General features: G+C 36.5%; 3 protein-coding genes and 2 pseudogenes across 3 annotated transcripts; 2 read left to right on the top strand and 3 right to left on the bottom strand.

The window, feature by feature from the left end:
* Positions 1-11907: 11907 nt before the first annotated feature.
* On the top strand, positions 11908-12823 carry LOC140850286 (olfactory receptor 4P4-like; annotated as a pseudogene).
* An 11928-nt stretch (positions 12824-24751) lies between these two features.
* LOC140850192 (olfactory receptor 4P4-like) lies at positions 24752-25713 on the top strand (annotated as a pseudogene).
* Positions 25714-30602: 4889 nt separating this feature from the next.
* On the bottom strand, positions 30603-31541 carry LOC140850285 (olfactory receptor 4P4-like). Its single transcript, XM_073240022.1, has one exon. It carries the CDS (start codon positions 31539-31541, stop codon positions 30603-30605), a length of 939 nt encoding a protein of 312 aa, XP_073096123.1.
* A 5095-nt stretch (positions 31542-36636) lies between these two features.
* LOC108404626 (olfactory receptor 4P4-like) lies at positions 36637-37557 on the bottom strand. The gene has a single exon (XM_037013756.2). It carries the CDS (start codon positions 37432-37434, stop codon positions 36637-36639), a length of 798 nt encoding a protein of 265 aa, XP_036869651.2. The 5' UTR covers positions 37435-37557.
* Positions 37558-55373: 17816 nt separating this feature from the next.
* Positions 55374-56297, bottom strand: LOC140850284 (olfactory receptor 4P4-like). Its single transcript, XM_073240021.1, has one exon. It carries the CDS (start codon positions 56295-56297, stop codon positions 55374-55376), a length of 924 nt encoding a protein of 307 aa, XP_073096122.1.
* Positions 56298-72089: the final 15792 nt, after the last annotated feature.

Raw genomic sequence — 72089 nt, 5'->3', positions numbered from 1 at the left:
AAAATCTGGAAAGGAAAACTGAAGAAATACAGAGTGTGTCAAATGACTCCATTCTACTTGTCTTAATGGGTCAATTTGTAGTATGTGTTTCTGATTTCCATATTTAAACATTACCTATTCTATTATTCTATTTAAGCATCACCTATTCTATTCTGTTACAATAGTATATTAATGGTGATTATTTGAATATTCCTACAGATGGGTGGAAGGGTAGAGAATAAAATCCTTTTTTTTTTCTGTACATTTTGTGGACCACCTAAGGAGGAGACCACCAGGGTTTTAGGGAAAATGACCCAAGTTTTAACAAATAAGACTGCACTTAAGGATATAGTCTCCATCATAAGCCAATAGATGAAGAAATGGGGAAGGTTACAGGGATGGGATTTATGAAACCACCAAATGATGCTGACAAACAGGAGACTGGTAGAAATCAGGAGGACCGCTCTGAATGGTGATCTCTCCCTCTCTCTGTCATTCTAAAGTAAATTTGATTGTAAACCTTCTGTATTTTTATCTGTCTCCAATACATGACAAAACAATAATGATATATAATTAAAATGAACTTGCTTTTCATTCTTTCAAAAATTAAAAATGAATGTAGGCATTTATTTGGCAAATATATACTGATTACTTATAATGATCAAAATATAGTGTGGGGCTATGGGGTTTGTGGGGGGCACTTGGTGAAGGGGGGATCCTAGTAAGCAAAATGTTCTTCATGTAATTGTAGATTAATGATAACAAAAGAAAAAAAAGAAAAAATACATAGTGTGGAGCTATAAAGAAGAAATAAATGGAATTAATATTTTAATACATGATGAGGCCAGATGTCATCAAATTGATAAAATTATGAATGTATTGTCCTATTATTCATTGTTTATTTACTCAGCCACAGTCTTACTATGGAAGAACCAGAAAAATTAGAATTTTCTTACAAAATACAAATATCAGTGAAGCTTAGGTGATTTCAGGCTTTTGCCCTTCTAGCGCAATACCTCACACATAGTAAAGAGTAATTAATCATTCTTTCCCTATATCAACAAGCGATGAGTTTTATTTTCCTTACTTGAGAGATAAAAAAGTGAGGTTCAGAAAGGTGATGTAATTTGTCCAAAAACCAGACACCCAAGATTCAACATAAGTCTGAAATGCATAAAATTTTGCTTTGTTCTGTTTTGTTTAGTTCTTCCCAGTAGACACTGGCTTCTTTAGGATAGTTAGGCACTGGCCCTAACACTTCAAGATTTTCTTGGAGAGACATTAAAGCATTTAACAATCTGACAAAAATAGATAATCATATGAAATCAAGTAGTTCTAATTACCAAAAACTGAGAAAGTTGTAGTATACATTGTGTGGTGGGCTCTACTAATCGTGCTATCGGGAAAGAGTAGTTGAAAGGACAGTGATAGGATTGAATAAGGGCTGACTGGGAATGGCAAAGTCCAGTTCTCTGGCAGCACAGTCTTTAGCAACCAAGGGAAGAATACTTAGATTTAAACTATAGACTCTGGAGATGTCCTTGTACCTGGATTGCATAAAGGGAAGATGTTTAGGGAGTTTAAAATAGTAGGTTATGAGGGATACAAGCAAGAGGAGAGGGAGCCTGGAGGGTCTGCCTCTTCCTGGGAGGAAGGCCACTTTGCTGAGATTGTGCAATTGGATCAGCTGACCTTAAAGGAGATAAGGGACAATAATTGTAGTTTATTCTAATATGTTTGTGTAACTCTGGGGAAAATATGTTCCCAGTCTGGGGCAAATTACCTTTGAGGCCAAAACAGTCAAAGGAGAGATGAAGTGAGAGAAACCCGTTTACTGTTTACAAGCAGTCGTCCACTTCCACCCGCCTGTGTCTCTCGTGACCCGGCTGCAGAAAAGGAACCTCAGCCAACCTCTCTGGTCCAGATATGCCCTCGCTCCCCCGTGTAATCACCTGTTGCTATGGAGATGGACTAAGGCCGGGCGAGAGATTCTGGAAGTATGTGATTTTACCCACAGTTTGGGAGAAAGGTAACCAGCCACCAACACCCAGCTGCTGACTCCTCTTAATTCAAGTCAGAATCACGGACAGGTCAGGCCCAAAAGAGGTCCTTAAAGACCTGGTTTAACTCCCACAGTTTACTTTTGGTTAAACTGAAACTCATAAAAGGGAGGCAGAATATTAAAAATCATTGAGTTAACACATGCTTTATGAAGGTGATTTTTTTATAGTCTAGTATTCTGAAGGGTATCTATTGATAAGGTGATATTATCTGTCTTAAATATATGAAAATATGAAATTATTCTTGTAGGTATAAAGGAGCCATACCTTCTTAGCTTTCTATAGAAATACTTGAAAATAGAGGAAATCATACTTTCTAGTGATTCAGGGACATAGATTGTAGTTTTTGAGTCAGACACAGTGTAGATTTTATGTTTTAAAAGGTAAATGAAATCATAGGTCTTTTTCACAACTATATTTCCATCTTTCTAATAAACTGGATTGGGTACATTTATGTGTCTACTCTTTTTAAAAGAATTTTGTGTTTTGTTTGAAATACTGAAGTATTTGTAAAACAAAATAATCTTCATTAAAAAATATCTTTGTTTATTTTCCTGGTAATTCCTAATTATACCATTAATTTTCCACTTTTGGACTGAAAACACACTTAACAAATGACATTTGTACTGTATTTTTCAAATATGATTTGATCTAATAGCTGATAGAGATTCTCACAAAGCTCTGTGGATGAGATCAAGCAGAATTTATACTATCAGTGATGGAACAGAGGTTGAGAAAACTTAGTTACTATCAGTTCATGCAACGAGTTAAACATGAAGTAAAGACTAGACTATAATTAAAGTTTTAACTTATAGTTCTTTTCAATAAATCACAGGAATTTAATTTTGGGGATGCGAGAGCACTGAATTCTTTTAAATCATTGCAAATAATTTTAAAATCCTAAAATTCAATAGTTAATTGAATGAGAAGGCTTATTTGATGACTATGAATATCCCCTCTTCATTTTTCAGTAGAAAGGATACCAAACTGTCATTTCACAGTGATTGATGTTAACTCAGCACAGGGAAGACAATTGCATATCAATGATACTTTAATTTAAAAAAAGAATTTATGGGGAGGCGGAGCCAAGATGGCAGCGTGAGTAGCGCAGTGGAAATCTCCTCTCAAAAACACATAGAGCTATGAAAATATAACAAAGAAAAATCTTCCTAAAATAGAGACCACAGGACACAGGACAACATCAAGACCACATCCACACCTGCAAGAACCCAGCGCCTTGTGAAGGGGAGTGCTTTTTGGAAGTCTTAAAGGGGCAGGACAGGTCACTTGGACCAGAGGCAGGGAATCTGGGGATCTCTGGGCACTCTAACCCCCTGGGCAACAGGGAGCACAGAGGCCCCTTATGGAGATAAATAGCCTCCCAGCCGCTCCCCCTCCAACGGGGCTCCACCATTTTGGAGGAACAGCCCCAGCCAGGCCACGCCCACAGCAACAGCAGAGATAAACCCCATAGCAACCGGGCAGGAAGCAGAAGCCCTGTCTGCACACAGCTGCCCAGCACAAGCCACTAGAGGTCGCTATTCTCCCAGGTGAGGAAGGCGACAAACCAACAAGAAGGGAAGCTCTTCCAGCTGTCACTTGTACCAGCTCTGCACACTATCTCTATCACCATGAAAAGACAAAACTACAGGCAGACAAAGATCACAGAGACAACACCTGAGAAGGAGACAGACCTAACCAGTCCTCCTGAAAAAGAATTCAAAATAAAAATCATGAACATGATGACAGAGATGCAGAGAAAAATGCAAGAGCAATGGGATGAGATGCAGAGAAAAATGCAAGAGCAGTGGGAGGAAGTCCAGAGGGAGATCACAGATGTCAGGAAGGAGATGACAGAAGTGAAACAATACCTGGAAAGGTTTATAAGCAGAATGGATAAGATGCAAGAGGCCATTGAAGGAATAGAAGCCAGAGAACAGGAACGTATGGAAGCTGACATAGAGAGAGATAAAAGGATCTCCAAGAATGAAACAACACTAAGAGAACTATGTGACCAAGCCAAAAGGAATAATATTCGTATTATAGGGATACCAGAAGAAGAAGAAAGAGGAAAAGGGATAGAAAGTCTCTTTGAAGAAATAATTGCTGAAAACTTCCCCAAACTTGGGGAGGAAATAATTGAACAGACCATGGAATTACACAGAACCCCCAACAGAAAAGATCCAAGGAGAACAACACCAAGACACATAGTAATTAAAATGGCAAGGATCAAGGACAAGGAAAGAGTTTTAAAGGCAGCTAGAGAGAAAAAGGTCACCTATAAAGGAAAACCCATCAGGCTAACATCAGACTTCTCGACAGAAACACTACAGGCCAGAAGAGAATGGCATGATATATTTAGTGCAATGAAACAGAAGGGCCTTGAACCAAGGATACTGTATCCAGCACGACTATCATTTAAATATGATGGCGGGATTAAACAATTCCCAAACAAGAAAAAGCTGAGGGGATTTGCTTCCCACAAAGCACCTCTACAGGGCATCTTACAGGGACTGCTCTAAATGGGAGCACCCCTAAAAAGAGCACAGAACAAAACACACAACATATGAAGAATGGAGGAGGAGGAATAAGAAAGGAGAGAAGAAAAGAATCTCCAGACAGTGTATATAACAGCTCAATAAGCAAGCTAAGTTAGGCAGTAAGATACTAAAGAAGGTAACCTTGAACCTTTGGTAACAAAGAATCTAAAGCCTGCAATGGCAATAAGTACATATCTCTCAATAGTCACTCTAAATGTAAATGGACTTAATGCACTAATCAAAAGACACAGAGTAATAGAATGGATAAAAAAGCAAGACCCATCTATATGCTGCTTACAAGAAACTCACCTTAAACCCAAAGATAAGCATAGACTAAAAGTCAAGGGATGGAAAAACATATTTCAGGCAAACAACAGTGAGAAGAAAGCAGGGGTTGCAGTACTAATATCAGACAAAATAGACTTCAAAACAAAGAAAGTAACAAGAGATAAAGAAGGACACTACATAATAATAAAGGGCTCAGTCCCACAAGAGGATATAACCATTCTAAATATATATGCACCCAACACAGGAGCACCAGCATTTGTGAAGCAAATACTAACAAAACTAAAGAGGGAAATAGACTGCAATGCATTCATTTTAGGAGACTTCAACACACCACTCACACCGAAGGATAGATCCACCGGGCAGAAAATAAGTAAGGACAGAGGCACTGAACAACACCCTAGAAGAGATGGACCTAATAGACATCTATAGAACTCTACATTCAAAAGCACCAGGATATACTTTCTCCTCAAGTGCACATGGAACATTCTCCAGAATAGACCACATACTAGCTCACAAAAAGAGCCTCAGTAAACTCCAAAATATTGAAATTCTACCAACCAATTTTTCAGACAACAAAGGTATAAAAGTAGAAATAAATTCTACAAAGAAAATAAAAAGGCTCACAAACACATGGAGGCTTAACAACATGCTACTAAATAATCAATGGATCAATGAACAAATCAAAATAGAGACCAAGGAATATATAGAAACAAATGACAACAACACTAAGCCCCAACTTCTGTGGGACGCAGCGAAAGCAGTCTTAAGAGGAAAGTATATAGCAATCCAAGCACACTTGAAGAAGGAAGAACAATCCCAAATGAATAGTCTAACATCACAATTATCAAAACTGGAAAAAGAAGAACAAATGAGGCCTAAAGTCAGCAGAAGGAGGGACATAATAAAGATCAGAGAAGAAATAAACAAAATTGAGAATAATAAAACAATAGCAAAAATCAACGAAACCAAGAGCTGGTTCTTTGAGAAAATAAACAAAATAGATAAGCCTCTAGCCAAACTTATTAAGAGAAAAAGAGAATCAACACAAATCAACATAATCAGAAATGAGAATGGAAAAATCACGACAGACTCCACAGAAATACAAAGAATTATTAAAGACTACTATGAAAACCTATATGCCAACAAGCTGGAAAACCTAGAAGAAATGGATAACTTCCTAGAAAAATACAACCTCCCAAGACTGACCAAGGAAGAAACACAAAAGTTAAACAAACCAATTACGAGCAAAGAAATTGAAACGGTAATCAAAAAACTACCCAAGAACAAAACCCCGGGGCCGGACGGATTTACCTCGGAATTTTATCAGACACACAGAGAAGACATAATACCCATTCTCCTTAAACTGTTCCAAAAAATAGAAGAAGAGGGAATACTCCCAAACTCATTCTATGAAGCCAACATCACCCTAATACCAAAACCAGGCAAAGACCCCACCAAAAAAGAAAATTACAGACCAATATCCCTGATGAATGTAGATGCAAAAATACTCAATAAAATATTACCAAACAGAATTCAACAGTACATCAAAAGGATCATAGACCATGACCAAGTGGGATTCATCCCAGGGATGCGAGGATGGTACACATTCAAAAATCCATCATCATCCACCACATCAACAAAAAGAAAGACAAAAACCACATGATCATCTCCATAGATGCTGAACAAGCATTTGACAAAATTCAACATCCATTCATTATAAAAACTCTCATCAAAATGGTAATAGAAGGCAAGTACCTCAACATAATAAAGGCCATATATGATAAACCCACTGCCAGCATTATACTGAACAGCGAGAAGCTGAAAGCATTTCCTCTGAGATCGGGAACAAGACAGGGATGCCCACTCTTCCCACTGTTATTTAACATAGTACTGGAGGTCCTAGCCACGGCAATCAGACAAAACAAAGAAATACAAGGAATCAATATTGGTAAAGAAGAAGTTAAACTGTCACTATTTGCAGATGATATGATACTGTACATAAAAAACCCTAAAGACTCCACTCCAAAACTACTAGAACTGATATTGGAGTACAGCAAAGTTGCAGGATACAAAATTAACACACAAAAATCTGTAGCTTTCCGATACACTAACAATGAACCTATAGAAAGGGAAATCAGGAAAATAATTCCATTCACCATTGCATCAAAAAGAATAAAATACCTAGGAATAAACCTAACCAAAGAAGTGAAAGACTTATACTGTGAAAACTACAAGTCACTCTTAAGAGAAATTAAAGGGGACACTAATAAATGGAAACTCATCCCATGCTCATGGCTAGGAAGAGTTAATATCGTCAAAATGGCCATCCTGCCCAAAGCAATATACAGATTTGATGCAATCCCTCTCAAATTACCAGCAACATTCTTCAATGAATTGGAACAAATAATTCAAAAATTCATATGGAAACACCAAAGACCCCGAATAGCCAAAGCAATCCTGAAAAAGAAGAATAAAGCAGGGGGGATCTCACTCCCCAACTTCAAGCTCTACTACAAAGCCATAGTAACCAAGACAATTTGGTACTTGCAGAAGAACAGAGCCACAGACCAGTGGAACAGATTAGAGACTCCAGAAATTAACCCAAACATATATGGTCAATTAATATTTGATAAAGGAGCCATGGACATACAATGGCAAAATGACAGTCTCTTCAACAGATGGTGCTGGCAAAACTGGACAGCTACATGTAGGAGAATGAAACTGGACCATTGTCTCACCCCATATACAAAGGTAAACTCAAAATGGATCAAAGACCTGAATGTAAGTCATGAAACCATTAAACTCTTGGAAAAAAACATAGGCAAAAACCTCTTATACATAAACATGAGTGACCTCTTCTTGAACATATCTCCCCGGGCAAGGAAAACAACAGCAAAAATGAGCAAGTGGGACTACATTAAGCTGAAAAGCTTCTGTACAGCGAAAGACACCATCAATAGAACAAAAAGGAAAACTACAGTATGGGAGAATATATTTGAAAATGACAGATCCGATAAAGGCTTGACATCCAGAATATATAAAGAGCTCACACGCCTCAACAAACAAAAAACAAATAACCCAATTAAAAAATGGGCAGAGGAACTGAACAGACAGTTCTCTAAAAAAGAAATACAGATGGCCAAGAGACACATGAAAAGATGCTCCACATCGCTAATTATCAGAGAAATGCAAATTAAAACTACAATGAGGTATCACCTCACACCAGTAAGGATAGCTGCCATTCAAAAGACAAACAACAACAAATGTTGGCGAGGCTGTGGAGAAAGGGGAACCCTCCTACACTGCTGGTGGGAATGTAAATTAGTTCAACCATTGTGGAAAGCAGTAGGGAGGTTCATCAAAATGCTCAAAACAGACCTACCATTTGACCCAGGAATTCCACTCCTTGGAATTTCCCCCAAGAACGTAGCAATCAAGTTTCAGAAAGACAGATGCACACCTATGTTTATCGCAGCACTATTTAGAATAGCCAAGAATTGGAAGCAACCTAAATGTCCATCGGTAGATGAATGGATAAAGAAGATGTGGTACATATACACAATGGAATACTACTCAGCCATAAGAAGTGGAAAAATCCAACCATTTGCAGCAACATGGATGGAGCTGGAGAGTATTATGCTCAGTGAAATAAGCCAAGCAGAGAAAGAGAAATACCAAATGATTTCACTCATCTGAGGAGTATAGGAACAAAGGAAAAACTGAAGGAACAAAACAGCAGCAGAATTACAGAACCCAAAAATGGACTAACAGGTACCAAAGGGAAAGGAACTGGGGCGGATGGGTGGGCAGGGAGGGATAAGTGGGGGGAATAACAAGGGGGGTATTAAGATTAGCATGCATGGGGGGGAGGGAGAATGGGGAGGGTGAGCTGCACAACACAGAGAGGACAAGTAGTGACTCTACAACATTTTTCTAAGCTGATGGACAGTAACCGTAATGTGGTTGTTAGGGGGGACCTGATATAGGAGAGAGCATAGTAAACATAGTATTCTTCATGTAAGTATAGATTAAAAATTTAAAAAAAAAAAGAGAAAGAAAGAAAGAAAGAAAAGGGAGATTACTCCTTGATAGGATAAAACTATTGGTAAATCAAAGATCAACACATGCTTTAAATATCCTTAATGTTGATCACTTAAAGGGTGTCAGATGATCAGCTATGGAGGTACTCTTTTCTGATAATATTCCTTTCTCTTAATAAAAAAAAAAATAAAGCAGTTACTGTGTGCTGACCTCCAATGAGTTCTGCACAATGGTATAGAGGGCATGTCAAAGTGTGGGCAAAGGGTCTGTTTGTTTCTATGCAGAAGATCAAGGCCTAGCTTGGATACCCAGCAAATGAACTAAGATACGATATGAGGAGGAGCTTCCAGCATCAGCACTCTCTGGAGGACTTGTGCCAGGGGGATGATCATCAAAAAGCCTCTACAGGGATCCGAACGATGCTGCGGTTGTGGCTGCATCCACCCCACCGTTTCCTGGACTTGCCATAGGAATGAGGAGGGAGATGTCTAGGCTGGCATGTGCATACAGTGAGACAATGAATTTGACCGGATTTGTACTGTTGGAACTCGATCAGGAGCTGGGAGGGGTTCAAGGTGTAGCAATCCAAAATCTTATGACTATAGACTATCTACGGTTAAAAGAACATATGGGATGTGAACAGATCCCAGAAATGGGCTGCTTTAATTTGTCTGATTTCTCTCAGACTGTTCAAATACAGTTGAACAATATCCATCATATCATAGACAAATTTTCACAAATGCCCAGGGTGCCTAAATGGTTTTCTTGGCTTCACTGGAGATGGATGGTAGTTATAGATTTGCGTTGTTTATGTCATGGTATTCCTATTATGTTAATATGTGTGTGCAAATTAGTTAGTAGTTTAAAACCTATACATACTTAAGGTACTCTACAAGAAGATATGTCAAAGAAATAATCAATCCTCCCATGTTTCCTTCCATATGCTACATCTGTAGCTTTTCTTCTTTCTTCCTAATTACAACCCTTAAATAGAATTCGTGCCTCATATCAAATTTACCGAGTATCATAATTCCTCCAGGTGGTAAAGATACCTCGAGACAAGTGCTGGGCATAGAAGCCACAGGGCATAAACCTGCAAAGAAGTAAAAAGCTAACCTTTTCAAACAATATGGCTTCTCTCTCACTTACCAACTTTACATTTCCCTGTATGGCCCCGGAAGATGACTTGTTAGCCAGAGACGGGTAAGATTCCTCAAGGGAGGAACAACCTAAGACAGGCACAGTTGCAGGGGGGCCATCAGGTGAGAATTTGGGGATCAACAGAGGTGAGGCTCAGAACCTCACCCCTCCTGCTTTGAGAGAAATCTTCTGCATCCGTGGATGTCTTGCTGCCCTTGTCTAGCCTGGATTAATACTTAGTCCATAGGCACACACCTTATCATCTGATCATCTACATTTGCCCTCTTACAGCACTAAACTATGTTTTCTACCTTTATCTTGCATCTACCTACCACTTCAGCATTTTATTAAAAATAAAAATAATAATAATAATAAAGGGAGAAATGTGGGATCAACATATAAATCAAGTACAAATATCAAACGAATATTCATATTTGACCTGATTGTTTATAGGTCATAATGCGTGATCAAAACCGAAAGTTTCTGTGATGACTGCCCTTGTACTGTTCACCATGTAAGAATTTATTCACTATGTAAGAATTCGTTCACCATGTAAGAACTTGTTCGTTATGCTTCAGAAGATTGGAGACTGACGAGAATTAGACTTGAGATGGATTAATGATTGTACATTGAGCATTGACCCCCCTATCCTGAATTTTATTGTTGTTAACAACCATTTGATCAATAAATATGAGAGATGCCCTCTCAAAAAAAAAAAAAGAATTTATGGTGTGATATAGTGGAATGGTCAACAGCTTGTTTCTCAATAGTTCTTCCTTAGCCGATCGATGATGTTTGAAGTTCTACTTATAAAACAATGTATTTGTCAAAGATTTAATAGCTTTTACCAAAGAGAATATTAATAGTGTTAATTCTACATTGAGGAAGAGGAGGAAGTAAAAGTGATGAGAATGAAAGAGAGTTAATATAATGGGAATGAAAGAAAAGAAATGAAAGATACAGAGACAGTAATGTGGAAACTGAAAGGAACATACATTTTAAGTATGACTGATTATCAAAGAGTTGAACAATTTGTGTACATTGATAAGATAAAAGCTGGTTTATGCAAGTGGGTAAGGTATTATGTGAGACTCTAAGATCCAGGCAAAACCTACTATTATTATCCTCAAATGCCTTGATGAGTGTCAAATATGTTTGAGATGATAATCTTTTGAAAATTACAGATAACCAGATTTCTTTTATTATTCTTTTGGTTGACTATAAAATGTAATCCAGTTGTAAATTAAGTATATTGATAAATTAAGTAGAACATAAATATAGCTGATTATGGCTAAGTTTAAATGTTTTATGGTTTCAAATACATATGTTGATTTTCTATTTATTACCTTTCTATATAGGACACATGGCAGATAATTTCTCACATATAACGTTATCCACATACTATAGTTCATGCATTTGCACTTTTTGTATTTTCACTCAGTGTTTCATTTCTGTGTATATTTTCTCAATAATAAACAGTGAGAACAGCAAAGAGATATCTGATATTTTTTGATTTCCTAAAAATACCATTTCTGTAGTTCCATAGAGGTATAATACCACTTATGTTCAGTAATACATGTTAATAGAATGGTTACATAAATATACTGCATTTTACAATATTAGTCTTCATCTCAGGTACCTAAAATGTTTAGCAGTAATATTTTCAAGAAAATGATAAAAAGACAAGCAGGAAAGCCTTCCTAAATAAAAATTCAATTTCTACCTTATATAACATTTGAACCCTTTTCACTATAATGTGCCTCATACCAAGGAATGATAAGCATCACCATATTTAAATATATATATAACAAAAATTCACAATGTTTATAATTTCAGGTAGCTACAAACTGCTCTGGATCATGGGAAATAAGAATAACATCACAGAATTTATTCTTTTAGGACTTTCTCAGAAAAGGGAGATAGAAATTCTCTGTTTTTACTGTTTCTATTTTGTTAAATAGCAATTTTCATTGGAAATTTGCTTGTCATGATTTCAATCACCTGTAGTCAACTTATTAACCAGCCTGTGTATTTCTTCCTCACTTACCTCTCACTCTCAGACCTTTGCTACACTTCTACTGTGACCCCAAAATTAATCATTGACTTGCTGGCAGAAAAGAAGACCCTTCCCTACAATGGCTGCATGACATAACTCTTTACCATGCACTTCTTTGGGGGCATAGAGGTCTTCATCCTCACAGGGATGGCCTATGACCGCTACGTGGCCATCTGCAAGCCCCTGCACTACACAGTCATCATGAGCAGGCAGAGGTGTTATGTCCTGATTGCCACTTCCTGTGCTGGAGGATTCCTCCATTCCTTTGGTCAGTTTATTCTTGCCATCTTTTTACCCTACTGTGGCCCCAATGAGATAGACCACTACTTCTGTGATGTGTATCCTTTGCTGAAACTAGCCTGCATGGACACAAGGAGAATCGGTCTCCTGGTCATTGCCAATTCGGGTGTGATGGGTCTGGTGACTTTTGTGGTCTTTCTGGTATCCTATGCTGTGATCCTGCATACAGTCAGGTCCTACTCTGCAGAGAATCGCCGCAAAACTCTTTCTACGTGCAGTTCCCACATCATTGTGGTGGTCCTTTTTTTTTGCTCCTTTACTCTATTTATGTTAGACCAGCCATTACTCTCCCAGAAGACAAAGTGTTTGCTCTTTTCTACACCATCACTGCTCCCATGATCAACCCTCTGATTTACACACTCAGGAACATGGAGATGAAGAATGCCATGAAGACACTGTGGTGCCATGTACCAAAGTAAGGAAGTAAACAGAAAGACATCACTGATTTTCACTACAGAGCTTGTGGAATATATGATTTTTCTATCCCAAAACTTTAAAAATGCATGATGCTATATCTCTTGTAACTAGCTATTAGGACTAGCTAACTAGCTAATTAAGACAGAGGAGGAACTCAAAGTTCAATAGAAATTCTACTGATACGAAATATTTGCCTATGAATTTGTTTTCAGGCTGCTCTAAAAAGACATATTCAATAAAGATGGGTTAGTATCATTGAGGTTTCCTGAAACAGATAGAGATGTAGAGAGAAAAATAACATAGTGTTGTGATTCAGTTTAAAATACCTACCAAACAAAACTTAAAATATCATGTTCTAGAAATTCTTAAAAGATACCCTAACATGCCTTCCTAGTTGTTCTTTGTCTAATTCTTGATAGTTATCCCAAGACTGCTGAGTAAGGGGTGCACAGTGTACATGTCAGAGAACAACATTAGAGCAGGAAGGTGAAAGATCACCCTCTGGTGTACAATAAGCAGGGGCTTGTGTCAGGTAGCTAGGCAGACAGGAGCAGGTCCCACCCTGTCCTGGATGAGGTCCTCCCCCATCCATCTACTCCCTTGTAACCAGATGACAGAATACACCCAAACCCCTCATATTTGTGGTTCAGTCTCCTGCCTTATCACGGTCAAATAGGGTGTAAGAAGCCAAGTGGGGCTTCCAGACCATCATCACAGGTTGACTGCAAGGACACTAAGACCTAGAAGGTGACAAGCTACCTCAGGGTTCATTATCATTCTACCATAATTACAATAAGTTTACATTGTGATTTTCCCCCTCTGCAACCCAGTGGGTTTCACTTAGGTACTTAAGGGTAAGCACCTGCCCAATAGAAAACAGGTGATATAACCTAGAGCTGTCAATCAACATGTCGATTAAATGATGTAACATGCAGGGAGGAACTTCCCACCATTTAAAAAACCAACCCTAACCCTAATCCTAATCCTAAACCTACCCTAACCCTAACCCCAACAGCAGGGCTGCTTCTGGTTTCCAGACAGCTGCTCTGTCCCCTTCTCAGGGGTGTACTTTTGGTTCACTTAATAAACTCCTGCCACTCAAGATTGTTGTGTGTCTTGACTGAATTCCTTCCTTCAAAAAGACATAGACAAGGACCAAAGAAACACAATGCGCTCAAATGGTACCATTTGGTAAGAAGACCAGCAACGCCATGGAATTTGCCTCTGTTTAAAAGAGCTTTATCCTCCAGCTCCAGACTTGCATTGTTGAAAAATAAAACTTCTCATCTGATCTTCTCTAGAACTTCACTTAACATCACTTCATTGATTCTCCTGTCTTTCTAGGCATCAGCAATTTTTTTTGTCTACAGCTGGATCATCGATAACAGTATAAAACTGTGGTGAAAAATAATGTAATTCTTTGCAATTTGGTGAGTATCTTTACTAGTTCTTCCATTCCGACTATCTGCCTTTCACTGTCTTTGACCAGGATATTTTACAATGCTATGGATACAGAAATTAACTCACAGAACACGTAGCAATGCGCAGAACGCCTGGTCAAAGGAATACAAACGGTGCCCTAAGAATCTACTGGCCTGAGGCCTGCGGATGTCGTGCTAGTTTTCATCTGCTTACTAATTCACTTCAGCCCTCCTTAACACACTGCACGTGTGTGGGACATTTTGTTCTTGTCTGGCTTCTGCATTAAATACTAAGTAAGATAAAATCTTTGATGTGTTCATTATTTGTATGAAAATAACAATTATATCTTCCTTTAAAATTTTTGTTTAACAAAATGTTGCTCTGGGAGGAGGCGTTTCCCTGCCCAGGGCAATTTCCTTATGAGTCTGATGAAACCACACAAAGGAAAAGGCAATGAGTTGGAGCTTAAAAGGGGTCTTGTTCTCACTGCTGTATGTCTCAGTTCTCTTGTCCACCCAGGCTCCCCTCCACGAGCATCTGTCCTCTCCTCGTACTCCCAGCAGGACTCCCTTCTCATTCTCCAGGTGCTGTGCCCCCGTGCTCAGGCTCCAAGGCTCCCACGCACCCCCCGGGGCCCTCCACTTCCCCTGCCCCCACACCAGGAGGGACTCCACGGGCAGGTCTCTGGTGGCTAATGGGCACCTGACCAATCATACGCCAGGACCTGAGGGGAGGAGAGAATGGGTGGTTCCTCTGCTCCCCTCCCCTCACTGGTACTCCCAGTGACTGACCAGCTGCTCTGTCCCCAGTAAACACCTCACTGATGTGCAAACAGGCTCTTATACAGTGGGTGCTATTAGGGCCAGGGGGGAGTCATAGTCAGAAATCTCCATTTACCCCACACAAAATAAACTGTTACTTCTTTCATTTAATTCTCAGGGAATTCTTTCCTGGTCAACCTAGATATAATTTCCACACATATTCACATTCACACCCAATTCTTTTTATCCCTTTTTATTGCTTTATTTTATCCTTAGACTTATAGTATCTAACCTATTACACATCTGATGTATTTACCTTATTTAGTGACTGTCTCAATTGAAATATAAGCTCAATAAAGGCAGGGATATCTGTGTTTTTTCACTTTTTAGAATAATGGCTGGCTATAATAATAAGTATTTGTTGAATGAGTAAATGCTGAATAAATGTATTGAGAAAAATCCCTAATGACAGAGAATATAACCTAAAGAGTGGGGCAGGGCATACTGATAGTACTATGTATGTATTATATAAATAAATATACAACATTTATATATTACAAATACACGTTCTTTATATATAATACATTCTCTTTATATATTCAGAAAGTATTACATTATTTATATGTATTCATAAATATTTCTAGGTTTCAGAATCTCTTCCAAAAAATTAATTGCCCATTCCAAAATCAGTTCCTTATTAAGCTAATACCTGAGAAAGCAGAGAATCCCTTCAGGATTCTAATTTTGCATATGAGTTCAGATGTTGCCAGAGGTCTACCTAAATCTCTTTCCTTTTCATTATTCTCAGAACCCTGAGATTATTTGTACTGGCAATTTCTAGATTAGCACCTATCACAGCTGTCACCAATGAAACCGAACTGGGAATCCACTGTGTAATTCTGGGAAAGTTTTGCTTCCTGTTAAGTATTTTTCTTTCTTTTTCCTCTTCTTTCTTCTTTCCTGAAACATGGACATGCAAGTATAAATATAGCAGCCGTTTTGTAACCTTAAGGGCAAATGCTTCATGAAAAACATGGTAGAGCAAGGGTCTAGACAGATCGTGGGTCTACAACTGTATCAGCAACTGTATCACTCATTCAATTTAATAATAGTTTTAAATCCTACCGATGTTCTCATAAACTCTGCTTTTATGGACTTAATATTACATTAAAAAATTATTTGCTTAAGTTCTTAAATATTTTCTACTAAGTATAATTGAGGGCAATCCCAACTAATACACACATGTTTTTTTTTCCCCTGGGCACTTATTCTTCTGCATAAATATTAGGATTATTTCATTAAAAGTGAAAACAAGAAAATATCTTAGACTTTTAATTAAAAATTAAATTATATTTATATGTTAATTCAGGAAATTGTTATTTTTATGACATCTGCTCATCTAAAACTTGGTATATGATTCCGTCAGTGTTTACTTAATGGCTTTAATTAAGGTCATATAGTTTTATCCATTTTGACCTGACTCTCTTTTATTAAAATTTATTTGTAAGTAACTTACTGCTTTGTTACTATTATACACAGAACCTTTTATAGCCTATTCTAATTTTTGTCCTAGATTATATGCAATCTACTTTTCTTATGTATACATATATTAATTCTAGCTACCTTAACAATTTTCTTATTATTTCTAGATATTTTACCATTTTTTAAAGATTTTATAGGATCACAACCTAACCCATTTCACAGATGGATAAAGTCTCATAGAAGTAATGCCTTTCTCGTTTAATTATTAACAAAATATTAGCCTCTAAAATATTGGCTTCACCAAACCACTGTAGATATTGGTTGATTTTTAAAAAGTTATGGCTGTCCTTCCACCGTGTAAGGACACAGCAAGAAGATGGCCATCCTGAACCAGGAAGTAGAGCCCTCATTAGACATGGACTCTGTTGAAAACTTGATCTTGGACTTCCTTCCTCCATGACCAGCAACCCCAGCAGAGCAATGTGATGAGAACCAGATGGAAAAGATATAACTACATGAGTGGTGGGTTCACTCTGTAGAAAAAGAATGAAAAAATAAGGACTTCTCCCATATAGAGCACAAGAGACCATTTCTCTGCTTCCCTTTTTAAAAATTAGTCTTCTTGGAGAATGAATGGCAGGATACTTACTATGATAGGCTGAGTAGTGGTCTCTCCAAAATATATCTATGACTTAATCTCTGGAACCTGTTAAAGTTAACTCATATGGCAAAACGTGACTTTGTAGACATGATTAAATTAACCATATTTAGATGGGGGTCGATTATCTGGTGGGCCCTAAATGTAATCACAACTCTCCTGCCTGAAAAAAGCGAAGCTGAAGATTCGACACAGAGAAAAAGTCATGTGAAGCAAAGGGAAGCAGAGACGAGAGAGAAGATGCTACATCGATGTATTTGAAAAGAGAAGAAGAGATCATGAGTCAGAAGATACTGCTCTGAAGGTTGGAACAACAGGAAACACACTATCTTCCAGAGCCTCCAGAGAAAGCACAGCCCTGAGAAAATCCAGGTTTTGGCCCAGTGAAACTGACTTTGACCTACAGGAACTGTAAGAGAGTCTAAGTTGGCATTGTGATTTGCAACAAAGCCAATGTCAAACCTAGAGGCACACACAAAAACGCTGGAGAATGTGGTGAAAGGCAATTTGGATGAGATTTGAGATGTAGGTTAAGTGGTAAACCAGGAGGCTGACAGGACAGAACTGGAAAATGAGTCAGCTGAGAGGAACCCTCCTGGAATCAAAACAAGTATCAAACACTGACATCAGATACAATTCTTTTCAAAACCCATGATTTGATTGGAATGGTTTACAGAGCAGTTTATGCTTCAGAACACTGTTGAAATCAACTCAGCAACAGGCAGTCATTGGGGATGCTAGCCATCTGAGTGCAATTAAGGGAAGAGAAGAGAGCTCTATGAAAATCACTGCCATCCTATGATGGCTGTGGGCCTGAGCAAGCCTGCGGGAAAGAAAATGACCTCACTGAAATGATCCAGACAGTGATTGAACAAATTAAAAAGCAAATAACAATAGCAAGCAGTTTTGTGTTTCAGTGGATACCATGAAGAAATGGCAAAGACAATCTAGAGACTGGAAGGATATATTTGCAAATCATGAATCTAAAAAAGGATATGTATCTAGAATGTATAAAAACTCTTACAATTCAATAATAAAAAGTCAAATAATCCAAAACAAAAAAGTTATGGATGACATTAACTGTTTCTAGGCTCAAAGTTTAGTATTGTCTTTATATTAGATGGATTAATTACTTGTGGAGAATATAAATATAAATAAAAATTCACCAGGAAAATTTTCCACTGACTAGGAAACTCTGGGAAAGTTTTTCAAGATCTCTGCTTCAATCCTTTCAGCTGTAAAAGGGGAATAATAATAGTACTGAGCCATGAGACTAGCCAAAGTATTAAATGAGTTGCAATTTAGAGTACTGGCTGGCACACAGCAATCATTCATTGAATATTAGCTCTGAACACATTTTCAGACACATTGTGTGGGTGATTTTGGATACAGCCAAAGAAGCTGAGTAAATTCTTTATCTGAACTGACATGAAACAAAGAGAAATAAAACAATTAGAATGTGAGAGTGCTTGGACTCAAGAGTCCAGAGGGAGACAAACATCTCAGTCAAAACTCCATCATGGAAGACAGACAGGCAGAGTCACATGGCCAAGGAGCTGTGCGTCACCACATTACTGCTGTAGGTCAGGGAGGATATGGGATGTCATGAAGGACAATGCCAATACCTGTCAGATGGCAAACACTGGAGCTGAAGATCATTTAATTTATTCCAACAAGAATAAGAAAAAAATAAAAGACAGTGAAACAATATTGCAGAAGAAAAAGGAAATATTATCCAAAATAATCTCTATCATAGAGAAAGCCTAGAACTCTGAAAATTATTTCCTATGGGAACAAGAAGGAAAAGTTTTCTATTTTCAATACATTGCAAAAGGATGTCTACAAAAATGAGACAAAAAGTTTTATGGAGAACAAATTGATATTCAAAAGAAAATGGATGTGAAAACAGAAATGGTTGATTAAAAACTATGGGGAAAACAAAATTAAATAGAAAAATTAAAAATATCTTAAATGGCATTAAAATAAAATTTTAAATGCTGACAATCAAGTGTTGAAAACTTGAGAAGCTCTCTTGCTATGGAGAAGAAAGTGAAAAAGAGCTGAAAATCACATAGGGAGATTATAATTAGTATTTCAGGTAAAGAAATTGAGATAACTATAAGAATCATAAGTTTTCCTATCATTCTATTCTGAAACAAATAGATCATAATAAATTTCCATTAAAGGTAGCTTTCTTGAAATGGGAATAAACATGAAAATTAAAAATCTCAGTATGCAGATATAAGCCTTAAAATGTTGCTGAAATTAAAAAAAAACTGTAAGAATAGACCCATTCATAGACACTGGCTGTTTACAACAATTTCAGTGATAAATGAAAAGATCTGACACTCTTCCAAGCAGATAATAAATTAAATTAAAAAAATTAAGTCACATGATTCCAGCTTTAGAACAAATAAAAAGATGATATTGTTTAAGGTTAAAAAAAAAGATGAACAAATACAATTGTCTTATAGAATTACTTAAATGGATTCAAGAGACCACCAAGTAACAATATCTGTATAACATAAAAAAAGTCAAAGATATGCTACTTAATCAAGCTTCCATACGTTAAAATGAAAAAGACTAGCACCCCTGGAATTTCTTTTGAATTTCTGAAATTTTCTTTTGAATATACTATTTGTGATTTTACATTTGTTTGTTCTCATGTTTTTATTTTCTCCTCCTTTAGGCTTTTGCCTCTTTGAGGGCTGAGACTGTGTTGTCCACCATGTGAATTCGCTATACTACTTTTATTCAATTCACAATTTTTAGATGTACGTGACAATAAATATTTTTGAAATGAATGAATTGATGAGATGATTTTATTTATTGTTATAGTTTTCTCTATTTTCTATAATATATATATCATAAAAAATAATATATTTTTAGAAAGGAGTTTGGAATCAGAGATAAATTTCTAAGCTACCTGCACACCTGGCAAGGAAACCTCTGGGAACAAATGCTTCCGGGAAGAACAAGTGTATTAACAAGGAGTGTTTTCTAGGCATCAGTTAGAAATTCCAATACCCTAATATGCTTGTTTTTCTGGGAAAATTTAAATATTAAATTCTTGGCCCACATTCTGTGCTTGTAAGTCTCTCCGTAGGGTTCTCTGATGTTTCCCAGTTCAGCTTATCCTAGCTTCCCTCAGCCGCCTGCTTCTGCCATGTTCTGACATAGGAACGTTAGGTACAACGTTTCCCTGTAGTCCCCATGTCCAAGTCTAATCTCAATGCTTTGGATCCTAATGCAGTAGGGAAATATAATTATTGGATTTGGCACAACTATTAGGGAGAAATTTTAACTATGGTTTATATCTTTGACAAAGTATACTGATGGGAAATTTCTAAACCCTCAGAGACATTGAGAGCTATTCTATATAGCATGTTTCTCAGCATTCATTTTAAATGCCAGCATATTTAAACTACATATATATAATGTTTTTCTACAGACAAAGGTAAATGTCAGAGAGACAATTCCTTTTTCTTTTTTAAGAATAGAAAATTAATTTGCTAAAAAACTCAAATTTACAAAATTTACCAAGCTTGGTTCAATTTACCAAATGCATTTATATTGATGGATACCGTAAGAGTTCTCTCATGAGACTTTGTGCAATTTGAGAGTTATTATTGCAAAGTAATGTGATTTTTAAAAATTTTGACTTTATCTTAGGTGTGAAGCCTCAGCTTGCAAAAAAATCTGGTGAGTTGAGCAGCTGGTAAGTTAAATTCAGTTCATAATTGTACCAGCTATTTTCCTTAAAAAGTATATTTGAATCATTCTAATTATCCAATATCGCTAATAAAACTTTGAATGGGAAGAAAATCCAGAATCTTTAAAAATAATATTTTTACTATTTCAGGAAAGCTTCTGTGTTGCCTTCCATCTATAATAAACCACTAGGTAGGATGGACTTTAGATTGTGCAAGAGCTATTTGAGTTATCAGTGCTATATCTATCAAAATATTACTAGATTTATTTGTTTTGCTTTATTATAAAATTTCACAAATTTGATCATATCATTAGCCCCTATATTCTATGATGAAGAAAAGTTGAAAAGGAAGAAGGATGTCCTCGGCCAGCATGTAAGGGACAGAATTTCAGTGAAGGAACTAGATATAAAAATGATTAAAAAGCAAAAACCAGTACAATTTCAAAATGATAAAGAAGCAAACATGTAAGGCAAAATTTTTAATTGGCCTACTAGAGTATGTAATATCTACGGAGTATGTCTCTTTTTTCCTAGTTTAATAAATGGTTTGTTTTTCTTAAATGAAAGGGGGATATGAACATCCATCTAATTTAGGTAGGGTTCATCCAAAGTTCTGAAGGAAAGAAAACAAAAGCATTAAATGACGGGAATGAGCAAGAAGTTTACCTGCAGGTTTGTGGGGAGAAGGTCAGTTTAACCCTGCCAAGGAGGGAAAGATTTTGTTTAATGAGAGAACGTTTCCTGGAAGCGAGAAACCCCAGTTTGTAGGTAAAATAGAATAGATTGTTCATGGCAGGGAAATTATGCTGTGTTTTATTTACCTGCCTTTATTTATCCATATTGAAATATTATGTATTTTTAATAATCTCTTTAAAATTTATAATAGGAGTAATAAAATGACATGGCATTTTTAATTTATATTTATGCCCACTGATAGGACATAAATGTATAATATCGATGATAAAATGTATTTATTAAATTTTTAATCTTAATATACCAGGTTCTGTCTTAAACTTCTACATAAATGAAACATTAAATACTTAACAACAGACCTCAGACTTAATTATATTATTACTCATTTTATAAATGAAGAAATTGTGTATTTATTTTGCCCTAGATTTATGCTCTAGAGTTAATTTTGGAACTGGATTCTATCTTATTTTGCGTAGCTCCAGAACTTGTCTTCTTAATTCCTAAGATCTACTACTACTTAAATATCTTTGGTACCTCCAAAGTTTATAAACACTGGGGGGATTCCAAAGACACAGGGGAGCCAGTATATTTTTGAGCATTGAGTTTCATATGTGTAAATTTATTTGAATTTCACCGTACTCCTGTAGATTAGGCACCACAGTGTTCATTTCATGTAAGTAGAGAAAAGTGTTCAAGGAGGGGAAGAATCTTGCCTTTAAGTATCTATGTTTGAACTAGGGTCTATGTCCAAAGTTTCAGATATTTCCAATAGTGTGAAAAGATGGATAATACAAGATATAACTCCTACCTGGTGTCTGCATTTTCTCTAGACCATTCATCTTTTAGTAATTGTAGAAGCTGGCTACCAATTACTGGATGTGTAATGCTATCCAGGTGCTGTTCTAACAAATTCATATTTATTAACTTTTAAATAAAAATATCACCCCATTGGGAGGTATTGTGATTATCTCAGTTTTACAGAGAAGGAAACTGAGGCACAGAAATGCTAATGAAATTGCTGGTACCATAGTGTCCATAGTCTCAGTGTATCCAGTGAGCAAGGCAGGGTGCAGGCAGACCAGTGCTTTCTCCAAATTGATGGAGAATTAAGATACTCACACTCTCAGAATCTGGAGAGACCTTTAGAGATTATCTAATCCAACTCCTTTACTGTATGGGTGGGAGCCTGAAATCCTAAGGAATGAGCAACTGAACAAGAGAATTGGAGATAAAGCTAGGTCTTTTGTCTACCGACAGAGTGCCTTTACCAGATGATTACCTGGCAGGCAAGTATAAGTGCTTCTATTTAACACAATATGAAGACAAATTCTTCTAAGGAATCATGCCAGTTGTGTGGGCAGATTTCTAAGAAAGTAAGCAAGAAAATGATTGGTCAAAGATGCAAAGCATCATTTTTACTGCCTTGTGAAATTGGGGAAGCCTATTTTGAAATTGGGGAAGCCTATTTTCTGTGTATTTCCAACCTTGGCAAACATAATTGATTGCCTGCTAAAATGTAATTAAAATAACTTTTCTAAAACTTACCTATTTTGATAAAGTAGATGAATAGAAAACAAATGGAGAAATTTTTACATTTCTTCTCCTCAGACCCAGAGTCACAGTCTTATGAAAACAATATTCGTAATTGTGTAATGTTTTGAAATCTTCTGTCTTTACTCATTCATCTGACATTGCAAGACCTTTGGCATTACTGACACCAAGAATTGAAATATTACTATTTACTTAGCAAATTTTAACAAAATTTGCAGGTCTGATCAATGATTCAAGAAAAAGACACCTGATAAAGATCAGTGCACTTTTGTTTTTCAATAAATTTTCACTTAGGCGTGAATGATTATTAGTATGAATTCCTGGTCTTAGTTTCCTATAAAAATGAGAGTAGGCTTCCAGGTTGTAGTGGGTATAATTCTAATATATTTTAAACTACATTAAAAGGATAGGTGGGCAATCATATTTATAAAGACATTTTCAAATAAATATAAATCATAATTATTAGTAATGTAAAATATACTTTTATTTACAAAGTATTTCCTTTTCTTGAAAATAAATTTGTACATGGCAAAATTTTTAGAAAATGAAGAATATAAATTGGAAAATGTAAACCTCCATAGTCTAACCATCATGAAATAACCCTTGTTAATATACTTAAATCTTAAATTAATTTAAGTATGTAACTTGGATGTAATATAGCTGAATATAAACAAAAATTTTTGACTTTCAGATATATATTTCCTATAAAGAAACTATACTAACTCTTAAATAAATAATTCTAAAGCTAAAAAAAGAAAAAAGCCTATATCTCTTAATTAGCATTAAGTTTAATTTTGCTTATAGTAGAATACCTCCAATTTAATATACAAAACAGAAGACATCAATGATGTATAAACATGTGTCAATTTATTTAAAAATTGCTGAAGCAATAATTAAGTTTTAAACTAAGGTTGAGTTTACTGTAATCCTGTGAGAAATAAGAAAAGCAGTGCTGTAGATACATTACCCAATAGAAGCTACAAATAACTTAAGAAATATAGACGTTTCATGGAGTAAATTCTAGTTATTTCTGCTTATAAATCGAAAAAGATTACAAACCAATTCAGAAAAATATTTGTACTTCAGTTCTGTCATGAATTACCTAATGGCTGGTTGGTTATCTCTAATATTATATTATTCCTTCAGGATTATAGCATATTGTTTATTTCTCAGTTTTCTTCTTTACTTAATATTTATTTAACATTGACTATATGCCAAACGCTGTATAAACCACTGTTTTTGTGATCTGATGGGAAACCATCTGGTCAGGTAAGTTCTGTGGTTACCTTCAGTTCACATCTTGAGGTGGCACATTATGTTTCACCCTACTTACCACTATTTGAATTTACACATTTATGTATTTATTTATTATTTATATTTTTGACATGTATAATTTCCTGCTTCTTCACAAAAGAATTTAAATTACACAAAAGCTGGGTCTTCATCACTGTGTCCTCATTTCTTAGGAAAGTATTGCCACTGGGTACTCAGAGCATTTTGTGAAATGAATGACTTCAATGGATCTTAAAATGGCTTAGCCCTCAACAATTGCATTCGTGCCATTTTAATTAGATATGAGATTTCTGTTTTCTCATCAATGATTTGTTACATTACTTTTGTCATTTCAGATAACTTCCTTCAGAATCAGACCATGGAAAATAGGAATAATGTTACTGAATTTATTCTGTTGGAACTTTCTAAGAATAAGAAAGTTCAGATCCTCTGCTTTTTATTTTTCTTACTCTGTTACTTGACTATTTGGTCGGGGAATTTGACTATCATGGTCTCTATCATGCGCAGTCAGCTAATTAACCAGCCCATGTACTTCTTCTTTAATTACCTTGCACTTTCAGACCTCATCTACACCTCCACTGTGACACCCAAACTAATGACCGACTTACTGACAGACAGGAAGGTCATTTCCTATAAAAACTGCATGATACAGCTTTTTACCACGCACTTCTTTGGGGAGATTGAGGTCTTCATCCTCACAGGAATGGCCTGTGACCGCTATGTGGCCATCTGCAAGCCACCTCACTATGCCATCATCATGAATAGGCAAAGGTGTAACTCAATTCTAAGGTCCTCATGTGCAGGGGGGTTTCTGCATTCCCTTGGCCTGTTTCTTCTTACTATTTTTTACCTTTCTGTGGCCCCAATGAAATAGATCACTATTTCTGCGACGTATATCCTTTGTTGAAGCTAGCCTGCACTGATAACACACAAAATTGGTTTCATAGTCATTGCCAATTCCGGCCTGATGGGACTGGTGATCCTCGTGGTTTTGATGGCCTCCTACTTTGTGATATTATGTAACATGAGAGCATATTCCGTAGAAAGCTGCCACAAGGCTCTTTCCACTTGCAGTTCCCACATCACAGCTGTAATCCTGTTTTTTGTACCTGTCATCTTTGTTTACATTAGACCTGCCACAACTTTACCGGAAGACAAAGTGTTGACACTCTTCTACACAGTTATCGTCCCCATGCTCAACCCTCTTATTTACACACTTAGAAACACGGAGATGAAACAGGCTGTAAAGAGAACCTGGTGCAGTAAAAGCTTTTGGGAAAGGAAGCCAGTGACCGGAAGGCTGTTCATCTTGTGATGTGAATGGCTGTCTTCTCATCACTCCTGCCCTCTTCGATTCCCTCCTAACAATGGGAAACCAGGCACAATGTGCAAAAGCCAAGCCTTCAACCATCGCTTGTCCTCAGTGGTTCTCCTCCTTCATGTTCCTGTCCTGATGTGCTTCCCTTGTTTTCATTCTTCACTAAGTTTTACTCCATGAAAGTTGATGTCATGTCATTCTTATTTCATTGTGAATTTCCTGCTGATAGACAAAGTATGTAGCACATTATTAGTAGTTTAATAAATATTTATTGAATGACTATATGAATATTTTGTCACATAGCTCTGCTTCTCTTCCCTTAGAGTAATCACCTTCATGGTTGAATGAGCACTTGAACATTGAACATCACCATTTGGCTGATATGTGCTCTTCAATTATTTCTCTACTTCAGTTTATTTTGGCTTCATACAGCCATGACTACGGATGAGAAAGTGTTCCACCCTGGATCTAAGCAGCCAGACAAGACATCCAGGAATCAGGCAACATAGTACATAGTACTGGGTTAATTCTCTTAGGTTTTTGCACATATTCCTTTTCCAATTTCCCAACAGAGTTTGAATATGTAATATTTCTTATTCATAAAGTCTAGTTTTACAATAAAAAAAGCCAATGTATAAAGATAGTCACACTCACACATACTCCAAATTAAGATGTCTTACTGAAATACTTTTTTCCCATTGTTTCTTTCGGTGGTGCTGAAAAAAGCTGTAAGGTGGCAAAAGACACTGACAGTGTGTGTGCCTTTGTACTTTTAGATATTTGTTTGAACACCTCCTATCTCAGCCCACTCTATAATTTTTCCATTGCATAAACCTCTACATGATTTTCTATGAAACAAGTGTAGCTTAAACTATTGAATAGTTGATACCTGAAAGAAATGAAGTCAATTCTTCCAAGTTATGAGCCAGGGATTCATTTTTGTAAGTCTCAGGATTTCTCTCTTTGGGTTTTGATTGGAGTTATAACTAATAAATTAATTTGGTGGGGAATGACATATTTATAATATTCAGTTCTCCCCTCCAAGAGCATGCTAGTCTATTGAAGTCTTCTTTTTTAATAGCTTATTGTAAAATCTTGTCATTTATTCAAATAAATGTGTCATATTTTTTGTTTTTTTCTCTAGGTATTTCTTTTGTTGCTAGAGGAATACAATATTTTTACTGTTTCCTCACTATTAGTGGTTAGCATCCAGAAAAACCAATAATTTTAAGATAATTATCTTTACATATGTGTACATATCTTTCATATATTTAGTCATTCTTGGCATTAATAAAAGATCTTAAAGTCACATTTTGTATGCATTGGGTTCTTAAGTCAATATATGGGATGAGTACTGAGTGTGGTTAAAATTATCCAACATGACCCACCTAGCACATAGTAAAGATGGAATTCCATCATCTATCTCTGTAGGACACATACACTGTACGAGGAGTCTTAATAGCTAAAACCCACGAAGGGGGGAGCAGCATAATGCCTTGCATCTTAGTCACACTCCAGCGTTGGAGGGGATGCAGGAGAAGACATTTGTTTTCCCTTTATTTTCTTTATCCATTATTTTCTCCATGATATATATTTATATTGATTCTTAAGAAGTTCAATGTGCCTCAGAGATTACTCAACCATCCTGTTTAGTAAGTCATGGAGGATGAACTAATGCTATTTTAACTAGTTTGCCATTGAATATATACTATCAAGAAATAAATCACAACTGGCTTTGATACAAAAAGGAAAAACATGTAAATACCTCAAAATAAATGATTATTTTCAAAGTAAAATATTTTTCATTTACTATTTAAATTCAACTTAAACATAATCCTAAAATAATATTTCACAGGAAATACAGAGCAAACTTAGTGATGGGGTCTCTGAGTTACTTTTTCATGGAGAGTAAATTGAGAAGACTTATTTACTGAGAAAGAATAATTTTTTTACAAAAGGGGTGATTATAATCACATATATTTCAACTTTTATCAACATTGATGACCATCACTTTCATCTATAAATTCCAAATTTATCATTTTTTGCCAATGAAATTGCTTTTTGAATATTTATACCTTTTGCATATTTTCCAATATAAATATATAGCTGTACTCTGTACATTTTTAAGAATTGGTTGCTAAGAAAGATGGAGTTACTCTTAGAAATCTTTCTTCTATATTTGCTATAGGCTTTGATGAGTAGCTTCTTTCATGATCACAAAAGTTTTATCTTCCTTTAACTTTTTTCTCTTCTTATTTTTCACTTTCAAAACCAGTTTATTCCCTTGCCTACCAATCGTCTATTCCATTTCTGGGTGTAGGAAACCCCTTCTCCCTCAGCTTGTTTTTTTTACTTGTTTTATGGTGATGCTTTTTCTTTTAAGCTTCCTGGAGAATCTCAGGATTTTTCTGTGAAGGAATTACAATCACATGTAATGGTGTTTTCTCTCTTACCCTGTCACGGTGTAATAACATTAACTTTTGTGTCCAACTATAGCATACCAGTCCATGTGACTGACAGCCAGTGTCCCACAGGTATTCCCACATTCCACTGGTGAGCTCCCCCAACACACTTTGGAATGTATATATGTATTATATATAAAGAATTCATATATATATATAATATACATATATTATATATATAATATACATATATATTCAGAGTGTGAATACTACATATATATATGTGAATATATATATACAGAGAGAGAGAGAAGGAGTGAGGCATAGAGACAGAGAAAGAGAGGATGAATGGAAAAGTGGTATTATTGCCAAATATTGCATTTGAAATATATATCAAGCCCAAGTGCAATGTAAAAATTCAATTCCAAATGTAAAAAAGTTTAAGTAACGTATTCAAATAATGATGTAGCACAAAATCACAATATGAGAAAATAATTTTCCTGCTGAAACATCTTTAAAGATTTCCTCAAAGAAGAATCCTAGAAGGATAAAAGCTCCTCATAATTGGGGAAAGACATTTTTACACACTTCAGAGACCCTCCTTGGGAGAAAAGGATTTGAATAATTTTCTAATGGAATTTAATGTGATAAGAACATTTTCAGGGGATGTTGGATTCATTCATCAAACTGTAGTTTACTTAAAAACTTTAACCATGCATTCCTCCATTGTGTCTACTCTAAAAATCTCCTTGAACTCTATCTTCTACTTTTTTCTCCTAAACATGTCACTTTCAAAAGTGAAATCTCTAATCTCACTTTTATGATTTCTCTCTTGCAGTCAAATTTGAAATAAAACTTTGACAGTTGCCATCAATTTATACATGATTTTTTCTTTACCTGAACATTTAAATGCCTGTCTAGGTTGCAGTTTCATGCTTAGAATAATTTTAATCCTCTCAGTTTCAGTTTACTCATCTGTAAAATAAAATGATAGTTAGGTCACTATTTCAACACTAGAGTGTTAGAGTTACCTTTAATGAACCAATGTAATGGGCATTTGTCATGATGTAGACTGCATAATCATTTCAACAAAGATTCAGTTACATTTTTGGATCAACTGCTCTGACAACAATTCTCTTGAATTTTTAATGCATATACAAACATATCCCTTTTAAGGACAAGTCTCTAAATCATATTTCTCCATTTGCGCTTCTCTAAATTTTTCATCATACACTGTGCTATGGCATTATTTTGCCTTTCTCTGTATGTATTCATTTGCACATTCAGTCTATGTTACTTCCTCCCTAACCTGTGCAACATAATGCTTTACTTCATTTCATCATATTATTTTCATAATGTCCAATGAGTCCTATTTTATTAAATAATTAAGAAAAATGATTATTTGAAAACATTCTATTCTATAGATTATAAATATCCATATATATAGAAGTTCTATAGTAACTGGAATTTTGTAGTTTTAATTTTGATTGCAATCGAAAAAATATATATTTAAGCAATCTCTACTTCAGGTAGTTTTACTACCAGTATTTACATTTGTTTTTACAAGTCGATTGGTTCTGAGTAATATTAGCTGGAGATTCCACAATGTCAGTGTCTCCAGCCTTTTCACTAGGGTGTCCATACTTCTCAGACATTCAAAAGTAGTCAGCCCACCTCATCTCCTGACACAATCCCACTTTTATATCTACTGTCTCAGCATAATTATTAGTAGATCCACTCTTCTACACTCAAATGGGGATCAGTTTGAATAACAAATTATATAGCTACCCTGTTTATTACCAATACCATGCTTTCATTACTGTATAAAGGAGATTTTAATAGCGAACATCTCTGTAATTATTAAAAATTTGTGATTTTTAAAAATGATCTAATTAAAATAATTTTAGAAAAACTTTCAATTTTTGTACAACCATTATTTCTGACATAGATATTATTTTTCTGTTTAAATCCTGTGTACATAATGTTTACTTTTAAACTGTTGCAATGAATATGAAAAATCATCAGCTGAATAGAAAATATAATTCTACATTTCTGATGCTCCTTTCTGGTGAGAACACAGGGAGGATTCAATGTCATCTGGGCTCTTTAAGTTTCGGACGATCAGTATGAGTGCAGCTTCTGTGCATTTGGAGATTCATTCATGCAACCAAAATATAGAGAGATTTAGAAAGGTGACCTCCAGCTGGCAACTAATGGATAAAATCCAAAGGCAAAAAATATCAAAGCAAGGGCAGCAGAACTTTGAACAAGGAAATGATGAGTCAAGTTACCTGGGAAAGATGTTAAAAGAGAAAAGAAAAAGAAATACAAGTCAGTAAAGAAAGAAGAAAAACCTTCCAATTAAATTATAATATTAATCAATTGACAGCAGTGTCTATGCTTATTTTTATTAGAGCAAAGTTCATGGCTTAATTAAGATACAGCAAATATCACTTGAATAGTGTATGTAACGAGGGGAAAAGTGCCTTTCAGATGATTTGCCTCCTGACCCAAAGTCCTTCTTGGCACCACACTTTCCTCAAGGCATTTTTCATCTCCATATTCCTGAGTGTGTAGATCAGAGGGTTGAGCATGGGAGCAATGATGGTGTAGAAAAGAGCAAACACTTTATCTTCTGGAAAAGTGGTGGCTGGTCTGATGTAAGTGAAGAGAACAGGCACAAAGAAGAGAACCACAACCGTGATGTGGGAGCTGCAGGTGGAAAGAGCTTTGGTGCGGCTCCGCGCAGGGTGGGACCTGATGGTGTACAGTATCAGAAAGTAAGACACCATCAGAACCACGAAGATGCCTAAGCCCATGGAGCCCGAATTGGCAACCACTAAGATCCCAACCTTGACGGTGTCCGTGCAGGCCAGTTTCAGCAAAGGATACACATCACAGAAATAGTGGTCTATCTCATTGGGGCCACAGAAAGGTAAGTTGACGGTGAGGATACACTGGACAAAGGAATGCAGAAATGCCCCAGCACAGCAAGCAAGGACCATCGCATAACACCTCTGCCTGTTCATGAGGATGGTGTAGTACAGGGGCTTGCAGATGGCGACATTGCGGTCATAGGCCATCACTGTAAGAAGAGAGGCCTCGATCCCCCCAAAGAAGTGCAGGGCAAAAAGCTGAGCCATGCAGCTACTATAAGAAATCTTGTTACTTTTTGCCCACAGGTTTGTGAGTAGCTTGGGTGTCACTGTAGAGGTATAACACAAATCTGAGAAGGCGAGGTAATTAAGGAAGAAATACATGGGTTGATCAGTTAGCTGACTGCATGTGATAGAGATCATTATGAGCAAGTTTCCTACCCAAATAGCTGTGTAACAAAATAAGAATAGTAGAAAGCACAAGTTTTTAATTTTCTTGTTTTGGGACAGTCCCAACAGAGCAAATTCAGTGACGTTGTTGTAGTTTTCCATGGTCTAATGCAGTTAAGACTCAAAAGATTTGTCTGGAAAAAATGACAAGTCAATATGAGAAATAGTGACTGCACATGGTGTGAAACAGAGTGAGTGTTGTGGAAACAAATTCATTTATTCAATCAGCTTCTTTTAGTATATGTTAAAGTAATTAATCCTAAACTTTGTAATAGGCTTACCATGTAATTATTCAGATCAGCTTATTTTCTAGAATGAAAGGAAATGGGAGTAATAGATACACTTGCTCAAGTCATAAACAAAGATGCACAGTCATCTTATGTATGATGTGCAAGGTGAGCTCCGGGGACGGATGCATCTCTTTCCTTGGACCAGCTTGCCTGCTTGAGAGGCTGAAGCAGCCAGGCTTGAAGTGAAGTAAACACAGTGCGTTGTGCAATTGCAAGTCAGAACCCTGTCCTTATTTGATATTTTTATTGTGAAATTTGCATTTTAAAATATTGCCTTCAAAACTTATTATCTTAATTATTGAGTTTGCCCCCAAGGCAAGTACCTCATTTGCCCCACCCTAGTCCTGATCCTGAGCTGACAGCGTTATATCTTTACCAACATTATATGGAGCAATAAAGAAATATGATACCAGGAGAAGCCTCAGTGGCTGTGATATTTCTTTTGACTTAATAGAGGGGAAAAAATTAAATATATTAAATAGAGAACCAGTGAGTGCCTCGGAGGCTGAGCTGAAACAGCGTGTGCAAGTGTGAACGGTGCTTGCTTGACACACATCGCACTTCAATCTTTTTTTTTAAATAAATGAAAGATTGCATGAATTGATAAATTTTGATTTCACCATTTTCTCTTGTTATTTTTAAAGGTAATTGAATGATTTCCTTTAGAAAAAATGACAATTTCATAAATAGTTCATCCCAAGAAATATTTTTCAGAATATCTCACATATAAGAGATATAACACCGATCCTTCACTGAAATGTACTGAAGTCATGAAAAGTTACTATATAAAATGTTTGTAAAACTCGAAGAGGGAAATGCACATATAAAATCAACATACTCACAAAAAAATTAACGCTATACACATATATGAAAACATTTTCTTCTCTTTGAAATTATTTACTATAGGGTGGTTGGATTTTTACTTACCAGGTGATTATTTCACTAGATAAATTCCTTTACCTTGGAACAAAATGTGACGTGCAGTGTTTTAAACTCAGTCAGAATAAATGCTTAACGTTACTGCTGAAGATTAATGAATTTCACTGTGCAGTCAGCCAAGATCAGTCCTGGTTCTGTGACTTTTTCATCCTATTTTCCTTGTACAGAGAAGCATTCCTTCCTGGCTTTTGAAAGTGAAAGGAGGTAAAATCATCACTGGCATTTATGTTGAAAAGGCAGTGGTATATTTTCTAACCAAAAAGTTTTATATCCACTGTGGTTTCAAGGGTGGAAATGTACAGATAAGTTTTCTGTTTAATTTCCAAGTGGCATTTGAAGATTACCTGGGAGAGTAGAGCCCCAAACCCCCCTCTCACTTTTTCTGTGGGAGGAAACATTTCCCAAAAGAGCAATAGGCCAGTGCACAGGAAATCCTCAGTGGCGGCAGACAGGATTATGGTTTGTGGATCTCAGTCATCCTCTTTTCCCAGCTGCCTGGGTTCTTACTCATTGGTCTAGGCTTAAAGTGGCTGTAGTGGTAGCGATGCAGGCTATTGCAAGAGCTGAACAATATGGAATTGCCCTCATGGAGGTTCATCTGCTTCTGCTACTACTGAGGACCAAATGTTTGCAGTTATTATGCCACGTAACAAACAACCCCAAACCTGGTGGTGTAAAACAACCAATTTACTATGCACATGGACTCTGTGGGTCAGGAATTTGGACCCAGTGAGGATGGCTTGTCTATGCTCTGTAATGTCCGAGTTCTCAGAAAACTCAGAGGCTGGCGATGCTCACTAGCTCGCAGCTGAAATCATCTAGGGCCATCTTGATTTATATGTCTTGCAGCTAATGCTGGCTGTGTGTTTGACCCCATTGAGCTGCAGGCCATAAAATCTGGCCTCTACACATGGCCTCTCTGTGTGGAATAGTTTGGGCTTCTTTTTCAATATGGAGGCTGGGTTCCAAGAACAAAGACCCCAGGAGAACCAGGTAAAAGTGCGTGTTTTTAATACCTGGCCTTAGAAGTCATATAAACTCACCCCTGCTCTTTATATTATTTGACACAGTCACAAAGGTCCACCAAGTTTAATGGGAGGAACCAGAGACTCCAGTAGTTTATAGGAGTAGTGTCAGTGCCATACTGTAAGAAGAGCAAGTGCGATGGGAAGTATTATTACGGCCATCTTTGGAAGCTACTCTCATCACATCAACACTGAGTGCCCGACAGGTTCCATTCTTCAGAGGCAGTGCTCAGTACTGTGGTGGCAAGTCGATTACACTGAAAATCTTTCATCATGGAGGGAACAGAATTTGTCCTCACAGAAACGGACACTTATTCTGGATATAGATTTGCCTTTCCTGCCCATAATGCTTGTACCATCAGCACAGCCCATAACTTATGGAATGTCTCATGCACAATCAGCTTATGTCACATGGCATTGATTCTGATGGTAGTTGGACATATACACAAGGAATTCACTGATCCTACCATGTACTCTGGTTTGGACTGAATGGTGAAAATTCACATGCTGAATCTCCAGCTCGAAGTAGTGCAGAATATGACTGTGTTTAGTGGTAAGGCCTTTGGAGAGGCAATGACGTTGCAATGAGACTGTTAGGGTGGGCCCTCATCCAATCTGATTGGTGTCTTTATAAGAAGAGAAGATTTGGACCCACAGAAAATACACCAGGAATGTGTACACACAGAGAAAAGACCATTTGAGGATACTGTGAGAAAGCTACCCCCTATAAGCCCTTTGGAGAAACTGGAACTGCCGGCATTTTGATCTTGGACCTCCAGACCCCAGAACTGACAGAAAATAAATTTCTGTTGTTTAAGCTGTAATTGTGAATGTTTGGTTCTTCTGCCTTGCAATTCAGCTAATACAACGAGGGACAGAGTGTTGAATAGAGAAAGAACTGTTCAACAAGCTGGCGGGTTGGAAGGTGGGAGGATTATTGTCCTAAGGGATGATTTCAAACCCTTTTATGCAAGGGAAAAGAGGAGTGAGTACAGGGGTGCAGGAGGTGAAAGGTAACTGTGGAATCTGGACATGATGAGGGTCTGAGAAGGGGTGTGGAACTCTCCGTCCTCTCCCGTCAGCACAGACCTGTTCTCTACCTTCTGCGTACTCTTGACAATTATTGTCTTATTTCTCAAGTTGTAAGTAAAATTATTAACAAGCCTATGTGCAGAGCTGCAGTTATTTTTGTGAATATACAAGGGGGTGTTGATTAAGCATCTTATGGTAACTTTTAGTTCCTCTCATTGGTTTTTCTTTGGACTATTTCCATCTCTGAATACAGGTACAAACTAGACAGTGGTGGCCTGTCCATCTGGTTATCCTTATCTTGCTCCTGGTGGCCTGCAAGGGGCTAGAGACCAGCTTTTAACTCCTTCAGGCCCTGTTACAAAGCCACCGAGCCCATAGTATTTTGTTACGGTAGCCCTAGCAAACTAATTCATACCCCATTTCTCTCAAGTAACTGATTAGATACAATGGAGGAATGGCTTATTGAACATTCAAAGTACCAATTCAGAAACAACACCCTGCAAAGATGGAGTTCTATCTTTAAGGATGTATGGACCAATATATTATGCTATATCATAGCCATGATATAAACAGTTACAGAAATCAAAGAATATATATGCATGTACCTCCTTTTATTATTATACCAAAATTCATCCATAGAATTTTTGCTTCCTGTTCCAGTATTTTTCAGCTTAGCCAGTTTATAGGACTTACTTACAGTGGGTGTGCTTTCAACATGGAAAACAATGATGAAATTGTTCTTTTGAATGGAACACTGACATTGTCACCTAGACATTTTGGGTTCTTCATGCCTCTACTAAGCCAAAAGACAAGAAGAGGGCCAGAATGATTGGTATTGATGACCAGAGAAAATTTGGCTGTTGTGACCCAGTGGGGCATGGATGACCAATACCTGGAACCCACAGTATCTCCTAAAATTTCCATAAGTAAAAGTAAAAGTTAATAAAAAATTGAGCAACAAAAAAATGTCAGGGCAATTAAGGATTCATGAATTCTGGAATGAAGATTTGCTTCACAGTAGATAATTAACTCCAACCAAATGAAGGTTTAGCCTGAGTTCAGAGAGGAAGTAGTACAAGAAACAAGGTAAACATATTAGCTAAAATCTCAAGGACCATTATATCAATGTATATTTTTCTTATATTTTGCACACACACACACACATATATATATGCACACACTGTTTTTTTCCTTCTTTCTTATTTTATATTTTGAACAGTTAATATTGCAGTCTATTCTTAGTGTTACTGATTATTCAGGAAGGATTGTAACCTGAGTTAGAAAAGAAACTAACATTGCAATTAACTTTGCCCAGAATGTATAAGATATTGTTTCTTTTTTGGGACAGAAAAAGTGAGACTCCCTTTGTAGAAGCATTTTGCTCAGTGTAAGCATAAAGATAACCTCCTTTTATAAGAAGTTTCAAGTATAATATGCAAGACTGTTTATGAATGCAGAATAACTAGAGGGGTTAAATATTCCATTCATTTACCTATTAACCTCGGCTCAAAAATCCTTTATATGCCCTTTTCTCAGATGTTAAGAGTAAAATCTTCCTATTTTTCTCCTCTACCAGGTGGCTTCCTCTTAGCTTCTGTCAATAGAAGCAAACTCACATGACACTGGAAGTCAAGAAGAGAGAAAAGAATTTATTACACATTCAAAATAAAATGTTAAATTCAGGAGGACTTGATACAGGTATGTGAGGAGGATAGAGGAAGAATGAATGTGAGAAGATAAATTAAAATTGCCTAACCAGGACAAGTCTGAGAAAATGCTAAAGATTCTGAGCTTCAACCTGTATCTGCCCTTTACACCACTGTAGACTCTTCATATACCATTTCATAGTGACTCCCTCCAGGGCTCAGGGTTGAACCCTAAAGTGAAATTCTGAAATGCTTTTTATATAAGTTACTTCCCTTCCAAAAAAAACTGATGATACATTTTCTTCATGGTTTTCTTCATCTCCATGTTCCTGAGTGTGTAGATCAGAGGGTTGAGCATGGGAGCAATGATGGTGTAGAAAAGAGCCAACACTTTATCTTCTGGAAAAGTGGTGGCTGGTCTGATGTAAGTGAAGAGAACAGGCAGAAAAAAGAGAACCACAACCGTGACGTGGGAGCTGCAGGTGGAAAGAGCTTTGGTGCGGCTCCCCACAGGGTAGGACCTGATAGTGTGCAGTATCAGAAAGTAAGACACCATCAGAACCACAAAAGTCACCAAAGCAATCAGACCTGAATTAACAATTACCAAGAGACCAATTCTGTATGTATCAGTGCAAGCCAATTTCAGTAAAGGATACACATCACAGAAATAGTGGTCTATCTCATTGGGGCCACAGAAGGGCAAAAAGATGGTGAGCAGAAACTGACTGGCAGAGTGTATGAGTCCTCCAGTACAACAGGCCAGGATGATTGTGTTGCATCTCTGCCTGCTCATGATGACCGTGTAGTGCAGGGGCTTGCAGATGGCCACGTAGCGGTCATAGGCCATCCCTGTGAGGATGAAGATCTCAATGCCTCCAAGGAAGTGAAGAATAAAAAGCTGTGTCATGCAGTGATTATAAGAAATGGTCTTCCTTTCTGCCAGTAGATCAATCATTAGTTTGGGTGTCACTGTTGACGTATAGCAAAGGTCAGAGATTGAGAGATAATTAAGGAAGAAATACATGGGTTGCTCAATTAGCTGACTGCATGTGATAGAAATCATTATGAGCAAGTTTCCTATCCAAATAGCAATGTAGCAAAATAAAAATAAAGTAAAGCAGAGGATTTCAATGTTCTTGTTTTGAGATAGTCCCAAGAGAATAAACACAGTGACATTATTTCTATTTTCCACAGTCCAGTGCAGTGAAAATTCATGTTCATCCCCTGAAAAGAGATAATGCATAAGTCAAAGTCAGAAATGTCAATAGAGAATATTGATGACAACACTCCATACTATGAAGCTGTGTTTATGGGGTATGATCCTAGAAAATGAAAGTCTGATATTTAATACATTTTTTCTGATTAGTCTCATAATGGTTTCCATAAATTAGTCTTTCAGGATGTTATGTTCAATCTTGACATTAATAAAAATTGACATTAATAAAAATGATGTATTCAATCAACATTTAAAAAATGTTTAAAAATTATCATTAGTTGCCAAATAGTTTCAAATTCTAAAGGAATATACAACTAAGTCCTTGGAAAGGATATTTCTCTGGATACTTCCAAACTCAAATATGTTAAAGATGCAAGTATAAGTCATTAAAGTTTTCATTTAATAATATAGAAGCATATGTGAACTTAACAGTGGTCACCTGTAGAATATAAACTACCTCAAAATACTTTTAGAATGGTGTGGGAAATACAATTAAAGATTTATATAATGATATAAATATATATATTTACAAAATAGAAGATAAAAAAGAATCTCTGCAAAAGGCCCATACAATCGGTTTGAATATATTCTGATTGCTTATCTTTTCCTTAGTGATTTGTGGCAGTAAAACACTGACATTTTATAGGAGTATGTTTATTTTTATAGGCACATCAGTAAGAATCATATATATAAATGAGTCACAGAATAATGGAATCATAAAAACAAAAAAATGAGGAGCAGAAGGCACTTTTACTTTTATGATATTGCTCTTGACTCCATATATCATATTTTGTAAGTCAATTTCTTCACAGTAGCTTGAATTAGAGTATGAATTTCTGTTCTATATTTGTACAATGTATTCTTTTTGCCCAAACTTCTAAAGAATCTTGACACTGCATATTTCAGAGAAAAATTTTTTGTTGGCTTAATGGGAAAAGTTTTATGTGAAGAAAAACATTTGTGTCCCAGGCTCCAGTGTGTGCATTTGGGTACGAATCACTTTATTTCTTTGAATTTAAATTATCTCATTTGTAAAATAAGGAAATCTGACTGAACTTGGTCACAAAATGGTTGAGAAACTCAAATAAATAAATGGCCACTGCTCTATTAATCATAGAAATATTATTTGCTGAGTTTATTATCTTAGGTTAGAGTTACCAAATCAGTAATCCACAGTTGTCAATAAAAATATAACCAATAATATCTTGGTATGGTGACAGGGAGTAGCTGCACTTACTGCAGTGAGCATTTAGTAATGTATAAAGTTATCGAGTCACTATGTTGTACATCTGAAACCAGTTTAATATTGTATATAAACTATATGCTAATAAAAAAAGAACAAGGGAAATTAAATAAAGTTGTCAATAATAACGTCTAGTATTTATGACTCCCATACAGAAAATGAAATTTAATATCGTAAAATTATTTTGAGTGGGAAAGTAACTTCAAGATTTACCAGCTATGTGTCCTAGTTATAATAAAAGGGATTTTAATTTAAAAATATAGAATATACATTGAATGAATAAGGGTGGTTTTAATTTCTTTGTCATTCAGCAATTTTATTAAACCAACAGAATATGATATGTGAAAACACAGGCAATTAAGTTGGGGTTGAACATAGCTTCTGCTAACTTTGACTATCAGGCTAATGAAAAAAATAGCAAAAATTGGTAACCACACAATCCAATTGTCTTTTCTATGAATTTTGACTCCCAAATGCCTCATCAATATTTAACATCTTTCTTTAAAATTTGTGATCTTATCTTCTGCCTAATCTTGTAGCTACAATTTCTCATCAATCTTTAAATTCTCTCATCACTCTTTTTTACAGATTAAGTTAACTAGGTTGCCTTCCAAATACAAAATTCCTTCACAATGGAACTTCAAAACAATTTATTTCTATGGTACGGCTTTAAGATTTAGAATTAGCTTAGAGAGAAGCCATGGTAAAGTAAGGTTACTTGTCTGCACTTATGCCATTTAAAATTTTCCTCATCTATAAATAATTAAAGGCAATTTAAAAAATAACATTTAAAACACTGATCTTGTCAGTTTTTAAAGTAATTTCTTATTCATTTGAATGGACATAAACAAAACCATTCTTTTAATAATGTGCATAGAAATAAGCAACCACCTAAATAATTTTCCCCCTCCCCTAAAACTACAAAAGAAAATTTTGGTTCATATATGTAATTATTCTTCTGAAGAAACTTAAAATTTGTTAGAATATCATTATTCAATTACAAGAACTATCAACAAATCTAATAATTCTCAGTTTACAATTAGAGCATTCCCACATACTTAACATTCTTCTGAATGCTGTATAGGCATAAACCTCTTTAATCTTCATGTTACTGAACCAGACAAACCTGGATCCACTCTCCTGGTGCATAAGAAAGCCAAGCACTTATACGGGGATGTAGTGAAAGAAAGAGGGTGTTATTGCAGGGTGCCATGCAAGACCAGGTAGGTCCCAAGCTCCTATTGGCTACAAGCAAGGGTTTAAAGGCAAAATTATGGGAAGGGTTGCAGGGCATGTGATCAACTTGTGCCCATTTTTCTGATTGGTCAGTAGTATGATGGGATTGTTTCAGGAACCTTATCATTTATCAGTGTTTTGGCTCCACCCAATCTGGGGTCTCCATGCCTGTTTGTCAGGAGGTGGCCCAATCTGGTGGGGATCTAAATTCTTGCAAAATATCTCAAGGCTATGTGAATCAAGAGTTTGTCTCTGGCCTTGAGGGGGAATTGAGAGTCCTCTGTCTGTTTAGTTTGCTCTATCTTGGTTTACAAACTCCCATTACCTTTCATTTCTAATTATTCAGTTTAATTCCCACACTCGGGGTCATAATTGAGGGACTTGGGTTTCTCTTTATTAATGAGAAGGCTCAAGGGCTTCATCAAGAGGGGGCTACCTGTGCAGTTACACTAATAATAACTCTGAGAAGTAAAATTAATAAAACTCATTTTGCAAAAGGGGAAATTGAGTCATGGAGAACTTTAATAACCCAAGATCATAAACTTAACAACTAGTAAAGTCAAGATCTAAAATGAAATTTATCTCACTTTGCAATACACTTAGGCAATGCACTTACACACTTACCACAGTTCCTGATACATAGTGTACACTCAGTAAATATTTAGGACTATTTATACTTAAAAGAGGGTCTCAACTGCTCTTAATATTTCCATTTTTAATCTGTGCAAAGTAAACACTATACATTCTTAATTTGCACAATCTTAAATTCCTCAAGGAGAGAAAAGCAATCTGAAATTCTGCCTTGAAATAGTAAGAACTGCCTGCACGAATTTCATTTTGAATCCTAGCCACTACTCCATGATCTGTGCAACTTTGGGCAAGTACTGTGTTTTTCTCAGATTATCAAGTTGCATTTCTTGAGTTCACTGATGATGAGTACATCTAACTAAAGGGTCTGAGTCATCCAGTATGTGGTAGGGATTTCATCAGTATTTCCAATTATTTTATCTTTATCTCTTGTCAAAAACAGGCTACCATTTATTTAACCAATAATCAGTAGAAGTTTGCTGAATAATTCAAAGAAATAAATTCTTTAAGATAATATATAACTTATTCAATAATTGTAATCATTACCACCACAATTTTTTCTAGCAAGAAGTGCAGGCAACAGAGTGCCTAGATAAGGTAAACAAAGAATCACATTCTGAGATACTTCCATTCAATTTTTAGTGACCTGCTTAGGGTTTTTGTTAATTATTGGACCGATTTTTTGTTTTGTGGAGCAGTGCAGGTACAGTAACTATAGGAGTGTTTCCTGCAGGGGGCTCGTCTGGATTTTGGGTTTTCTCATTTTCTTGGTAACCTGTGAATCACGTTTGTTCTTCATCAATACTTCATTAACTTTCAAGCAAAAGTTATAAAACTGTTTTCTTCTAATTTGAAATTTGCTATCCAGCTAAGCATGGAGTTCCCTTCTCCATCTCTCTGTTCCTTGGGGTTGTCGTATCACACCCTCAATGGGCAACTCCTTGAATTGATCACTGCCCTCACCTCAGAAGACGTTAGTCTATAAAATTCAGAACACATGCCTGCATTTAACTTTAACTGGCAGTCAGTCTGTTATCTATACAATGGAGGCAAAAATATATTCAATAGATAATATACATTCAGCAGGATAATGCAAAGAGAGGAGAAATAATTCACCGCACATTCTTCCACTTCAGATGCTGTGGATCCATTCCTATTCCTTCCTTTCAGGGTTTTCTCTCTTCCTTCGTTGAACTTTTCATCATTCCCCTTTTGTTCAGAGTATTTCACTTCAGCTTTTTGAATTCACATCTCACTCAGCTTAGTTCATTAACCATTTATAGAAAAAAAACCTTTGGATTATTTTAGAGACAACTGACACTTGTCACTCAACCAAACTTCACATAAACAATGAGAGATCTTAGGCTCTGAGTAAGTTTGAAGACTTGTCGAATAATTTTAATATCCAAATGAATTAAATCACAATCTATTTTTTCAGCACTGAAATTATTTCTAGACATGTGCGCACATGATTAACTAATACTCAATCGAGTACACACTCTGACACTGATTTCTTCTACTCTAGAGCATTGACTATTCCCTGCAAGTTGTTTGGACTTACCTTCCCAGATCATAAGCTCACTGGGTGGATTTCCCTTAGATCTAAGTTATCAGACCCATTATTGCTAGGATAGAATCCAGAATAATTTATAAATAGTATGTAACTTCCAATTAACTTTGTGTGTGTTTTAAAAATCTCCATCATTAGACATTCCTCCTGGGCCCCCATAATTCCCCTGCACTTTACTCAAAGAGCTTTGTGATACAAAATAAATTCGTGGGGCTTTTGCTTTGCAGGCCTTATCCTGTCCATAATCTCTATAAATTGAGTAGAAAAGGATAGCCCTGGCTGTAATGGTAGCTAACGTTCTTTATCTCTCCTCAAAGCGTGTTTTTGTTGTATTCTGAGAGAGAATTAGAATGAGTTCTAGTTTATTTCAAAGTATTAGGTATGGTTACTTAAAAATTATAAGTGAATAGATCTTAGTATAATTTTGTATAGATTTAGAAAATTTCCAAACAATAATTTGAAAAAGAAAAGCCTGGTTGAGTTTACTCACAAAATATATTTGGATAGGTAGAGTTTAGGCAGAATCTGGGAACCTCTGAGGGCTTATTAAACATGCTCCTGCTCAGCTGCCTATCTTACACGGCTAAACTTCAGTTTTAGGAGTTGGGGAGAAATGATTAGGGATTATGTTTCTCTAAATACAGTGTCTTCTCAGTGGATTCCTTTCTTAGAAGATGGTGAAGAAAGAAACGTCATCAGCACAGCACCATCCAGCAAAATGTATGGGAATAGTGTTATTTCTATTGTAAATGTTTACTGTCTTAAATACTATTCATTCCATGCATTTTAACCACTAATCAGTTTTTCACATGTAATCTCCAGTTATCATTTCACATTTAAGTGGCGTTCATAACTTTACTTCTCAGTTTCATAGTGTAAATGAAGCATATAAGATGCAGAGATGTTTACTGAGTTGGCCAGAGTCAGGTCATTAAAAACTGGTAGGCTGGCATGCAAGGCAGACTCTAAGACTCCTGGCTTCATGCTCTTTCTTTTCCCCAAGTTGTTAGGTGTGGCCTTTGAGGATGAAGACAAGATATCCTGACTTCCCCTTATGTTTCTTATATTGATTCATCACTTACAGTGTTATGAAATTTATCAGGAAAGCAAAACTTTTGATCAAGAACATATGGGTAGTATATATATCACAAAATGATAGTATATATAAAACAAATGAAAGACAATAGGACTAAGAATAATGTTTATTATTCTCAACTTTTTGCTCTTGAAACTTGTAGACATTGCTACATTGTCGTTTTACTTGGTTTTAGAGAAGTGGTAGAATCCAGTACCACACTCTTTATTAACTTGTCTGAATCATGATTTGTACATTTCCTCCCTAGCTTAAATCTCCTACAACTTGCCCCCCATATTATTTTCTCTCCCTTTCCTTCCCCTCCATTTTATGTTATTGCTGAATTATATACATGAAAAGGGGTATTGCGTTTTTTCAAATATTTTTCATGTTTTTCAAATAATTCCCTTGATATTATACTGTTGTCCGCCTGCTTATGAAGGTCTGTTTTTTCATAGAGATCCTGATTTTTTGTACAGTACTGATGATACCAGTAACATCCATCCATGTTATCAAGTCTTCCCCAACATTCCATTGCACTCATAGTCCATCAGTGTAGTAAGATGCCATAGAGTCACTACTTGTCTTATAGAAGAAATTTTTGATTCAATACTTACAACTATATTTTTGTTTGTTTTGTTATACTGGCAAGTGCCTTTAGTAAAATATTAAAAGCTATTAATTTGAACTGGTAATAATAAGCTTCACTTATTGTCATAGATTTCAAAGGAATGACTTGTAGTATTTCATCATTCAACACAGCATATACTATAAAATTTTTACAGGTAATATTTTTTGGATTAGGTTTCCAATGAAGTTGTAATGAATAATCTATTGAGATAATAGAGGACTTTTCTCCCTTAACAAACTGAAAATTTGAAACTAGAAATTTACCTCTTTGTATTGTATAGTTTTGGTAAGTACTATTTTTTCATTTGATATCTAAATATTCTCTACTTTCTATTATATTTCTTCCTTGACTTAATACTTCTTTAAAAATTTTTCTAAAATTACCATATATTTGTGGTTGCAAGTTACCTTATGATAAATTTTACTGTAAATTTTCATTACATAAGATGCAAAATGCAGTTTCTTTGACACATGTTGAGAATCAATATGTGACATGAAATATGGTAAATTGTTTTGAATAATCCATATGTTCTCATCAGTTGATGAGTATAGTATTCTAGATACATCCATTAATGCTGTCTATTGCCTTAGATCAAATACTCCCTATTCTTCTATTTCCATAGCAAGTTAGAATTTATAAATGTTTCCATGCTGCAAGTTCTACCAATATTTAGTGATTTTAAAAAGTGACAATGACTCGTGCCTCAAGGCCTATCTTGTTATTGTGTGTGTGTCCCTGTTGCAAACGCACTAGCTACGATGACGCTTTTGCTGCTCTTCAATACCCCAGGGTTTAGAAGCATCTTTCAGTAAAAACACATTACTATAGTTTAATCCATGATGATGTTCTTTGTTTTTTCACTGGAGAATTTAGTCTGTGTTGATTTTATTTTATTTATATATTTGAATTGACTTCTATGATTTTTTTTTGCTTTTCATTTTTCCAAATTTGTCTATTTCCTCCCTCTTTTCTTGTTTTTTGATTGGACTGGCTTTCTCTCATTCCTTCAGTACATTTTATCTATTATCATCTATCTATCCATAAGCTGTCTATATCTATCATCTATCTGCTTACCTATCGTCTTCCTACCGGTCTCTACTACTACTCTAATGTAATGTAGTAGGACATGATGTAAGAAATCGTGTCTGTACATTAATGTTAACCAGTCTACATTTGATCAGCATTTTTCCTTCTACTGAATAGCACATGGTACTTAGAACACTTTTTTTCTGATCATTTCTTCCAACTTGCATGATGATCTGCAGCAGGATTTTTGTTCTCCTATGTTTTATCTCACTTATTGGACAAGATTGTCATTTTTAACACAATTTCTAGGTTTATGTATAAGACTACCATTTTCCATTTTACCCATTCCTCCTGGAAAATCCTTCTTAGATATTTTCCACTTTTATGAGAATCTTCCTTACAATTTCTTTTAGTGAAAATGGATTTGTAGTAAACTTATGATTGTTTTTATTGTTGTACTGAAAAACCCCTCATTTTTCTCTTGTTCTTGAAAAAATGACATTTCTCTCTTAGTGCTTTCAGTATGTAATTTCATTTTCTTCTGTCTTCTATACTTTCTTTGATTTAAATTGTTACCAATTGCTATTATTGTTTTTTATGCCTTTAAAGAGCACTCTTTTTATTCTGTATTTTCTAAAGATTATTCCTATCAATTCAGAAAAATTACCACTAACTATCTCTGACAATATTTTTTCTCACTATTACCCAAACTCGAGTCTGGTAAACATATGTTGCTCCCTTTTACTTCATTCATAATCTCTAATATCTCTTTAATATTTTCCATCTTCTTGAAAATTCTGTATTCTGCTAATTTATTAACATCTAAAATTTCATTCACTGAAACTTTCTTAAGATTCAACTATCCTGTTTTACCCATCAACTTTCTAATTAAAACATTCTTTTATATTTCTTAAATTATTTTGTTTCCTTTTTAACATACTGGGCTATTCTGAGAATACTGTTCCTATATCATGCTCTTAAAATTATATTTACTGTTTACATAACACTTATATTCATATTATATTTATGCTTGATAAAGGCAGTCATTGCATGACATATGCTGCAGTAACTGTTTCCACATAATTTCCTCCTATGTAAGTTCTTTTTGCTGGCTGATCATATCTATTTGCGAAAAAATTAAATATTTTATCCTTCATTTTTGTTTTTCTATTTAAGTATGTTTATGTGGAGCCCTACTAAATATATGTATTTTTTCCTTTTTTTTTTTGAGAGGGCATCTCTCATATTTATTGATCAAATGGTTGTTAACAACAATAAAATTCTGTATAGGGGACTCAATGCACAATCATTAATCAACCCCAAGCCTAGTTCTCAACAGTCTCCAATCTTCTGAAGTAAAATGAACAAGTTCTTACATGGTGAACAAATTCTTACATAGTGAATAAGTTCTTACATGGTGAACAGTGCAAGGGCAGTCATCACAGAAACCTTTGGTTTTGATCACGCATTATAAACTGTAAACAATCAGATCAAATATGAATATTCATTTGATTTTTATACTTGATTTATATGTGAATCCCACATTTTTACCTTATTGTTATTGTTATTATTATTATTATTATTATTTTTAATAAAATGGTGAAGTGGTAGGTAGATGCAAGATAAAGGTAAATAACATAGTTTAGTGCTGTAAGAGGGCAAATGTAGATGATCAGGTGTGTGCCTATAGACTAAGTATTAATACAAGCCAGACAAGGGCAACAAAACATCCACAGATGCAGAAGATTTCTCTCAAAATAGGGGGAGTGGGGTTCTAAGCCTCACCTTTGTTGATCCCCAATTTCTCACCTGATGGCCCCCCTGCGACTGTGCCTGTCTTAGGTTGTTCCTCCCTTGAGGAATCTTACCTGTCTCTGGCTAACCAGTCATCTTCCGGGGCCATACAGGGAAATGTAAAGTTGGTAAGTGAGAGAGAAGCCATATTGTTTGAGAAGGTTAGCTTTTTACTTCTTTGCAGATTTATGCCCTGTGGCTTCTATGCCCAGCATTTGTCTTGAGGTATCTTTACCACTTGGAAGAATTATGATACTCGGTAATTTCATTATGAGGCACGAATTCTACTTAAGGGTTGTAATTAGGAAGAAAGAAGAAAAGCAATAGAAGAAGCAGATGGAAGAAAACATGGAAAGATTGATTATTTCATTGACATATCTTCTTGTAGAGTAACTTAAGCATGTATAGCTTTTAAACTACTAAATAAATGGCATGCACACCTTAACATAATAGGAATACAGTTACATAACCAAAGCAGAACTATAATATCCACCATAGCCAGTGAAACCAAGAAAACCAGTTAGGCACCCTAGGCATTTGTGAAAACTTATCAATGATATGATAGATATTGTCTAACTAAATTTTAATAGTTTGAGAAAAATCAGACAAATTAAAACAACACATTCCTGGGAACTGTTCACATCCCATATGTTCTTTTAACAGTAGATAGTTTGTAGTCGCAAGATTTTGGAGCGCTGCAACTTGCACTTCTTCTAATTCTTGGTTGAGTTGCAACAGTACAGATCCAATCAAATTTGTTGTTTTACTGTAAGCACAGGCCAGCTTAGATATCTCCTTCTTCATTCCCATGGCAAGTCCAGTAACCGGTGGGATGAATGCAGCTACAACTACAACAGCGCCAGGACCTTTGTTGAAGTTTTTCTGGAATGACTCTTAAAGAGAATGCTGATGTTGGAAGTTTTTCTTCATATTGTATCTTAATTAATTTTCTGGGTAGCCAAATTAGGCTTTGATCCTCTGTATAAACACAAACAAACCCTTTGGCCACACTTTGATATGTCTTTCATATCATTGTGAAGAACTTATTGGAGATTACAGAGGAACTGCTTTTTTTTCTTTAAGAGAAAGGATTATTATCAGAAAAATGTACTTTCGTAGCTGATCACCTGACACCCTTTAAATGATCAAAATTAAGGATATTTAAAGCATACTTTCATCGTTGATTTACAGTTAGTTTTATCCTATCAGGGAGTTATCCCCCTTTTCTTTCCTTTTTTTTTAAATCATTAATCTACAATTACATGAAGAATATTATATTTACTAGGCTCTCCCCTATACCAGGTCCCCCCGACAAACTCCTTTACAGTCACTGTACATCAGCAGAGCAAAATGTTGTAGAATCACTACCTGTCTTCTCTGTGTTGTACAGCTCTCCCCTTTCTTCCCCCCCATTATGCATGCTAATCATAATAACCCCTTTCTTCTTCCCCCCCTTATCCCTCCCTACCCACTCATCCTCCCCAGTCCCTTTCCCTTTGGTACCTGTTAGTCCATTCTTGGGTTCTGTGATTCTGCTGCTGTTTTGTTCCTTCAGTTTTTCCTTTGTTCTTATACTCCACAGATGAGTGAAATCATTTGGTATTTCTCTTTTTCCACTTGGCTTATTTCACTGAGTATAATACCCTCTAGCTCCATCCATATTGTTGCAAATGGTAAGAATTGTTTTGCTTTTATGGCTGAATAATATTCCATTGTGTATATGTACCATATCTTGTTTATCCATTCATCTACTGATGGACACTTAGGTTGCTTCCAATTCTTGGCTATTGTAAATAGTGCTGCGATAAACATAGGGGTGCATCTGTCTTTCTCAAACTTGAGTGCTCCGTTCTTAGGTTAAATTCCTACGAGTGGTATTCCTGGGTCAAATGGTAAGTCTATTATGAGAATTTTGAGGAACCTCCATACTGCTTTCCAAAATGGTTGAACTAATTTACATTCCCACCAGCAGTGTAGGAGGGTTCCACTTTCTCCACAACCTCGCCAACATTTGTTGTTGTTTGTCTTTTGGATAGTAGCCATCCTTACTGGTGTGAGGTGATACCTCATTGTGGTTTTAATTTGCATTTCTCTGATAATTAGCAATGTGGAGTATCTTCTCATGTGTATGTTGGCCATCTGTATTTCATTTTTGGAAAACTGTTCAGTTCCTCTGCCCAATTTTTAATTGGATTATTTGCTTTTTGTTTGTTGAGGTGTGTGAGCTATTTATATATTTTGGACCTCAAGCCTTTATCGGATCTGTCATTTACAAATATATTCTCCCATACTGTAGTGTATATTTTGTTCTATTGATGGTGTCTTTTGCTGTACAGAAGCTTTTCAGCTTAACATAGTTCGACTTGTTCATTTTTGCTGTTGTTTTCCTTGCTCGGGGAGATATGTTCAAGAAGAGGTCACTCATGTTTATGTCTAAGAGATGTTTGCCTATGTTTTTTTCTAAGAGTTTTATGTTTTTATGACATACATTCAGGTCTTTGATCCATTTTGAATTTACTTTTGTGTATGGGGTTAGACAATGGTCCAGGTTCATTCTCCTACATGTAGCTGTCCAGTTTTGCCAGCACCATCTGTTGAAGAGACTGTTGTTTCGCTATTGTATGTCCATGGCTCCTTTATCAAATATTAATTGACCATATATGTTTGGGTTAAATGTCTGGAGTCTCTAATCTGTTCCACTGGTCTGTGGCTCTATTCTCGTGCCAGTAGCAAATTGTCTTGATTACTATGGCTTTGTAGTAGAGCTTGAAGTTGGGAAGTGAGATCCACCCTACTTTATTCTTCTTTCTCAGGATTGCTTTGGCTATTCAGGGTCTTTGGTCTTTCCATATGAATTTTTGAATTATTTGTTTCAGTTCATTGAAGAATGTTGCTGGTGATTTGATAGGAATTGCATCAAATCTGTATATTGCTTTGAGCAGGATGGCCATTTTGACGATATTAATTCTTCCTAGCCATGAGCATGGGATGAGTTTCCATTTGTTAGTGTCCCCTTTAATTTCTCTTAAGAGTGACTTGTAGTTTTCAGGGTATAGGTCTTTCACTTCTTTGGCTAGGTTTATTCCTAGGTATTTTATTCTTTTTGATGCAATTGTGACTGGAATTGTTTTCCTGATTTCTCTTTCTATTGGTTCATTGTTAGTGTATAGGAAATCCACAGATTTGTGTGTGTTGATTTTGTATCCTGCAACTTTGCTGTGTTCCGATATCAGTTCTAGTAGTTTTGGGGTGGAGAATTTTTTTTTAATGTACAATATCATATCATCTGCGAATAGTGACAGTTTAACTTCTTCTTTACCAATCTGGATTCCTTATATTTCTTTGTTTCATTCTGATTGCTGTGGCTAGGACCTCCAGCACTATGTTAAATAACAGTGGGGAGAGTGGGCATCCTTGTCTTCTTCCCGATTTCAGAGGAAAAGCTTTCAGCTTCTCACTGTTCAGTATAATGCTGGCTGTGGTTTTATCATATTTGGCCTTTATTATGTTGAGGTACATGCCCTCTATACCCATTTTGCTGAGAGTTTTTATCATGAATGGATGTTGAAATTGTCAAATGCATTTTCAGCATTTATGGAGATGATCATGTGGTTTTTGTCTTTCTTTTTGTTGTGGTGGTGGATGATGTTGATGGATTTTCAAATGTTGTACCATCCTTGCATCTGGGGATGAATCCCACTTGGTCATGTTGTATGATCATTTTGGTATATTTTTGAATTCAGTTTGCTAATATTTTATTGAGTATTTTTGCATCTACATTCATCAGGGATATTGGTCTGTAATTTTCTTTTTTGGTGGGGTCTTTGCCTGGTTTTGGTATTAGGGTGATGTTGGCTTCATAGAATGAGTTTGGGAGTATTCCCTCTTCTTCTATTTATTGGAACACTTTAAGGAGATTGGGTATTATGTCTTCTCTGTGTGTCTGATAAAATTCCGAGGTAAATCCATCTGGCCCCGGGGTTTTGTTCTTGGGTAGTTTTTTGATTACCGTTTCAATTTCTTTGCTCGTAATTGGTTTGTTTAACTTTCGTGTTTCTTCCTTGGTCAGTCTTGGGAGGTTGTATTTTTCTTGGAAGTAGTCCATTTCTTCTAGGTTTTCCAGCTTGTTGGCATATAGATTTTCATAGTAGTCTTTAATACTTCTTTGTATTTCTGTGGAGTCTGTCATGAATTTTCCAGTCTCATTTGTGATTCTGTTGAATTGTGTTGATTCTCTTTTTCTCTTAATAAGTTGGGCTAGAGGCTTTTTTCATTTTCTCAAAGAACTAGCTCATGGTTTCATTGATTTTTGCTATTGTTTTATTCTTCTCAGTTTTGTTTATTTCTTCTCTGATTTCTATTATGTCCATCTTTCTGCTGACTTCAGGCCTCATTTGTTATTCTTTTTCCAGTTTCGATATTTGTGATGTTAGACTATTTATTTGGGATTGTTCTTCCTTCTTCAAGTGTGCCTGGATCGTTATATACTTTCCTCTTAAGACTGCTTTCACTGCATCCCACAGAAGTTGGGGCTTTGTGTTGTTGTTGTCATTTGTTTCCATATATTCCTTGATCTCAATATATTTTGTTTGTTGATCCATTGATTATTTAGGAGCATGTTGTTAAGCCTCCATGTGTTTGTGAGCCTTTTTGCTTTCTTTGTAGAATTTATTTCTAGTTTTATACCTTTGTGGTCTGAAAAATTGGTTTGTACAATTTCAATATTTTGGAATTTACTGAGGCTCTTTTTGTGGACTAGTATGTGGTCTATTCTGCAGAATTTCCATGTGCACTTGAGAACAATGTATATCCTGTTGCTTTTGGATGTAGAATTCTATAGATGTCTATTAAGTCCACCTGTTCTAGTGTGTTGTTCAGTGCCTCCATGTCCTTACTTATTTTCTGCCCAGTGGATCTATCCTTTGGGGTGAGTGGTGTGTTGAAGTCTCCTAAAATGGATGCATTGCAGTCTATTTTCCCCTTTAGTTCTGTTAGTATTTGTTTCACATATGCTGGTGCTCCTTTGTTGGGTGCATATATATTTAGAAAGGTTATATCCTCTTGGTGGACTGAGCACTTTATCATTATGTTGTGTCCTTCTTTATCTCTTGTTACTTTCTTTGTTTTGAAGTCTATTTTGTCTGATATTAGTACTGCAACCCCTGCTTTCTTCTCGCTGTTGTTTGCCTGAAATATGTTTTTCCATCCCTTGGCCTTTAGTCTGTGCATGTGTTTGGGTTTGATGTGAGTTTCTTGTAAGCAGCATATAGATGGGTCTTGCTTTTTTACCCATTCTATTACTCTGTGTCTTTTGATTGGTGCATTAAGTCCATTTACATTTAAGGTGACTATAGAAAGATATGTACTCATTGCCATTGCATTCTTTAAATTTGAGGTTACCAAAGGTACAAGGTTAGCCTCTTTAGTATCTTACTGCCTAACTTAGCTCGCTTATTGACCTGTTATATACACTGTCCAGAGATTCTTTTATTCTCTCCCTTCCTATTCCTCTTCCTCCATTCTTCATATGTTGGGTGTTTTGTTCTGTGCTCTTTTTAGGAGTGCTCCCATCTAGAGCATTCCCTGTAAGATGCCTTGTACAGGTGGTTTGTGGGAAGCAAATTCCCTCAGCTTTTGCTTGTCTGGGAATTGTTTAATCCCTCCATCATATTTAAATGATAATCGTGCTGGATCCAGTATCCTTGGTTCAAGGCCCTTCTGTTTCTTTGCATTAAATATATCATGTCATTCTCTTCTGGCCTTTAAGGTTTCTGTTGAGAAGTCTGATGATAGCCTGATGGGTTTTCCTTTATAGGTGACCTTTTTCTCTCTAGCTGCCTTTAAAACTCTTTCCTTGTCCTTGATCTTTGCCATTTTAATTATTATGTATCTTGGTGTTGTCCTTGTTGGGTCCTTTCTGTTGGGAGTTCTGTGTATTTCATGGTCTGTTCAATTATTTCCTCCCCCAGTTTGGGGAAGTTTTCAGCGATTATTTCTTCAAAGACACTTTCTATCCCTTTTCCTCTCTCTTCTTCTTCTGGTACCCCTATAATATGTATATTGTTCGTTTTGGATTGGTCACACAGTTCTCTTAATATTGTTTCATTCCTGGAGATCCTTTTATCTCTCTCTATGTCAGCTTCTATGTGTTCCTGTTCTCTGGTTTCTATTCCTTCAATGGCCTCTTGCATCTTATCCATTCTGCTTATAAATCCTTCCAGAGTTTGTTTCACTTCTTTAATCTCCTTCCTAGCATCTGTGATCTCCCTCCAGACTTCATCCTATTGCTCTTGCATATTTCTCTGCATCTCTGTCAGTATGTTTATGATTTTTATTTTGAATTATTTTTCAGGAAGACGGTTTAAGTCTGTCTCATTCTCTGGTGTTGTCTCTGTGATATTTTTTTGCCTGTAATTTTGCCTTTTCATGGTGATAGAAATAGTTTGCAGAGCTGGGACGAGTGACACCTGGAAGAACTTCCTTTCTTGTTGATTTGTGGCCTTCCTATCCTGGGAGAACAGTGACTTCTAGTGCCTTGTGCTTGGCAGCTGTGCACAGACAGGGCTTCTGCTTCCTGCCCAGCTGCTATGGAGTTTATCTCCACTGTTGCTGTTGGCATGGCCTGGCTCGGGCTGCTGCTCCAAAATGGTGGAGCCACGTTGGATGGGGAGTAGCTGGGGGGCTATTCATCTCTGTAAGGGGACTCCATGCTTCCTGCTGCCCAGGGGTTTAGAGTGCCCAGAGATCCCCAGATTCCCTGTCTCTGGACTAAGTGTCCCACTCTGTCCCTTTAAGCCTTCCAAAAAGCACTCTCCAAAGCAAAACAACAACAACCACAAAAAATTTTAAAATTAAATAAATAATTTAAAAAAATAGCCACTTGCTTTTCTTTGTCCTCAGGTGCCATCCTAAGGAACCCACTCACCAGTCTTGCTGCCCTGTTTCCCTTGTATCCAGGACCTCACACATGCATTGTGTCTGCGCTCTGGTCTGGATGGCTGGGGCTGGGTGTTCAGCAGTCCTGGGCTCCCTCTCCCTCCGGGTCTGACTCCTCTCCTCCAGACAGTAGCTGGGGGGAGGGGTGCTCGGGTCCCACCAGGCCAGGGCTTGTATCTTACCCCCTTTGTGAGGCGCTGGGTTCTCGCAGGTGTGGATGTGGTCTGGATGTTGTCCTGTGTCCTCTGGTCTCTATTCTAAGAAGAGTTGTCTTTGTTATATTTTCATAAATATATGTGGTTTTGGGAAGAGATTTCCACTGCTCTACTCACGCCACCATCTTGACTCTGAATCCTTTATTTTTTCCTTTTTAAGAAATAAATAATTTTCCTAGTTTTGCTTATTATGCAGGCAACTTTATATGCTCTAGGGAATATCCTATTTTTAAAACTTCCCAAGTGTGAAAACCTATGAATTAATCTTGATAGCAGAACCAAATGATGCATTGCTGGAATTTTTTTGAGCACCATTGCATAAACTATCTTTCTAAGAGCTTTCTTCTTTTTGTCTGTGATAGACAGGTTGATTTGCATTAATCATCATGTCACATACCCCACTGCATGGATTAGAAGTGCCAGAAGTTTCACATATTCCTAAACCATTTATTGCACTTACCCTAGTGTTTTTCAATTGAAAATTATTTTTTACTTAATAAATATTAGTTTATGTCAATATTGTATTAGAAAAGAGTATTAACACAGGTGTACAACCACTATCTTAATATTTTAAGTCTTAATTACAATATAACGCATGTTAAAGAAACAATAGAAGGCATGTATTCACCCAAACATGATCAAATGTTCAAAGCAATGATACTCATAACAGCCTTGAATGGGAGATTACTGGAATATCTAACAGTAAGAGAATGGAGTAATTGTTACATATTCATTCAATGAGATACTATATACAGATCATGAAAACACTCAGAAAATACACAAAATATGAGGAATGACTGTTACAAATAGAGTAATGAGGAGATAGACACTACAGAGTACAATATATATATCCATTTTTCTACAGAGTATAAATCTATATAAAACTAATCGACTTAGACATGAAAATAATTATTACCTTTGAGAAGTAGTGATTATAAGGAGCAATGAAGAGCATTTCTCTTCCAGATATGTTGGTAATTTCTAACTCAATCTGGTTGTTGATTACATGATATTGCTCAGTTTGTGATAATTCATGAATTGTACATGCATGATAGGTGCAATTTTTTATATTTCAGAGTTGATGTTTAAAATGTTTAAAGATTGAAGTTATTATTTTATTGTTTTCAGTATTTTAAAGTGTGAAAAACTCATGGTTTGCTCTATTTTTTTCACTACAATGACAAGCAGGTGATATAATCCCTTTTTTCAGCTGTCATCTGGTTCATTCATATCACATGAGCACAATTCTTACTGAGGATGTCACTTGGAGGAGAGCGTGAACAAAAATTATACCCAATGTGTTGGCGAGGCATCAGTGTAGCAGCATAAAACCACAGAGAGGATGTGCTTCCTGCTTGCCCACTTATCGGTCCAAGAAGAAAGGCCAGGAGATGATGACAATGGATGTTATTCACAGTCATGGTCTTGGGGAACTATGGCTTGAAAAGCAGGTAGGCTCCGGAAAGTCACTTTCATTCCAAGACTGTGTGCCGGCACCACACCTTCCTCATGGCGTTCTTCATCTCCGTGTTTCTCAGCGTGTAGATCAGAGGGTTAAACATGGGGGCAATGATGGTGTAAAAAAGAGCGAGAACTTTATCTTCTGGGAAAGTTGTGCCAGGTCTAATATAAATGAATAACGCAGGTGCGAAAAACACGACTACAACTGTTATGTGAGAACCGCAAGTGGAAAGAGCTTTGCTGCAGCTCTCTGCAGAATGCACCCTGACGTTGTACAGTATAAAAACATAAGACAACATCAAGACAACAAAGGTCAGCAAAGCAATTAGGCCTGAATTAGCAATGACTAGGAAGCCTATGATGTGTGTATTAGAGCAAGCCAGTTTCAGCAAAGGATACACATCACAGAAATAGTGATCAATCTCATTGGGACCACAGAAGGGTAAGAAGATGGTGAGCAGAAACTGACTGGCAGAGTGTATGAATCCTCCAGTACAACAGGCCAGGATGACTGTGTTACACCTCTGCCTGCTCATGATGACCGTGTAGTGCAGGGGCTTGCAGATGGCCACGTAGCGGTCATAGGCCATCCCTGTGAGGATCAAGATCTCAATGCCTCCAAAGAAATGGGTAGTAAACAGCTGTATCATGCAGTTGCTATAGGAAATGGTCTTCCTTTCTGTTAATAAGTCAATTATTAGTTTGGGTGTCACTGTTGATGTGTAACAAAGGTCAGAGAGTGAGAGATAATTAAGGAAGAAATACATGGGTTGCTCAATTAGCTGACTGCTTGTGATAGAAATTATTACGAGCAAGTTTCCTATGCAAATAGCAATGTAACAAAATAAAAATAAAGTAAAGCAGAGGATTTCAATGTTCTTGTTTTTAGAAATTCCCAAGAGAATAAAAACAGTGACATTATTGCCTTTTTCCATGGTGCAGCAAAGTTAGAATACAACAGTCACCTGAAATAATATCATTCCTGAGCCCATATTTAGAAATGTTTTTTGAGAAGAGGGATGATTATCTTATACTCAAGGAACTAACTAGGTTTAAATAAGTCTCATTCACTGTCCCAAAGAATACATATCAGATATTCAATCAAAATGACTCTCTAATAAAACACTATGTGAACATATATTAGCTGATTTCCATTAAAACTTTCAGCAAATTTTGATCACAGTGTCTGCCACAGTCAACATGAATGCCTTAGATGAATCCACGATAGAGGTTTGCATGCTGCTGAAAAGATGACACTGATTGACTAAATGTGCTCCATCAAATACTTTTATAGTTTTAAATTACAACTTTAGCATCAATCTTTACCAAGTGTCTTCGTGATGTCTGCTCAGAAAGTATGTGTTTTCAGCCCTAACCTCATACCTGGCTTTTCAGGTATGAAACAATTCCTATTTTAATTTCCTCTTTAACTTTCCCTATTACTGATTAAGTTAACTTTGTATTCACACAATGAATCATCAAACTGTGATAGAGATGGAATTTTAAAATAAAGATATTCATTTCCATAGGGGAACTTTAGGAACTTGAATTAGTTTTAGGACAAATTATGGAGAAATAGCTTATGATGATACCCCCCCAAATCCGACTATAGTAATATTAACCAACAAGTAAGAAGATTTTATTTTAATTTGAATAAAAAATAATGCTAACTACTACTGGTTATGAATTATTCATTAAGCATACCTGAAATATGTTCCTCATCCCCCCACCTCAAGGCTATTAAATAAATAATTTTAAGTCTCTGAGTAAAGGTATGCTGTGAATATTCTCAGGCAGTCATTTCACCAATCTGTCTGCATTTATTAGGATTTTGCAAAAAATATTACTTGACTCTTTACTTGTCTTGATTCAGAAGGCTACAGCTATGCTTAATTCCTACCTAACAATCCTCCTTGATTCAGCTTCCCCACAGACATAGGACTAGTATGATTAACTGCCCCATATTTTAGTATCTTGAAAAAATTATGAGTATAAATATGATAAGTAGTTTTTGGACAATGCCTGTTTACATGTCTTAATTCAGTCATTAACTTTAGGTGTGATCTTTGTGAGCCAGTTAATTTCCTTTAAAAGGTTTTTTTCTGCATTTATAACCTAGGAAAATATATTCACCTCTATATAATTCAAACTGCTCCTAAGACTGAACTTTGACCATGAATGAGAAAAATCTTTTAAATCTTTGAAAATAATAAAATGATGCATGCATGACAGTATTACTGTATTAAAAATAATGTACACAAAGAAAAATAATTTGAAATTACTTCTTGGTCAGTGTGTTACTGACTTTCTCCCTAGAGTTGTGTGTCCCTTACTTTTAATATGCAGTCAGCCAATAAAATAGGGTGATATTATTATAAGACTTTGATCCTGTTTTTCTAGAATATGTCATCCCACCTCAGTGGACACCCAGGTCCTCCTTGAATTTAGTGCTCTCTTAATTCAAAAAATGTCAGACTATAAAACTCGCAGTAAAGCCTATCTTAAAATTATATTAAGATCAATAAAAGAATGTTTTCTTGAACTAGTAGTTAAATACAGTTTTTGGCAAATATCACATATCTAGGCAGGATAATAGTAAGTAATAAAAGAGAAAGAAATGATTGACTTACATATGTTCCTCTGCACTTATTTTGAATCTATTTTTCCTTTATAGTCTTTTCTGTCCTCTCTTCATTGAACTGCAGGCATTCTGTTACCATTTACATGATTTCCTTTCAAGTTGCTGATTTGAAATTTTTCTCAGTACAGTGAATGCTACTGATGAGTTTTAGTTTCTAATTTCTTTTAGTTTATACATAAAAAGTTACGAAATTCATGCCATTTTAGTAACTACTGTCACCTGTCATACCCTCAAACCAAAAAATAATGGGAATTCACTCCACAGAAAAAGCTAGAAAGCAGGAAGAATATTATTTTGTTTCCCAAAGCTAGTCAAATCAAAGTTTATATAGATTCTGTGTTTGAACCACCACATTATTCTTGAGGGTTTTAAGGCTCAAATGCTAGGTAAAATTTTAGGTAAAATTTAGATCCTAAAGGTACATTTGTTTCCTCCCAAGGTGTTGCTTCTTCAGTTCCGGTTCATTATTTTACATGCCCAAGTAATCAGTTCACCAGTCAGTGTCCTTTTAGATCCAGGTTAGCAGAACAACTCTACTGCTGGCTTATAAAAAGCCTGCAAAAAAGATAACTGCAGCATGTTGTTAGAATCCATTCATTAAAAAGTTCTTGGTGACTGAGATCTCCTGTTTGTGCAATTTGAGTTTCCTTTTCCCTTTGCCATAATCTGGGGGAAAAAGCTATAGTTCTGGTCCTTTTGTTGGGAAATGATCTCCATCCATTGCCATGGAGTGTTTTTACTATGTTCTCTGGGGAGAAAGAATGTATGTGTTACTTAATGTGCCCCATTTAAGGTAAATACTCTGGAAAATTACAGACAGAACTTTCATGTCTTTTTAGATTTACAAAGCACTCATCGAAATAATTTGTCCACAGTGACGTTGAATATTCTGTAATGTTGCTCTAGTCTTAGGTCATTTTTCAATAGCCTTCCTCTTTGCATCTCTATTCAGGACTAGTTCTTGCTTCTTTTACTCTGCAAGCTCTATTAATAATAGCAAATACCTAGGAAATATTTACTCCATGTCAAACATTAAATGAGTGGGGGACTATCTTATTTACCTTTAGAACAACACTATGCAGAAGATGGTATTATCAACCCTATTTCACAGATGAAGAAACTGGGTCATGTAAAGTTACAGTGCAAAGCAGTAATTTTAATCAGATAGAGGTTACATTTACAGGGAGAAACGAATGTATTTGTGAAAGGATAGAGATGCTATTTTTCTGCCCTGAGTGGGCATTAATGGGAGTTTACTTTATAATTATTAATCATTCTGTATGTTAATGTTTCTTTGGGTGTCTCTTTAACAGCTAAAAGGCTAAAGTAATAAAGGTATAAAAATTACTAAGAGTCATAACCCAAGATACTGAAATTAACATAAACTGAAAGTTCACTTCCCTCCAAGTACAAATTACCAAAGGGTTCTGGGAGATTTCCTTATGATCAGTCTAATTCCCATAATCCAGTTAAACATTTTTCAACCTTTTTCTCTTTGCCTGTCAGTTGTCTTCCTTAGTCTCAATTTCATTAGTGTTTTTACATCTCCCCCATTCAGACATGACAGCTACTATAAGAAATCCTTTCTGTGAATGCTGTTGGTATTATAAAATGCTAAAGTCTCATTAAAATGGAATTTGTGCTTATATCTGTATGAGAAAACACCATTAGTACTAGGTCAATATTGTTTTCAAATACAAATTCTAATCACCAATAATACTAGGCAAGAAATTTCGGTATTAATAAAAAATGATAATGAAAACAATAATTGCCTTTTAAGTCCTTTAAAATGAATCTATTGTTTAATTATCTGAACTTCTATTTCACTTTTAGTGACAGTTTTATTTGCTCCAGATAAGAAATTAAACATCATAGAACATCTGCAAAAAAGTTTAACCCAAGAAACATTTTTTCATAATAAGAACTATTGAGATAGTAATTTGTCCAATTCCTCTAACAGTTCTGCTTAATTTTACATCCCCTGTCATTTTTCCTGCTCTCATACTTCTCTTTCCAGTGTCTCCAGAATGATTATAATTTTTTCATTGTATTTACATATCCTAAAATGTTGCCAGTATTTTAACTATCTTCCTTTTAAAAAAATCCTGTTATCTGGTATCTTCTGATGATACTTGCTGTGTTTCTTCAGGCATCTTTATTTAAATCCTACTGAATATGCAAAAAAGGCTTTTCATAAAATTTTCTTCTGGTTTCTCTAGAAAATCTTTTCTCAGTTGTCTCTTCATTCCAGTTACAAGATAGTTTGATATGTTTATTGTGCCACAATGTATTTTTAAATAATAAGCTTAATATTTTAAAGCAGTTTTATGTTCACAGCAAAACTGAAGGGAAAGTACAGAGAGTTTCCATATGCCTCCTGCTCCCAGACACACCAACCTTCCGCAACAGAGCAGTATATTTGTTACAATCAAAGGAACCTACATGGGCATATCATCACCCAAAATTCACAGTTTATATTAGGGTTCACTCTTGGTATTTGTTTTATGACCTACGGGTTTTGACATGCATAATGATGAGTAGCCACAACTGCAGCAGCAGGAGGGTTTCCCTGCCCTGAAGTCCTCTTTGCCCCTCCTATCAAGCCCTCCTCCCCCAAACCCTGGGCAAACACCTGACATTTCTGATGTCTCCATTGTTTGGCTTTCCTAGAATGTCATATAGTTTAAATAATATAGTATGGAGCCATTTCAGATTGGCTTCTTGTGCTTAGTAATATGCATTTAAGTTTCCTGCACATGGCTTTGTGACTTAATAGCCCATTCTTCTTAGCGCCCGATAATGTTCCATTGTCCACATGGACCACCTATGCAAGGGCATCTGCATTTATTCACCTATGGGAGGCATCTTGGTTGCTTTCAAGGTTGGCTATTATGAATAAAGCAGCTATAAACATGCATGTCCTGCCAAAATGTACTTGCTTTCTGCTGTACTGAGTCTAATTGTCTCTTGCTAGTTTTTCTTCTTCTTGTAGTACGTAAGTTGTTTTGTTCTGCATTCAATGACTAGACATTTACTTATCAATTTTAGGCAGGTAGGGTTTGTCAGCACTTATATGTTATTATTCAGTTCTTTACACTTTATGGAAAATGTTTTATATTTTGGTCAATCAGTGAAACGATAATGTTTGCAGCAACCTGAATTATTGATTCTTGCTCTGTTTTAAGTAGATTTTCTTTTTAATGTGAAGTAAGGATATTTGGCCTCCAGGAACTAGTTTAAAACAGATTCTACTGTACTGAATGTCTGTTTCACAACTGATTTCTGAATGTTGCTAGAGGATGTGTAAGTTAAAATTCTATCATTAATTTAAAGATATTATTTTAATTTTAGCTTTCAACTTCTCCACTACTACAGAATGTGTGTCACTATGTGGCCTGGTGTATAAGCCCAGAGTTCTTAATAGGATTATCATTAAAAAGTATTTCTTCTTTATAATTCATGGATCAATATAACAATGCCTTCTTTGCTTTGGCCCAGATGGTTTTTTTCTACAGGAACCTTAATACTCCATAAAATTAAGTTCCAGTGAATTTTGGTATGTGAGAATTCATATTTGTTTAGCCATCACTTTAAATTTCTAATTCTTATTTATCTCATTCATTCCACTCACAATAGTTGGTGGAACATAAATTCTATGACACAGTTCTTGGCTTTTTCATTCATGTTTAGGCCTTACTCTTATAAAGCTGATTTGCTGTAAGCTTTTTCAATTAATTGTGTGCTTCCTTTGAAAGTAATGTTTGACATTAAACTTTCCTCATGGCGTTCGGCATCTCTGAATTCCTCAGAGTACAGATGAAGGGGTTGAACAGAGAGGCAATGATGGTGTAAAACAGAGCAAATGTCTTGTCCAAAGGGTAAGGACAGGAGGCCTAAGACAGGCAAAGCTTACAGGTGCAAGCAATGACACGCCACAGCGACATGAAGCCCACAGGCAGAGAGGGGTTTGCGTCTCCCCAGCTGAGTGATTCTGTAAAGTAAATAATAAAATGTTATGAGAAATGCATAAGATAACAAAGGTGATTAAGGAGACTATACCTGAGAAGGCAACCACCAGGGCAGCAGTGATGTCGGTGTCAGCACTGGCAACTCTCAGCAACAGGAAGATGCCACAGAAATAGTGACCAATTTCGTTAGGCCGCAAAATGGCATCGGGTTGTCCTGGACAACCGAGGAAAGGCATGGACAGCCCCAGCAGCCCCAGCAGCTAAGATTAGCAGGTTGCGCCTGTCCTGCTCATAATGGTCATGCAGTGGAGAGGTTTGCAGATGGAAACAAAGCGATCGAAGACCATGGCAGTAAGGATGAAGATCTCAGTGCCTCCAAAGACGTGCATGGTAAGGATCTGCAACATGCAGTTACTGGAGGAGATGGTTTTTCTTTCCACGGAAGGTCAACAATTAACTTGGGTGTAAAGCTAGAGGTGTAGCAGATGTCCGTGGAGGATAAGTGGCTGAGGAAATAGTACATCACTGGTTTAAAAAGAGGGCTGCATTGAATGGAGAAAAGGATCAAAAGTTTTCCTGCCAACAGGGCAGCATAACAGAATAAGAAGAGCACAAAGCAAAGTATTTGTATGTTCTGGTCATAAGAAAGTCCCAAAAGAATGAATTCCGAGATATTCTTCTGTCTCTCCATATATTTCAAATTGCCATATATTATAACCAGATGGATTAAATATCTGAAAAGAAATAAAACACTAATCTGTACAAAAAAATAAAAATAATGTGAAATTTACCAAAAATTGTATTGACACAACTAATTTAATATTATTTATTCCTGATAGATTTATGCTTCTTTTTATTTCTTTTATTCTTGAAATCTATTTTAAATAATTCTATAAAGGGGAAAACAATACTTTTTCAACATTATCATAGTGATTATAGAATATTAAAATATTAGTTTGATCTAGAGAAAATATTTTATTGTTAATTAGTTATTGAGATAAGTTTTATTCATGTTTCTTAAAAACAATTATTTTGCACTTTTTTATATTGAAGAATAGTTGATAACATGATATTATATTGGTTTTAAGTCTAAACACAGTGGTTCAAAGTCCCCCACATGAATAAATCCTCACCCCAACTAGTGCAGTTACTATTTGCCAAGATAGGAAGATGGTCTAGAACACTTGTTTATATTCTCCATGCTGCACTTCCATCCCTGTGACCAGCTTATATTATGATTGAGATTTTTTTTTTGAGAGGGCATCTCCCATATTTATTGATCAAATGGTTGTTAACAACAATAAAATTCAGTATAGGGGGGTCAATGCTCAATGCACGGTCATTAATCCATCTCAAGCCTAATTCTCATCAGTCTCCAATCTTCTGAAGCATAACGAACAAGTTCTTACATGGTGAACGAATTCTTACATAGTGAATAAATTCGTACATGGTGAACAGTACAAGGGCATTCATCACAGAAACTTTCGGTTTTGATCAAGCATTATGAACTATAAACCATCAGGTCAAATATGAATATTCATTTGATTTTTTATACTTGATTTATATGTGGATCCCACATTTCTCCTTTTATTATTATTATTATTTTTATTTTTAATAAAATGCTGAAGTGGTAGGTAGATGCAAGATAAAGGTAGAAAACATAGTTTAGTGCTGTAGGAGGGCAAATGTAGATGATCAGATGATCAGGTGTGTGCCTATGGACTAAGTATTAATCCAGGCTAGACAAGGGCAGCAAGACATCCACGGATGCAGAAGATTTCTCTCAAAGCAGGGGGGATGAGGTTCTGAGCCTCACCTCTGTTGATCCCCAATTTCTCACTGGATGGCCCCCCTGCGACTGTGCCTGTCTTAGGTTGTTCCTCCCTTGAGGAATCTTACCCGTCTCTGGCTAACAAGTCATCTTCCGGGGCCATACAGGGAAATGTAAAGTTGGTAAGTGAGAGACAAGACATATTGTTTGAAAAGGTTAGCTTTTTACTTCTTTGCAGATTTATGCCCTTGTGGCTTCTATGCCCAGCACTTGTATCGAGGTATCTTTACCACCTGGAGGAATTATGATACTCGGTAAATTCGATATGAGGCACGAATTCTATTTAAGGGTTGTAATTAGGAAGGAAGAAGAAAAGCTATAGAGGTAGCATATGGAAGAAAACATGGGAGGATTGATTATTTCTTTGACATATCTTCTTGTAGAGTACCTTAAGCATGTATAGGTTTTAAACTACTAACTAACTTGCACACACATATTAACATAATAGGAATACGGTGACATAAACAAAGCAAATCTATAATTACCAGCCATCTCCAGTGAAGCCAAGAAAACCATTTTGGCACCCTAGGCATTTGTGAAAATTTATCTATGATATGATGGATATTGTCCAACTGTACGTGAACAGTCTGTGAGAAATCAGACAAATTAAAGCAACCCATTTCTGGGATCTGTTCACATCCCATATGTTCTTTTAACCGTAAATAGTCTATAGTCATAAGATTTTGGAGTGCTACAACTTGCACCCCTCCCAACTCCTGGTTGAGTTCCAACAGTACAGATCCGGTCAAATTCGTTGTCTCACTGTATGCACATGCCAGCCTAGACATCTCTCTCCTCATTCCAATGGCAAGTCCAGGAAACGGTGGGGTGGATGCAGCCACAACTGCAGCGTCGCCCAGATCCCTGTGGAGGCTTTTTGATGATCATCCACCCGGCACAAGTCCTCGAGAGTGTGCTGATGTTGGAGGCTCCTCCTCATATCGTATCTTAGTTCATTTTCTGGGTACCCAAGCTAGGACTTGGTCTTCTGCATAGAAACAAATAGACCCTTCGCCCACACTTTGACATGCCCTCTATACCACTGTGCAGAACTCATTGGAGGTCAGCACAGTAACTGCTTTTTTTTTTTTTAATTAAGAGAAAGGAATATTATCAGAAAAGAGTACCTCCATAGATGATCATCTGACACCCTTTAAGTGATCAACATTAAGGATATTTAAAGCATGTGTTGATCTTTGATTTACAATAGTTTTATCCTATCAAGGAGTAATCCCCCTTTTCTTTCTTTCTTTCTTTTTTTTTTAAATCTTTAATCTACACTTACATGAAGAATACTATGTTTACTATGCTCTCCCCTATATCAGTTCCCCCCTAACAACCGCACTACAGTTACTGTCCATCAGCTTAGCAAAATGTTGTAGAATCACTACTTGGACTCTCTGTATTGTGCATCCCACCCTCCCGTTTCTCCCTCCCCCCCATGCATGCTAAACTTTATACGCCCCTTCTCCTCCCCCCCCTTACCCCTCCATGCCCACCCATCCTCCCCAGTTCCTTTCCCTTTGGTACCTGTTAATCCATTTTTGGGTTCTGTAATTCCACTGCTGTTTTCTTCCTTCAGTTTTTCCTTAGTTCTTATACTCCTCAGATGAGTGAAATCATTTGGTATTTCTCATTCTCCACTTGGCTTATTTAACTTAGTAAAATACTCTCCAGCTCCATCCATGTTGCTGCAAATGGTTGGATTTTTCCACTTCTTATGGCTGAGTAGTATTCATTGTGTATATGTACCACATCTTCTTTATCCATTCATCTACTGATGGACATTTAGGTTGCTTCCAATTCTTGGCTATTGTAAATAGTGCTGCAATAAACATAGGGGTGCATCTGTCTTTCTCAAACTTGATTGCTGCGTTCTTAGGGTAAATTCCTCTGAGTGGAATTCCTGGGTCAAATGGTAGGTCTGTTTTGAGCATTTCGATGAAGCTCCATACTGCTTTCCACAATAGTTGAACTAATTTACATTCCCACCAGCAATGTAGGAGGGTTCCCCTTTCTCCACAGCCTCACCAACATTTGTTGTTGTTTGTCTTTTGGATGGCAGCTATCCTTACTGGTGTGAGGTGATACCTCATTGTAGTTTTAATTTGCATTTCTCTGATAATTAGCTATGTGGAGCATCTCTTCATGTGTCTCTTGGCCATCTGTATTTCTTTTTTAGAGAACTGTCTGTTCAGTTCCTCTGCCCATTTTTTAATTGGGTTATTTATTTTTTGTTTGTTGAGGCGTGTGAGCTCTTTATATATTCTGGACGTCAAGCCTTTATCGAATCTGTCATTTTCAAATATATTCTCCCATACTGTAGGGTTCCTTTTTGTTCTATTGATGGTGTCTTTTGCTGTGCAGAAGCTTTTCAGCTTTATGTAGTCCCACTTTCTCATTTTTGCTGTTGTTTTCCTTGCCCGGGAAGATATGTTCAAGAAGAGGTCACTCATGTTTATGTCTAAGAGGTTTTTGCCTATGTTTTTTTCCACGAGTTTAATGGTTTCATGACTTACATTCAGGTCTTTGATCCATTTTGAGTTTACCTTTGTATATGGGGTTAGACAAGGGTCCAGTTTCATTCTCCTACATGTACCTGTCCAGTTTTGCCAGCACCATCTGTTGAAGAGACTGTCATTTTGCCATTGTATGCCCATGGCTCCTTTATCAAATATTAATTGACCATATTTGTTTGAGTTAATTTGTGGAGTCTCTAATCTGTTCCACTGGTATGTGGCTCTGTTCTTGTGCCAGTACCAAATTGTTTTTAATACTATGGCTTTGTAGTAGAGCTTGAAGTTGGGGAGTGAGATCCCCCCTACTTTATTCTTCTTTTTCAGGATTGCTTTGGCTTTTCGGGGTCTTTGGTGTTTCCATATGAATTTTTTAATTATTTGTTCCAGTTCATTGAAGAATGTTGCTGGTAGTTTCACAGGGATTGCATCAAATCTGTATATTGCTTTGGGCAGGATGGCCATTTTGACGATATTAATTCTTCCTAGGTACGAGCATGGGATGCGTTTCCATCTGTTAGTGTCCCCTTTAATTTCTCTTAAGAGTGACTTGTAGTTTTCACAGTATAAGTCTTTCACTTCTTTGGTTAGGTTTATTCCTAGGTATTTTATTTTTTTGATGCAATTGTGAATGGAGTTGTTTTCCTGATTTCTCTTTCTGTTTGTTCATTGTTAGTGTATAGGAAAGCCACAGATTTCTGTGTGTTGATTTCATATCCTGCAACTTTACTGTATTCCAATATCAGTTCTAGTAGTATTGGGGTGGAGTCTTTAGGGTTTTTTATGTATAGTATCATGTCTTCTGCAAATAGTGACAGTTTAACTTCTTCTTTACCAATCTGGATTCCTTGTATTTCTTTGTTTTGTCTGATTGCCATGGCTAGGACCTCCAGTACTATGTTAAATAACAGTGGGGAGAGTGGGCATCCCTGTCTGGTTCCCGATCTCAGAGGAAAAGCTTTCAGCTTCTCGCTGTTCAATATAATGTTGGCTGTGGGTTTATCATAGATGGTCTTTATTATGTTTTGGTACTTGCCCTCTATTCCCATTTTGCTGAGAGTTTTTATCATGAATGGATGTTGAACTTTGTCAAATGCTTTTTCAGCATCTATGGAGATGATCATGTGGTTTTTGTCTTTCTTTTTGTTGATGTGGTGGATGATGTTGATGGATTTTCGAGTGTTGTACCAACCTTGCATTCCTGGGATGAATCCCACTTGGTCATGGTGTATGATCCTTTTGATGTACTGTTGAATTCTGTTTGCTAATATTTTATTGAGTATTTTTGCATCTACATTCATCAGGGATATTGGTCTGTAATTTTCTTTTTTGGTGGGGTCTTTGCCCGGTTTTGGTATTAGGGTGATGTTGGCTTCATAGGATGAGTTTGGGAGTATTCCCTCTTCTATTTTTTGGAACAATTTAAGGAGATTGGGTATTATGTCTTCTCTGTGTGTCTGATAAAATTCCGAGGTAAATCCATCTGGCCCCGGGGTTTTGTTCTTGGGTAGTTTTTTGATTACCGTTTCAATTACTTTGCTCGTAATTGGTTTGCTTAACTTTTGTGTTTCTTCCTTGGTCAGTCTCGGGAGGTTGTATTTTTCTAGGAAGTTGTCCATTTCTTCTAGGTTTTCCAGCTTGTTGGCATATAGGTTTTCATAGTAGTCTTTAATAATTCTTTGTATTTCTGTGGAGTCTGTCGTGATGTTTCCATTCTCATTTCTGATTATGTTGATTTGTGTTGATTCTCTTTTTCTCTTAATAGGTTTGGCTAGAGGCTTATCAATTTTGTTTATTTTCTCAAAGAACCAGCTCTTGGTTACGATGATTTTTGCTGTTGTTTTATTCTTCTCAATTTTGTTTATTTCTTCTCTGATCTTAATTATGTCCCTCCTTCTGCTGACTTTAGGCCTCATTTGTTCTTCTTTTTCCAGTTTCAATAATTGTGATGTTAGACTATTCATCTGGGATTGTTCTTCCTTCTTCAAGTGTGCCTGGATTGCTATATACTTTCCTCTTAAGACTGCTTTCGCTGCGTCCCACAGAAGTTGGGGCTTAGTGTTGCTGCTGTCTTTTGTTTCTATATATTCCTTGATCTCTATTGTGATTTGTTCATTGATCCATTGATTATTTAGAAGCATGTTATTAAGCCTCCATGTGTTTGTGAGCCTTTTTGTTTTCTTTGTAGATTTTTGTTCTACTTTTATACGTTTGTGGTCTGAAAAATTTGTTGGTAGAATTTCAATATTTTGGAATTTACTGAGGCTCTTTTTGTGAGCTAGTATGTGGTCTATTCTGGAGAATGTTCCATGTGCACTTGAGAAGAATGTATATCCTGTTGCTTTTGGATGTAGAGTTCTATAGATGTCTATTAGGTCCATCTGTTCTAGTGTGTTGTTCAGTGCCTGTGTGTCCTTACTTATTTTCTGCCCTGTGGATCTATCCTTAGGGGTGAGTGGTGTGTTGAAGTCTCCTAAAATGAATGCATTACAGTCTATTTCCCTCTTTAGTTCTGTTAGTATTTGTTTCACATATGCTAGTGCTCCTCTATTGGGTACATATATATTTAGAATGGTTATATCCTCTTGTTGGACTCAGCCCTTTATCATTATGTAGTATCCTTCTTTATCTCTTGTTACTTTCTTTGTTTTGAAGTCTATTTTGCCTGATATTAGTACTGCAACCCCTGCTTTCTTCTCACTGTTGTTTGCCTGAAATATGTTTTTCCATCCCTTGACTTTTAGTCTATGCTTGTCTTTGGATTAAAGTGAGTTTCTTGTAAGCAGCATTTAGATGGGTCTTTCTTTTTTATCCGTTCTATTACTCTGTGTCTTTTGATTGATGCATGAAGTCCATTTACATTTAGGGTGACTATTGAGAGATATGTACTTACTGCCATTGCAGGCTTTAGATTCCTGGTTACCAAAGGTTCAAGGTTAGCTTCTTTAGTATCTTACTGCCTAACTTAGCTTGCTTATTGAGCTGTTATATACACTGTCTGGAGATTATTTTCTTCTCTCCTTTCTTATTCCTCCTCCTCCATTCTTCATATGTTGTATGTTTTGTTCAGTGAAGTTTTTAGGAGTGCTCCCATCTAGAGCAGTCCCTGTAGCATGCCATGTAGAGGTGGTTTGTGGGAAGCAAAATTCCCTCAGCTTTTGCTTGTCTGGGAATTGTTTAATCCCACCATCATATTTAAATGATAGCCGTGCTTTATACAGTATCCTTGGTTCAAGACCCTTCTGTTTCACTGCATTAAGTATATCATGACATTCTGTTCTGGCCTGTAGGGTTTCTGTTGAGAAGTCTGATGTTAGCCTGATGGGTTTTCCTTTATCGGTGACCTTTTTCTCTCTAGCTGCCTTTAAAACTCTTTCCTTGTCCTTGATCCTTGCCATTTTAATTACTATGTGTCTTGGTGTTGTCCTCCTTGGATCCTTTCTGTTGGGGATTCTGTGTAATTCGATGGTCTGTTCGATTATTTTCTCCCCTCCCCCAGTTCAGGAAGTTTTCAGCAATTATTTCTTCAAAGAGACTTTCTATCCCTTTTCCTCTTTCTTCTTCTTCTGGTATCCCTATAATACGAATATTATTCCTTTTGGATTGGTCACATAGTTCTCTTAGTGTTGTTTCATTCCTGGAGATCCTTTTATCTCTCTCTATGTCAGCTTCTATACGTTCCTGTTCTCTGGCTTCTATTCCTTCAATGGCCTCTTGCATCTTATCCATTCTGCTTATAAATCCTTCCAGGGATTGTATCACTTCTGTGATCTCCTTCCTGACATCTGTTATCTCCCTCCGGACTTCATCCCATTGCTCTTGTATTTTTCTCTGCATCTCATCCCATTGCTCTTGCATTTTTCTCTGCATCTCTGTCAGCATGTTTATGATTTCTATTTTGAATTCTTTTTCAGGAGGACTGGTTAGGTCTGTCTCCTTCTCAAGTGTTGTCTCTGTGATCTTTGTCTGCCTGTATTTTTGCATTTTCTTGGTGATAGAGATAGTTTGCAGAGCTGGTACGAGTGACAGCTGGAAGAGCTTCCCTTCTTGCTGGTTTGTGGCCTTCCTCTCCTGGCAGAATAGCGACCTCTAGTGGATTATGCTTGTCAGCTGTGTGCAGACAGGGCTTCTTCTACTTACCCGTTTGCTATGGAGTTTATCTCTGCTGTTGCAGTGGGCGTGGCCTGGCTGGGGCTGCTCCTCCAATGTGGTGGAGCCCCGTTGGAGGGGGAGCGGCCGGGAGGCTATTTATATCCGTAAGGGGCCTCTGTGCTCCCTGTTGCCCAGGGGTTAGAGTGCCCAGAGATCCCCAGATTCCATGCCTCTGGTCTAATTGTCCTGTTCTGCCCCTTTAAGACTTCCAAAATACACTCTGCAAACCAAAACAACAACAGCAATAATGAGACAAGGAACAGAAAAAAAAAAAAAGGAAAAAACACGCGATTTGTTTTGTCCTCATGCGCCTGTCCCAGGCACCTGCTCACTGGTCCTTCTGCCCTGCCTCCCTAGCACCGGGGTCCCTGTCCCTTTAAGGCTTCCAAAAAGCACTTGCCATAAAGAGAAAAGAAAAAGGGGAAAAACGCGAGATTTCCTCCGTCCTCAGATGCCAGTCTCAGGCACCCACCCACCGTTCCTGCAGGGAAAAACACACGATATTCTTTGTCCTCAGCCACCGGTTCCAGGCACCCACTCACCGGTCCCACCGCCCTGCCTCCCTAGCACTGGGGTTCCTGTCCCTTTAAGGCTTCCAAAAAGCACTCTCCAAAGAGAGAGATAAAAAAGGGGGAAAACACGTGATTTCCTCCGTCCTCAGGTGCCAGTCTAAGGCACCCGCCCACTGGTCCCGCAGGGAAAAACGCATGATATTCTTTGTCCTCAGGCGCCAGTCCCAGGCACCCGCTCACCAGTCCCACCGCCCTGCCTCCCTAGCAATGGGGTCCCTGTCCCTTTAAGGCTTCCAAAAAGCTCTCGCCAAAAAAAAAAAAAAACCCTCCGGTTTCTTTCCACCCGCTGGGAGCCAGTGGGGAGGGGCGCTCAGTCCCGTTGGGCCGGGGCTTGTATCTTTCCCCCTTCGCAAGGCGCTGGGTTCTTGCAGGTGTGGATGTGGTCTGGATGTTATCCTGTGTCCTCTGGTCTCTATTTTAGGAAGAGTTTTCTTTGTTATATTTTCATAGCTCTATGTGTTTTTGGAAGGAGATTTCCACTGCTCTACTCACGCCACCATCCTGGCTCCGGCCCCTGAGATTTTTTAAATCCATTGTTTATCCATTTAGTCAGATGCATTCTCCTTCCAGGTTGATCAGAACAAATACTCTGTTTTATTTGGGATTATATCCTCAAGAATGCAAATTTATTGAAAATACATCAGCTTGAATTGTTTAATTGACTTAAAAATAATCTTCCTTACCATGTGAACAAACACTATTGATCAGACATTTGAAACTAATATAGTTTCAGGCACATTAAAGGAAACAATGCTTGAACACTATTCAGGTAAAGAGAAAATGTTAACTGATTGAAGTTGTGAAAAATAATCAACAAATTGATTCATTTCTCCTATTTACATTTAAGGTACTAGACAAAATTATTGTTTAAAATTAATCTAAGTTTGTGATAGTAAACAATAAAGGAAGATAGAAGTTGCCAAAAGATATTTGAATTGTTCATATTTCATGGCTTTTCTTGGAAATTTCATGTGTCTCATATGCTGTCAAGGCAGTACAATATAATAAAAATGTCGTTGGAAATCTGCACTCAAATAATTTTTATTC

Source organism: Manis javanica, chromosome 6 (assembly GCF_040802235.1).
Source record: "Manis javanica isolate MJ-LG chromosome 6, MJ_LKY, whole genome shotgun sequence".
Classification (NCBI taxonomy): Eukaryota; Metazoa; Chordata; class Mammalia; order Pholidota; family Manidae; genus Manis; species Manis javanica.
The sequence above is the reverse complement of the archived record's forward strand: the minus strand, read 5'-3'. Positions and strand labels throughout refer to the sequence as shown.

Coding starts and splice junctions, on each gene's coding strand:
- LOC140850285 (XM_073240022.1), bottom strand. CDS start 31,541: ATGGAAAACTACAACAACGTCACTGAATTTGCTCTGTTGGGACTGTCC.
- LOC108404626 (XM_037013756.2), bottom strand. CDS start 37,434: ATGATTTCTATCACATGCAGTCAGCTAATTGAGCAACCCATGTATTTC.
- LOC140850284 (XM_073240021.1), bottom strand. CDS start 56,297: ATGGAAAAAGGCAATAATGTCACTGTTTTTATTCTCTTGGGAATTTCT.